Below are 72,089 nucleotides of genomic sequence, written 5' to 3'. Positions count from 1 at the left end.
TTTCCTCTGAGTCCTGAAGCTGGGCTGCAGCCTGGCCTAGGTCACAGCCCTATTGGTTGCCCTACTGGCTGAAAGTCACTTGGGTGGTGTTGGTGTTCCCCAGGAACGCTGAAGGGTGGGCCTAAGGGAAGGAGGCTTAATATTCTGGGCTGCAAGAGTGGGCAGGTTGATGAGCTGAGCCTTCTAGCAGTCAGTTGGGGACGAGGTGGGAAACACGAAGTGGGAGAAGCAGTTGCTGGCCTGTGAGGAATGGCTCGGCTGGTGGCGTAAGTGGACCTTGTCATTAGCCTACAAAGTTGTGATGCTCAAGACTTATCTTTTGTCTGTGGGGAATTTCTTCAGCCATGTATTTCCCCCTGATCCATGAGTGCTGCTGAGACCGAACATGATGGCCTTCCATTTCTTGTGGGGCAATAGGATGTCCCTACCTAGTCAGGAGAAGTGTGGCTTTTCTGCCGTATTAGAAGGGGGGTTGGGCCTGGTGGGCTTTGAAGCTTTTTAGGGCTCTACTTTTTTGTTTTTCAATTTTCAGGGGTGGCTGAGATGAAGGTCAGGTCAGGCCCGAGAGGAATGGCAGGGCAACCACAAAGAACGCACCTGACTCTTCGGATAAGGCTGTATTTTATTGTTTCCTCACTGGGTGCAGCACCGGGTATGAGATGGCTGATGATGTCAGAAGGGGGAGGAGATTAGGAAGCCACTCCCCCGAGTGTTCTTCTACTCCCACCTTACATCCCACAGGATTTTCAGTGGGTGGCTAGGTTGAAGGTGCTTGCAGGATGGCTTCATCCGCCACAGTGGCTGCCCTCACACCAGCAGTGGCCACAGCAGCGAGCAACCCCCCCCCCTTCGGCTCAGTCTGAACAGAGGTCAATCTACCACTAGGTGAGACAGGCCAATTTTAGGGAGCTTCCTCTAAAAGTGAGCCACTGTCCCCAGAACTTACTGACAGGAGTTTTAAAGTATTTGCAAATGTGCAAGGCCGGCATGTGCTGAGCAAAGGCTGCCCAGCGGCATTTTGTCAAGCTCTGGCACCGCTTGAGACAATGGACCACCTTCAGCCACCAGGTAACCCAGGATCTAAGGCAGGAATGGGGTGAGCAAGCAAGTCAAGCTGAGCAAGGCAGGCAAAAATTCATCTTGCCTTCCTGGGCACTCACAATGATGCCCTTTTTGTGTGCCATGGCTGACAAAAACATCGCAGACAGAGAAGCAGCAAGCCAAAAAAGTTCCGTTCAGGTGCTGAAGTAGCTCAGTCAGGAGAGGATTATACTGAAGATCTAGAGGTCCCTGATTCAATCCCAGTCTTTGGAATGCTCTTTGGTCCCTTTGTGTGCAGCAGTGGCCTGTTTTCTGTAAGCACAGCGGTGCCTTTACCCACCATGAGTCTCTCATTTCAGGCTCCCAAGTAAGAAAAGACAGTGTGGACTTGTGCACCGAGTTGGCCCACCTGACCTTTCTTTCTTCTCTTCATATTTCTCAGCAAGGGAAGGAAAAGAAGCTCACCTTCAAGCTGGAGTCAGAAGGGCGATGTAAGGATGACTTCCTGAGTGCTGGCTCCAGTCCTTTGCTCTACTAGCTGACCTATCAAAGGGCTGCCACCACTTTCTCCAGGTTGGCCAATTGGTATGTTCAGAATGGAGAGAGGTAACTAGTGGTGTTCCCCAATGGTCAGTCCTAGGACCAATCCTATTCAACTTATTCAGAAATGATCTGGAGAAAGGGGCAAAAAGTGAGGTGGCAAAGTTTGCGGACAATACTAAACTGCTCAAGATAGTTAAGACCAATGCAGACTGTAAAGAACTTCAAAGAGATCTCACAAACCTAAGTGACTGGGCAACAAAATGGCAAATTCAATTTAATGTGGATAAATGTCAAGTAATGCACATTGGAAAAAATAACCCCAACTATACATACAATATGATGGGGGCTAATTTAGCTACAACTAATCTGGAAAGAGATCTTGGAGTCATCATGGATAGTTCTCAAAAGATGACCAGGCAGTGTGCAGCGGCAGTCAAAAAAGCAAACAGGATGCTAGGAATCATTAAAAAAAGGATAGAGAATAAGATGGAGAATATCTTATTGCCCTTACATAAATCCATGGTACACCCACATCGTGAATACTGCATACAGATGTGGTCTCCTCATTTCAAAAAAGATATACTGGCATTAGAAAAGGTTCAGAGAAGATAACTAAAATGATTAGGGTTTGCAACGGGTCCCATATGAGGACAGATTAAAGAGATGAGGATTTTTCAACTTGGAAAAGAGGAGACTAAGGGAAGATATGATAGAGGTATATAAAATCATGAGTGGTGTGGAGAAAGTGAACAAGGAAAAGTTATTTACTTGTTCCCATAATATAACAATTAGGGGCCACCAAATGAAATTAATGGGCAGCAGGTTTAAAACAATTAAAAGGAGGTTCTTCTTCACACAGCACACAGTCAACATGTCCAACTCCTTGCTGAGGAGGTGGTGATGGCTAGGACTATAACAGGGCTTAAAAGAGAACTAGATAAATTAATAGATTTCAGAGTGGTATCTGAGTTAGTCTGTATCAGCAAAAAGAACAAGGAGTATTTGTGGCACCTTAGAGACTAACAAATTTATTTGAGAAACAACTCTGACATCACAATCAAAAAGGCTGACAAGGGAGGTGCTGTCGTTATCATGAATAGGTCCAAATATGAGCGAGAGGCTGCTAGGCAGCTCTCTAACACCACATTCTACAAGCCATTACCCTCTGATCCCACTGAGGGTTACCAAAAGAAACTAAACCATCTGTTCAAGAAACTCCTTGAAAAAGCACAAGAACAAATCTGCACAGATATATCCCTAGAACTCCGACCAGGGGTATTCTATCTGGTATACAAGAGCCATAAACCTGAAAATCCTGGACGCCCCATCATCTCAGGCATTGGCACTCTGCCAGCAGGATTGTCTAGCTATGTAGACTCCCTCCTCAGGCCCTACACTATGAGCACTCCTAACTATCTTTGAGACACCACTGACTTCCTGAGGAAACTACAACCCATTGGTGATCTTCCAGAAAACACCATCCTGGCCACTATGGAGGTAGAAGCCCTCTATACTAACGTTCCACACAAAGATGGACTACAAGCCATGAGGAACAATATCCCCGATAATGTCACGGCAAATCTGGTGGTTGAAGTATGTAACTTTGTCCTCACCCATAACTATTTCACATTTGGGAACAATGTATACCTTCAAGTCAGCGGCACTGCTATGGGTACTCACATGGCCCCACAGTATGCAAACATTTTTATGGCTGACTTAGAACAACGCTTCCTCAGCTCTCGTCCCCTAACGCCTCATCTCTAGTTGCGTTACACTGATGTCACCTTCATCATCTGGACCCATGGAAAAGAAGCTCTTGAGGAATTCCATCATGATTTCAACAATTTCCATCCCACCATCAACCTCAGCCTGGACCAGTCTACACAAGAGATCCACTTCCTGGACACTACAGTGCTAATAAGCAATGGTCACATAAACACTACCCTATACCGGAAACATAGTGACCGCTATACTTACCTACATGCCTCCAGCTTTCACCCAGAGCACACCGCATGATCCATTATCTACAGCCAAGTGCTAAGATACAACCCCATTTGCTTCAATCCCTCAGACAAACACATACAAGATCTCTATCAGGCATTCTTACAACTACAATACTCACCTGCTGAAGTGAAGAAACAGATTGACAGAGCCAGAAGTGTACCCAGAAGTCACCTACTACAGGACAGGCCCAACGAAGAAAGTAACAGAATGCCGCTAGCCGTCACCTTCAGCCCCCAACTAAAACCTCTCCAGTGCATCATCAAGGATCTACAACCTATCCTGAAGGATGATCCCTCACTCTCACAGATCTTGGGAGACAGGCCAGTTCTTGCTTACAGACAGCCCCCCAACCTGAAGCAAATACTTACCAGCAACCACACAACAAAAACACTGACCCAGGAACCTATCCTTGCAACAAAGCCCATTGCCAACTCTGTCCACATATCTATTCAGGGGGCACCATCATAGGACTGAATTACATCAGCCACACTATCAGAGGCTCATTCACCTGCACATCTACCAATGTGATATATGCCATCATGTGCCAGCAATGCCCCTCTGCCATGTACATTGGCCAAACCAGACAGTCTCTACATAAAAGAATAAATGGACACAAATCAGACATCAAGAATTATAACATTCAAAAACCAGTCGGAGAACACTGCAATCTCCCTGGTCACTCGATTACAGACCTAAAAGTCGCAATATTACAACAAAAAAACTTCAAAAACAGACTCCAACAAGAGACTGCTGAATTGGAATTAATTTGCAAACTGGACACCATTAAATTAGGCTTGAATAAAGACTGGGAGTGGATGGATCATTACACAAATGATCCCCCATTTTTATTTTCCCCCCTACTGTGACTCACACCTTCTTGTCAACTGTTGGAAATGGGCCATCCTGATTATCACTACAAAAGGTTTTTTTTCTCCTGCTGATAATAGCTCAACTTAACTGATCACTCTCGTTATAGTGTGCAGGACAACACACATTTTTTCACGTTCTCTGTGTATATATATATCTTCCTACTGTATTTTCCACTGCATGCATCCAATGAAGTGGGTTTTAGCTCACTAAAGTTTATGCTCAACTAAATTTGTTAGTCTCTAAACTGCCACAAGTACTCTTTGTTCCTTTTGCAGATAAATTAATGGAGGTTAAGTCCATTAATGGCTATTAACCAGGATGGGTAAAGAATGGTATCCCTAGCCTCTGTTTGTCAGAGGGTGGAGATTGATGGCAGGAGAGAGATAACTTGGTCATTACCTGTTAGGTTCACTCCCTCTAGGGCACCTGGCACTGGCCACTGTTGGCAGACAGGATACTGGGCTGGATGGACCTTTGGTCTAACCCAGTATGGCCATTCTTATGTTCTTATGTAGGGAGAGGCAAAGCACTGCAACAGAGTTTCTGTAGTATAGTGGTTATCACGTTTGCCTAACATGCAAAAGGTCCCTGTTGTGAAATCAGGCAGAAACATGGTGGCTTACTTTTCCTAGCTGTCCAGCAAGGTGCTCCTACTGCTGCCACTGGCCTGTCCCTGCGATAACCCCAACCCCTGCATGACAGAGGGTGGTGAAATGAGCTGAGGAAAAGCCTTGGCATGAGCAGGGGGAAGCTAGAGGACCTAGGCCAGTCGCCTTTTGAAGCCGTGTGGCTTGGCCTCCTCTGCCCCAAGAATTTGGTCTATGGAGGCCGGCTCTTCCTGCTGGACTCCTTTGCATGACTTGCCAAAGGAGGAAGTGAGGCAGGAATGGGGCAAAAGAGGAAAGTCATGCTGAGTAAGACAGGGCAGAAGTTAAGCACCACAGTGTGGTTAAGGGGGGTTAGTAGAGAACCACCATTCATTCTGCAAAGTCTGGGGAGGTGCGGTTGGCTGCTGAGAGGTAGAATCCTGTGCCTGCCTCTTGACTTCCCAGGGATGGCTACTTGCAGCCCAGGAGAAGAAGAATGGTTCTGGGTGAAAGAAAGACGAGCAAAGCTATGGGAGGAAATTTGGGTGTGGGGTGCGGGCTCTGCGCTGGGGGAGGGGATTTGGGTGCAGGAGTGGTGGTGCTTACCCCGGGTAGTGCAGCTCCCAAAGTGACTGGTACACACAACACTCCGGTAACAGCTTCTAGGTGGGCATGGCCAGGGGATCTCCGTGTGCCGCTGCCTGCAGGCACTGCCCTCAGAGCTCCCATTGGCTGCAGTTCCTGGCCAATGGGAGCTGCAGAGTTGGTAGTTGGGGCAGGGGCAGCACCTGGAGACACTCCCCCCACCCCAGGGGATGCCGGGATATGCCAGCTACTTCTGGGAATGGCACAGAGAGATGGAGGCAGAGTGGGCAGGGAGCCTCCTTAGTGCTGCTGGCACATCTCTGCACACCCATTCGGGGAGGGGAGCAGAGGGCCTCCATGCGCTGCCTGGGGTAGGGGCAGTGAACAGGGCTCCCTCCCCTCCTACCAGTACCGGATTTACCCTGGTGCAACTGGCACCATGGTACCCGGCACACGGTCCAAAGGGGGCCCAGCCCACTCTTCTCTGCCCTCAGCTATCTTCTGTGAGGGCAGAAACTTGATGCTGCCATCTCCTGCTGCAGCAGAGCAGCCTTCACTGGCAGCCAGGCTCCTCCACCGCCTCTTCCCCCAGAGTACTCCGTTCCTGCCCCTCCCTCTCTCCCTGCTGCTGATCAGCTGTTTCCCGGGAGGAGAGAGGGGGAAGAGTGGAGCCTCAGCGTACTCCCTGCTTTGGGGAGGAGGAGGAGACAAGGTGGGGGCAGGGTCTTGGGGAAGGGCCTGGAATCGGGGCATACCCCCTCCAGCCCCCTGCCATGAGCACCCCAATGACCCCAGCCCACACGCCCAGCCCTGTGCCCACCCTGATCCCTGCATCTCCTCACACACACACAGCCCCTTGCCCTTACCCCTGCACCCCCACACCTCCCCAGCCCCCTTCCCTGACCCATGCACACCCTCACACCTCCCCAGTCCCCTGCCCTGACTCCTGCACCTCCCCACATTCCCCACACACCTCATGCCCTGACTCCTGCACCCTCCCACATCCCCACCCCCATCCAGAGCACCAAAGGGGAGCTCCTGCACCCCCCCATTCCCACCTGCACCCCTTGCACAAAACACCCCTCGCACCTGCCCCAGGTAAGCGCTCCACACCCCAAACTCCTGCCCCAACCCTGAGCCCCTTCCCTCACTCTAGCTCCTGGCCAGAAACCGCACCCCAATGTTTTTTACAATATTTGGAAAGACCATTAAGTGGTCTGTTGAGACCCTATTTGATTTTTCAAGTGGTCTGTGGAAAAATAAGTTAGACTGCAAGAACAATCAAGGTATCTCACTTTATTTTCATTTACTTGTTATTACTTATGGGAGGATGAAGAAAAAAAGAATGAAGAATAGGGGTGGGGGGATAAGAGAGAATGGTCTTTTTCTTGGCTGGGTCCCAAGGAGGGGCCCCAAAAATGAAGCTGAGCACAGTTCTGGGAGGCCCCACTAACTCTAAATCCACCATTGGCTGTCACGTCACCTGGGCTGGGGATACTGTGTCAGCTGATCTGCACAGTCTCCAACCTACCTGGGCAGTACAGCAGATATGGCCCTGCCCACTAGCTCCTCTCCGCTCCCTAGCGCACCCACCACTTGCTTCCCCCTCCCCTCACTTAAAAATGATTGCTTGCCCCTCCCCCCTCAGGCTTTTCTGGCAGACCTGTTGCCAGGTATCCAGATTTAGACTGGAAACACCAGTAGAAAATGGGACCTGAGTGTCCGGTTAGCAGTGCTGACTGGAAACTAAAAGTCTGGTTACAGGAGTAACCACATTAGTCTCCGTTCCTCCCACTCCCAACACCCATCCCAGAGGGCTGGAAGAGAACCTGTCCTGCTGCTGTGGGAGGAGGGCAGCTCAGTGCAGAGAGAGATGAAGAGAATGGGATAGAACCAGGTAGGTACCAGCTCTATGTGGGCAGGGATGGGGTGGGGATTCTCTTTACCTCCTTCCCAGCCATGCTGCACTTGCAGTTTACCTCTGGCCCCTCCCTTGCTCCATGGACCAACCCTAACTCCCACCCCATTTTGCTTTTGCCCCCAGCCCCTTTTACAATTGTCATAACTATAAAGGGAATGGTAACAGCCCTCCTGTGTACAATACTATAAAATCCCGCCTGGCCAGAGACTCCAAAATCCTTTTCCTGTAAAGGGTTAAGAAGCTCAGGTAACCTGGCTGACACCTGACCCAAAGGACCAATAAGGGGACAAGATACTTTCAAATCTTGGTTGGGGGTTGAAGGCTTTTGTTTGTGCTCTTTGTTTTGGGGGGAGTTTGCTCTTGGGACTAAGAGGGACCAGACATCAATCCAGGTTCTCCACATCTTTCTGAACAAGTCTCTCCTATTTCAAACTTGTAAGTAAACAGCCAGGCAAGGTGTGTTAGTTTTATCTTTGTTTATTCAACTTGTAAATGTACCTTTTACTAGGGTGTTTACCTCTGTTTGCTGCAACTTTGAACCTAAGGCTAGAGGGGGATTCCTCTGGGCTCTTTAAGTTTGAGTACCCTGTAAAGTTATTTTCCATCCTGATTTTACAGAGATTTTTACCTTTTTCTTTAATTAAAAGCCTTCTTTTTAAGAACCTGATTGATTTTCCTTGTTTTTTAGATCCAAGGGGGTTGGATTTTGATCCACCAGGAGTTGGTGGGAGAAAGGAGGGGGGATGGTTAATTTCTCCTTGTTTTAAGATCCAAGGGGTTTGGATCTGTATTCACCAGGGAATTGGTGAAGAGTCTCTCAAGGCTACCCAGGGAAGGGAATTAGCACATTGGGAGTGGTGGCAGCGGACCAGATCTAAGCTGGTAGTTAAGCTTAGAAGTTTTCATGCAGGCCCCCACATCTATACCCTAAAGTTCAGAGTGGGGAAGCAGCCTTGACAACAATCATTCCCCTGGGGGGCCCACAAATATGTTTGGTGCCAGGCCCACAAAAAGTTAATCTGGCGCATTACAGGAGTGGGTGGGTGGGGTGGGGTCTTTTGGCCTGCAAGGTGCAGCAAGTTGGACTAGATGATCACAATAGTCTCTTCTGTGCTTAAAGACTCTGAGACTTAAAGGGAGAGGGAAATAAAGGATTTTTTTTAAAATAAACCAAACATTGTAATACAAGGATAACTCCAACAGCTCACCGTATAGTCTCACCCCTTTCTTCTATCACTTGTGTTGAATGACCTGCTGGGATTTGGGACATTGATTATCTCATTCCATTGCTAAACTGATACAATGTGATTGAAATTAAACCAATGCCCAGCGGAGAAAACATCACATCACTGCATTGGCTGGGAATTGAACCCACTTCAACTGCTTGAAAAGTAACTATGCTCACCATTATACCACCAATGCATCTGGTAAAAGTGTCTCTCCTATGTGCCACTTATGCTTGCCAAATGACTCACCCCCACAGAGCTGGCTAGAGGCAGTCTGTCAGCTATGAGCAGAGACAGGTTCCCAGAGTGACTGACAGATGGGGACATGGGTGCTACATCCCAGCCTGAGGTGGCTCCAATCCCATCTCTGCCCTCAGAGAAGGGAAAATGAAAATGACCATAATGACAAATTTTACCCCAGAAGGAAGGAGACAACTCCTTTTAAAGCACATTTTGTGTTGGTTCCTTCTATGTACAAATAGTTTTGTTACCGCTGATTCCAATCCTTGGGCTCTGCCCGATTAAGGAACAATTCAGATTGTCACTCAAGTGAAGAAGGGAGATGATTTTTTTTTTTTGACAGGGACGGCTGCCTCGTCTTAAGGGTGTTTGTCAGTCACCTTCTAATCTACTGGGTGCTTGGTACATGCAGGCAGCCCCTGCTCATAGACTATCAGGTTGGAAGGGACCTCAGGAAGTCATCTAGTCCCACCCCCTGCTCAAGCCTGACCTTAAAAACCTCTAAGGAAGGAGATTCCACCACCTCGCTAGGTAACCCATTCCAGTGCTTCACCAACCTCCTAGTGAAATAGTTTTTCCTAATATCCAACCTAAACCTCCCCAGCTGCAACTTGAAACCATTACTCCTTGTTCTGTCGCTCCTGGGTCTCTCCCAAGGAAATAAAGTTTCTACACAAAATCCCAAAGCTTTTCACCAAAAGGAGAGAAAGGAAATGGCCACAAGATGGAGCAAGGACATAAGGAATGTAACGCAACCACGTTCTTAGGGGTAAAACATTATTTTTTGTCAAGGTCTAGTCAATGTCCAGACTCCAGCGTAAATAATAATAAAAAATAACAATAATGATGATAATAATAAGTAAATAAAAAGATTGTAGGGTCCATTCAAGAGCGATTTGGCCCACATTCTGCCTATTGATTACCGCCCATTGATTCTCAGAGGTGATTTATCTCCACTCTCTTGGATTTGAAAGCTGGTTAGTTTTACCCTTGGTATCCCACAAGGCTGAACAAGCCATGTTATTGATGGTGACACTAGGATTGAAGGATTATATCATATTAAAAAATATATAAATAAAGATGTCTTCTGAACATGAGCATTCTGTAATGAAAATCTGGTTCCCCCAGTTGAGTTCCGAATGCTCTGCTAGAAAAGCGCCCTGGGACCCCGGCGCTCCCCACCAGGAGTGAAAGGAGAAACCCCCAGCACAGCACTTAGCTCTAGGCTGATTCATTGGGGTGTGGGGGAATTGACTTCTTTGCTGCTGAGAAGAGAGCTAGGGCAGTTCTCTGGGAATCAGGGTGCCCAGCCTGTCCCAGCTGTTTCATTGCCTCCTGGGGCCCTGTAGGCTTAGACTGTCCCTGAGGACAGGCAGCTGCTCAGTGAGCTTTCCTGGTGTCTCTGGCAGTGAAGGAATATCCCACTCTAAGGGCCTGAGTTCAGCCATCAGGGGTCCACCAAAATAAACCAGAAAGCAGGGCAGGTGTTAAACTCGCTCGGGCTTAGGGCAGAAATCTGAAATCTGCGCCCTTCCGCCTGGGACTGAAGCTGGAGCAACTTAACTTTGTGGGGGGCCCGTGTTGTGGGGTCCTGCACAATTGATCTGCTGGCTACCCCGAAACGACAGCCCTGGCCTTTAATCTGCAGGACATAAAGAAAAGCAGTTGTTGTGGCACAGGTGGGCTGTGGAGTTTTTGTACCATGTTGAGAGGGGACCACAGAAAGAAAAAGGTCGGGAACCCCTGCTCCAGGGAATCCCGGAGAATAAAGACTCAATTCAACTCTGTGCTGCCAGCTCTCATGATTTTGCCTTGAGTCTCATGAGAGTTATTGTTTTCCTTAAAGCCCCAGCTCCTGGAGTCAAGTGGAGATGTGATGATTTCAGCCTTTGCTCTTAAAGAAACATTACGTTTCTAGCCCTTGTTGCTGTGGAGAAAGCTTCAAAGTGTGACCCCAGTGTGCCCTAAAGGCTCATCAAACAGAAGGCAAATAAAAAGATCCCCAAATCTATTATTTTTACATAATCTCATGAATTTGAAGACAATCTTGTGACTTTTGGTGAGCCCGACTCAGGATTTTTGAATGTTTGGGGTTGGCCGTACTGCAGACTGAGAGCTGGGCATCCTCCTTCACATCCAGCGCACCCAGACTTCTTTAAAGCTTTAACTGTCTCTTCTCCTTCATGCTGCTTTAATGCAGCTGGGAATCCCAATTCCTAGATGTGCTTTTCCACAGACAGTGAATTCCCAACAGGGCTGAGTCCTCACAGGGCTGTTCCAGGGGCTCGTGTCCCCCACCCCAGGACGATGGGGCAGTAACCTCACATAACCCCTTTGTGACTCCCAGGGACCCTGCAGGGACAGCAGCTCCATGGTGTGCCCTAGGCCCCCCCAGAGCGCCTGGGGAGAGGGGGCAGTTCAACTCCCATGTCAGGGATCTCCTGCTACATCCTCACAATCCCTCCCCCTAACAGAGACACTCCATAGCCCTCCCCCTCACCGCCCCTCCCTTCACACATAGAGGGACTTGTCTGCTGGAGCCTGACATTACAAACACAAGTGTGAGATTTCTGAGGATGTACTCACTGAGCTCTCTCTCCCCCTCTCACTGCTCCAATGAGTGCAGAGTGGCTGGGCTCAGGCAGCCAGTTTCATCCAGGTATTTCACACCCCAGGCCCCCAGAGTCTCCTCTGACCATATTTGCCAGTGACACTGCGCGTGGGCGGTGGGTATAAGAGGCTCGGGGAAGCTGAGCCTCCCCAAACGGGACAAGAAATGCTGGATGTGACGCACCTCCCTTTGGAGGGGGGCTGGGCTGCTGCCTTTGGACAGAACCTCCTGAGCAGTGGGGGAGCCACCAACACTCAGACCATGGCCCTGCCTGCGCTCTGCCCCCACTCAGCCTCTTCCCCCCAAGGACCCCCCCACCCACTGGGGCAAGCAAATCTTCTGCCCGATGAGCCCCGAGCCAGGTCTCCGTGCTGCAAATTATTCCAGCACCTGTTAAGGAAAGCACAGCAGGCCACACCTGCAGCTCTCACTGGGATAGGAGGCAACAAGTCTATCACTGCTCAGTGTCCGGCGAATATCTCTGTGATCTCTGCCGCTCATGGTGAGGAGTTTCCCCAATAATCACATTTCTTGCTGGGAGGGTAGGGTGACCAGAGGTCCCATTTTTAAAGGGACAGTCCCGGTTTTGGGGACTTTTTCTTATATAGACGCCTATTACCCTCCACCCCCTGGCCTGTTTTTTCACAGTTGCTATCTGGTCACCCTATGGGAGAGGGAGGGGAGAGGAGAGAGACAAGGGGTTTTCTCCCTGTTTCATTCCTCTCCATTTTCTGTTCCTCCCTTCCCTTCCAGGGTCCTCCCTTGTATTTCAGACGGTGCAGTGACCCCCTCCCCACACCGAGGACTCTGGAGCCTTTGGAGCAGCAAGATCCCATGGGATCCTCAGTGACCAAGGGACTTTCTTACTTCCAGGAGACTCCAATTTGGGACTAAAGGCAGCTCTGGCCTTTTCTTCTCTCCCTTCCTGGTAATCAAGGTCATGAAGCCACTTACTTGCCTCCTGGGTCTGAATTAATGTCCCATTTCCCACAATGTACTCAAAAGAAACAAATGTTTCTAACCCAGGTGAGTGGAGTTAATTCAGTTCTCAGCCGGAGTCCTTCACCCACATTTCTTAGGGCAGTGGTTTTCAAACTTGTTTTCTGGTTGAAGAAAACTGTGGATGCCCACGACCCAGTGGATCTGGGGAAGAGGAGTTTGGGAGGGGCTCAGGGCAGGGGCAGAGGGTTGGGGTGCAGGGGTAAGGACTGTGGGGTGGGGCCAGAATGAAGGGTTCAGGGTGTGGGAGGGGGCTCTGGACTGAGGCAGGGTGTGGGGGGTGTGGGAGGGGGTTATGGATCTGGGCTGGCAGTGCAGGATCTGGGGTGGGGCCAGGGATGAGGGGTTCAGGGTGCAGAAAGGGACTCCAGGTTTGGGGAGGGGGCTCAGGGATGGGGTAGGGGATGGGGGTAACCTCAGGTGGTTCAGCAGTGCAGTGGGAGTGCTAAGGCAGGCTTCCTGCCTGTCCTGACACTGCAGACTCAAGCACTTGGAAAGCAGCTATGCTCACCACTATACGGTCAATACATTTGGCAGGGTTAGCTTTCCTGCATGCTATGTGTACTAGCAAAGGGAGTGACACATGACCATGGAGCTCACAAGCAGTGTGGATGGGCACCTGGGCACCTGACAGCTGGGAGCAGAGTTACCATCCCAGAGTGACTGAAAGGGGGCAAAGGTGAAACAGATCTCATTGGGAGCTGGCCCCACACCCAACCCAACCCTAGGAGAGGGGAACTGAAGCTCAACTACAATCATAGAAAAATCTTCCCTGAGAAGGAAGGGGACAGATTGTTTTAAAGCCAAGGTTTGTGTTTGTTCCTGCTACATACAGAGGGGCTGGGTAGTGCTGATTCCAGCCCTCACACACCAGAAGGATAAAGAACAAATTCAGGCTGCCAGTTACCTGCAGGAGGAAGATGATTTTTGACAGTGACGGACACCTTGTACTAAAGGCCTTTGTCTGCATGTTTCTAGTGACTGTTCGGTACAGGAATTCAGCCTCCTCTTCTGGGTCTCTCCTCAGGAAATAATGTTTCTGTGCAAAATACCACATGATGGGACCAGGACATAAGGAATGAAACACAAGATGCTTCATGTTGTCAGACGCTACCAGTGTGGTGCTCTGCTCTGTTCAATGTTGATATCAATTGGCTGCGTGCATGTGTTCCATCTGTGTGCTGTCCCAGCTCTGCGCAGATAGCTGACCCAGCAGACCCCAAGAGAACCCCCAATGACCACAGACTCTAGTAAGGTACGAAGGCATGTCAGCCAGGTTTATTGCCTTTAGAGATACACAGTCTCCAGCTCCCCGGCAAACAAAGTTCAAGGTTTTAGTCCCTTATGGTGGGCCTGGGAATGTTAGGCCCAGGACCACGACTGAGGAATGTAGTATTATGATTGAGCCTTAGAGGCACTCCCAAATAATTAATATATATGAATTATATGGATATGGCATATATATTTGTAGCGTGTATGGGTATATATGTATAGTATGTATGTGTACATATGACACCACCTTATATCCAAGCATAACCATGTTTTTCCAGTCTGGTGGTGTACTTTGGACCTTTTACTTTGGTGACACAGATAGAAACACACTTCTATTAGGGCAATTCCAGTTATTACCTGTCTCAGGTAATAGGAGGAGGGAGAAAACTTATTCACCTTAGCCTCTAAGTATAGAACCAGAAGCAATGGGCTTAAACTGCAGCAAGGGAGGTCTAGGTTGGACATTAGGAAAAAGTTCCTAACTGTCAGGGTGGTTAAACACTAGAATAAATTGCCTAGGGAGGTTGTGGAATCTCCATCTCTGGAGATATTTAAGAGTAGGTTAGATAAATGTTTATCAGGGATGATCTTGATGGTATTTGGTCCTGCCATGCGGGCAGGGGACTGGACTCGATGACCTCTCGAGGTCCCTTCCAGTCCTAGAATCTATGAATCTATGAATCATCATTAGTAGTAGGCTGAGTGTTTTGAAATACTGGGATAGGGACTGTGATAGTGTGTCCCACAGTTCTATGTATATGAGAAGTAAATCAGAAATTTAGAGTAGTGACACTACCACTGAGGCCTTTATATATAAATACATTGTAATTAGTTACTACACAGTACTGTCCATTTATGTTATAGGTTACCCTTACTGCTGGTTGTCACCCTTTGGTAAGCTTTACTGGGCAGGAAATAGAAGTGGCTAGCTTCTCTGTTTCATTGGTTGTACTGCTTTGTGATGCACCAGTAGTTGATGTAGATCCAGTTGTTTTTTATGGATGCTGTCTTCCAGATAACCTACTGAATGGATAGTAACCAATTTATCAAATATTGCTGTATCAGGATGTTGTATTGGTACCCAGACACTGAACAAAATTGTTTTGAATAACATGTGCCTTAGTTAAGATGCAGTGTCAGTAACCCAGATTATGACTGGTACTAACAGGGAATTTGTTTACCCAATTTGTTGTTACTGTGTAACTTAATTTCTTGACCAATTTGTTTTTTCCTTCCCTTCATGTTGTTTGCTGCCATTCATTTGTTGATTTTTACCTGTGTGTTGGTTAAACAGTTTAGCAAAGTTATGCATATTGTAAATGTTGTACAGCAACAATACAATACAGCAATACTACAGCAGTACAATGATAATACAGTAGTACAGCAATAACACAGTTGTTTTTACACAATAACCAAGTTGAAATTAAATGATAGTTTATTCTGATCCAGCGAGTGGTTTTTAGCTGATTGTTAACTTAATTGTCCATATATGATAGATAGAGCTGTATTTGACCAGTCTCTTACTTATAAAGCACTTCATTTTTCTTTTCTTGATGCTTGGGGTTTTTTTTTACTATATGCTGACATCATCTGGTGTCTTTAGGGTGTGATATTTTCTGGCGTTTTTGGTCTGTGGGATGCAACTTAAACAAGTTTTGTTAGTTAACATAGTAAAGTTTTTTGTTTTTTGTTTTTGTTTTTAGTAAGCCAAACTTAATACAAAGTTTAACTTAGTTTGTTTACAATGTAATAGGGACAATATAATAGGGACCGAGGCTTTTATAACACAAGCTATACTTTTGCAATTGTTGTATAGACATTCATTTTCACTTGAGATGCATTACTAATATTTTATACTAAATGTAATGCTTGATGGCTAAAATAAATGCTCACAGTCTTCCATGAGAAGGTGTATTGCTTTTCCTTGCTGAACACTTTGTTTCAGCAAAAGAGTTAGTAACATAATTTTACCAAGCTTTTTACAGTTAATTTGCTTGTGATACCAACTTCACTCTTGTTAACTGTTTAGAAGCGCAAACTTTAACAACCACTGCTTCCCATTAACATAACATAAAAGAAAAGTGTATAAAATTAAACCAACTATAAAATTAAACCAAAATAAATTTTAAATACAAGTACTTTGAAGGTATTTGAGGGTATTTGATGAGTCTTTGTTATGTTTGGGAGCCAAAGGTGGAAACCTGTTCAAATTGTTTGGTTAGCTTTATGCATAAATTGTTATTTTAAAACAGTTTGGTTATGACATTTTTATAACTATATTTAGAAGTGCAAACAAATTTATAAAAAGTCCAAACAAGAAATTAACATTTTGTTAATATTATCTTTACCTTAATGTTAAGGTTTCCCCTTACATTTTTTTTTGAATAACAAATAAAAAAAAATGTAAAAAACTAAACAAAACTGTGATTGATAAAAGAGAATTCTTTTTGTTTGCAATTGCATTATTTGTTGAGGCAGAAATATATGTACATATATTTGTAACTAAAACCTTTTTGAACTTTGCACAAAAATTGGTGTTAATAATACTGATTATACCCCAACCATGATTTTAAAATAATGTGGTACCACATATACATAAATTTTTAAAAGCGTGTAAAATTGACTTTTGTTGCAACAAAAAATAAAAATAATAAAAAATAGTCACATGACACACACAACATACAACACAAGACAACACACATGACGTACAGGACAAACTTACAATTAAAAACAAATGGTGCCAGAATTTTATTCATAACTATACAAAGTAAGGCAAACAAAAATAAAAAATAAAAAGGGTTACATTTGAATAAACAAATGATTACCTTATTTAAAACTTGTTACATAAATTGATAAAAAATATATTAATATTTGCCAAATGTATTGTATTAATTTGGTAACAAGGAATTTTGCATTATTTTATATTTAACATTATTTTAAAACATTGCTATATGGAAATAAGAAAAGCCCATGTTTCAAATAATAGTGAGTGGTTAGGATTAGAAGCAGAGTGTGCATCTCTGTTGCTTGGCAACCATATCTTCAAGAAAGTTAGGAATAATTCCAGCTGTTGCATTGCCATAGACATTAGTTGCAGAATTCTTGCTTTTTTACTTTTATTATTTTTGAGAGCCTATCATCGCTCTACATATGCCAGTCCATGTTTCCCCACTTCTTTAAAATTTATATGGACCCCCCTTCCTGGCAATCCAGTGGGTCCATGAGTTATTAAACTCTGTGGGGCTATAAAGGGAGGGGATAAGGGGGTTCCCTAGCTCGAGGGTTTTTGCCATGTTAGATCACAGTTCCTACAGTGGACAACTCGCTTACTCACCAGATCAGAGGTCGGGGTCACCAATGTTGTCAGACGCTACTGGTGTGGTGCTCTGCTCTGTTCAATGTTAATATCAATTGGCTGCATGCGTGTGTTCCCTCTGTGTGCTGTCCCAGCTCTGCGCAGATCGCTGACACAGCAGACCCCAAGAGAACCCCCAATGACCAAAGACTCTAGTAAGGTACAAAGGCACGTCGGCCAGGTTTATTGCCTTTAAAGATACACAGTCTCCAGCTCCCCAGCAAACAAAGTTCAAGGTGCTGCTAAGGTGCTGCTAGCCAGTACATATGTGCTCCCTTGACAATGGACTCAGCTCAGTCATTGGCAAAACTTTCCACTGCCCCCTAGGCTGGACCAAAATACTGCCCCAGGCATGCATTCTTATACACAGGTACAAACAAGTTACACATCACTCCTGACATATTGAGGTACAACCCCTCTACGTAGTAAGGTGCCACCTCTCACCTTGTACATGTTGGTTTAAACAAAACAACTCTATTCATCATATTATTCTTTTGGCCCTGTCATTGGGAGAGGTCAGCTTGTTCCTTGTTATCTATGTGAAATGTGCAAGTATTGAAGTGTTCTAATATCTAGTGTTCAGTACCTTTCAGGTATGTATCTTCTTGCAGCATCAGCCTTTTCCTTGCGAGCTTCTGTGAGCAGGGCCTGCCTCTGGCTCACAGCTTAACTTTGCTTTATGTTAGCAAAGTCTTGATCATTACTTTAGTTCAGGCCTCAGGCCTCATACTGGGCCTCTGATAAGGGTTTATGTTTCAGGGCCTCATCTTACTACACTTCTTCCATGTGCTTTCACTTTTATCTTTGCTATTTGTGGTGTTATTGTATCAATGTTGGTTCCAGGACATGAGAGATGGGAAGGGGGGAGGGTCACATAATATTTTTTAAAGGACCAAGGAAGGGAATGTTATTTACTCCTTCTTATAACACAAGAACTAGGAGGGGTCACCAAATGAAAAGAATAGGCTGCAGATTTGAAAAGAATGAAAGGAAGTATTTCTACACACAATACACAGTTAACCTGGGGAACTCCTTGCAGAGGATGTTGTAAAGGCCAAGATTATAACAGGGTTCAAAAAGGGACTAGATAAGTTCATGGAGGATAGGTTCATCAATGGTTATTAGCCGGGACGGGGCAGGATGGTGTCTCTAGCTTCTGTTTGCCAGAAGCTGGGAATGGGTGAAAGGGGATGGATCACTTGATGATTACTCATTCTGTTCATTCCTTCTGTGGCGCCTGGCATTGGCCTGTCAGAAAACAGGATAATGGGCTAGATGAACTGGTCTGACTCAGTATGACTGTTCTTATCTTCTGCTTTTTATTGAAGAGACAACCTTTCGGGCTACACAGAACTGCAGAAATGTTCTGGGTTGGCTCCAAAGCTTTTCTCTTTCACCAACAGCGGATGGTCCTCTACAAGCTCTTACCCTCACCAGTCTTGTCTCTCCTGGACTCTGAAAAGTGTTTTCTCTCCACTCCCCTTGGAGAGAATTTAAATTTTCCCTTTGGGAAATTATCAGGCTGAAGCAATTGTATTGATTGTGACACTGGAATTGAAGGATTATTTAATATTATAAATAAATGAGTCTAAATCTGAGCTTCCTGTTTTTAAATTGGTTTTCCCAACTCAGTTCTCAATTCTCTTCTAGAAAGGCCTCCAGGATACCTGGTCATGCCGGCAGAAGTGGCAAGAAGAAAGCCCCCCAGTGCTGCTCTTAGTCCCAGGTGGATTGTTCAGTGGCAGAAGGAGTTGATTTGTTTGCTGCCACAAAAGGTGTCTGGGCACCAGATCTCCCTACTTCTTCCAGCACAACCCTGGCTTTTTCCCTGTCCCAGTCACTGGTGTAGGTGGTTCCTTCATGCACTTAGCCAAAGCCTTTCATAGCCTTCTTAGTGTAGTTGGGAGCATGTCAATCTCATAATCTGAAGCTTCTGAGTTTGAGCATCAGAAAGGGCATATGGTTTGCTCCCTGCTTCATCTTTTTCAAAAGAAAATCCCAGAGAAAAGACACTGGAGCAAACTGATTTCTGGAAACCCTCCCACCCATCTTACACACACACAGACTTCTCTTTCTAAGACATTAACTCTTCCTTCTCTTTTATGACTCTTTAATTCAGCTGCAAATACCAGTTCCTGGAGGCCCTTTCCACAGAGAACACAGCCACAGTGCAATGACAAAGCAGGGAGCTGCCAGGTTGTCGTGGGTGAGTAGTTAAGGGAATGCATTAAAAATCCAGCACAGTCAACCCCCTCCTCTCCACCCCTAAGCAGAAGCTTGACAATTGTGATGCTGAGATTCCACTGCCTCAGCATCCTCGACCCCCACTGGAGGCCGGTGTAGAGTCCTTAGATCCCTGTTCATATTTCAGACCCCAGCTGATGAACCATCCCTGCCCAGCAACTCACCATCTGCCCCAGGAGAGCCAGCTGGTGGGCTGCATCCACAGGCAAATAGCTTATACCACTCCCCTCAAAGCAGCAGCTGCACCTGTTGGCAGGTAATCCCTGCTTAAGGGTTGGCTGAAGAAGCTGGGGACCACTTGTTATTTCTTCCATATCGAGTCTCACTGTGTTTGAACACATTTCTCTCTAAAACTGATTTAAATTTAGAGCCCCTTCCCCCATTTCTGCTTTGCATGTGCCTCATTCCGGTACATAAAACATGAGAACAGCCACACCGGGCCAGACCAATGGTCCATCTAGCCCAGTGCCCTGTCTTCCAACAGTGGTCAATGTCAGGTGCATCAGAGGGAATGAAGAGAACAGGTAATCATCAATTGATCCATCCCGTCGCCCATTCCCAGCATCTGTACAGATGTGAAAACAAAGAAACATTTGGGGACCACTTGCAGCTACTTAGAATCACAGAATGTTAGGGTCAGAAGAGACCTCAGGAGGTCATCTAGTCCAACCTCCTGCTCAAAGCAGGACCAACCCCACCTAAATCATCCCAGCCAGGGCTTTTTCAAGCCGGGCCTTACAAACCACTAAGGATGGAGATTCCACCACCTCCCTAGGTAACCCATTCCAGTGCTTCACCACCCTCCTAGTGAAATCATGTTTCCAAATATCCAACTTAGAACTCCCCCACTTCAACTCGAGACTATTGCTCCTTGTGCTCCTTGACTACTGCAGGAAGCCTGGGAAACAAGCAGGGAGAACTGGAAGTCCTGGCACAGTCAAGGAACTATGATGTGATTGGAATAACAGAGACTTGGTGGGATAACTCACATGACTGGAGCACTGTCATCGATGGATATAAACTGTTCAGGATGTTGCCAGCACAGAGGGCCCGAGGACAGCAACAGCGGGGTTCATTGCCCGGTGTGCTTCGCACCAATGAACACACCAGGGTGGAGAAGCAAAGTTTATTTGAGATCTCAAAGTGGTGCAAGGAGACAGACAAGTCTCAGATCAAGCACACTGAGACAAACAGTTTTTCTCTCTTTATACATTTTACAACTAAGACGCCTCCCTTCCCCCCCCTCCCCTCTCTACCGAAGGCATGTGTATACATTCAAGCAGTTAAATCATTCTAGCAGCTATAAGTCTAGCTTGTTAGTAACACTCCTCTAAACTGTTATCTGGTCCTGTTTCCCCTTGATTTATTATCTCCTCTCCAGTCAGAAACATACAGGCCTCATTATTATCGCTTGGTACCAGTGTGAGGGGGGTTGTAACTGATAACTGGCTGTTTACACATTCCATACATCTAGCTTTTGAGGTCAATTAGAGTTAAACATGGAAGAACTTTGGTTCACTTAGGCCTAGTGACACCAACAAGGAAGGATAGGCAGGGCAGAAAAGGTGGAGGAGTTGCATTGTATGTAAGAGAGCAGTATGACTGCTCAGAGCTCTGGAATGAAACTGCAGAAAAACCTGAGAGTCTCTGGATTAAGTTTAGAAGTATGAGCAACAAGGGTGATGTCATCATGAGAGTCTGCTATAGACCACCAGACCAGGGGGATGAGGTGGATGAGGCTTTCTTCTGGCAACTAACAGAAGTTACTAGATCGCAGGCCCTGGTTCTCATGGGAGACTGCAATCACCCTGATATCTGCTGGGAGAGTAATACAGTGGTGCACAGATAATCCAGGAAGTATTTGGAAAGTGTAGGGGACAATTTCCTGGTGCAAGTGCTGGAGGAGGCAACTAGGGGCAGAGCACATCTTGACCAGCTGCTCACAAACCAGGAAGAATTAGTAGGGGAAGCAAAAGTGGATGAGAACCTGGGAGGCAGTGACCATGAGATGGTAGAATTCAGGATCCTGACACAAGAAAGAAAGGAGAGCAGCAGAATACGGACCCTGGACTTCAGAAAAGCAGACTTTGACTCCCTCAGGGAACTGATGGGCAGGATCCCCTGGGAGAATAACATGAGGGGGAAAGGAGTCCAGGAGAGCTGGCTGTATTTTAAAGAATCCTTATTGAGGTAGCAGGAACAAACCATCCCAATGTGTAGGAAGAATAGTATATATGGCAGGTGACCAGCTTGGCTTACCAGTGAAATCCTTGCTGATCTTAAACACAAAAAAGAATCTTACAGGAAGTGGAATATTGGACAAATGACCAGGGAGGAGTATAAAAATATTGCTCAGGCATGCAGGGGTGAAATCAGGAAGGCCAAATCACACTTGGAGTTGCAGCTAGCGAGAGATGTTAAGAGTAACAAAAAGGGTTTCTTCGGGTATGTTAGCAAACAAGAAAGAAAGGAAAGTGTGGGCCCCTTACTGAATGAGAGAGGCAACCTAGTGACAGAGGATGTGGAAAAAGCTAATGTACTCAATGCGTTTTTTGCCTCTGTCTTCACAAACAAGGTCAGATCCCAGACTACTGCACTGAGCAGCACAGTATGGGGAGGAGGTGACCAGTCCTCTGTGGAGAAAGAAGTGGTTCAGGACTATTTAGAAAAGCTGGATGAGCACAAGACCATGGGGCTGGATGCGCTGCATCCGAGGGTGCTACAGGCTGGGGAGCGACTGGCTAAGCAGCAGTTCTGCAGAAAAGGACCTGGGAATTACAGTGGATGAGAAGCTGGACATGAATCAACAGTGTGCCCGTGTTGCCAAGAAGGCTAACGCATTTTGGGCTGTATAAGTAGGGGCATTGCCAGTAGATCAAGGGACATGATTGTTCCCCTCTATTAGACATTGGTGAGGCCTCATCTGTAGTACTGTGCCCAGTTTTGGGCCCCACACTACAAGAAGGAGGTGGAAAAATTGGAGAGAGTCCAGCGGAGGGCAACAAAAATTATTAGGGGGCTGGAACACATGACTTATGAGGAGAGGCTGAGGGAACTGGGATTGTTTAGTCTGCAGAAGAGAAGAATAAGGGGGGATTTGATAGCTGCTTTCAACTACCTGAAAGGGGGTTCCAAAGAGGATGGCTCTAGACTGTTCTCAGTGGTAGCAGATGAGAGAACAAGAAGTAATGGTCTCAAGTTGCAGTGGGGGAGGTTTAGGTTGGATATTAGGAAAATACTTTTTCACTAGGAGGGTGGTGAAGCACTGGAATGGGTTACCTAGGAGATGGTGGAATCTCCTTCCTTAAGAAGTTTTTAAGGTCAGGCTTTACAAAACCCTGGCTGGGATGATTTAGTTGGGGATTATGTCCTGCTTTCAGCAGGGGGTTGGACTAGATGACCTCCTGATGTCCCTTCCAACCCTGACTATGTTCTGTCACCTGCCACCTCTGAGAACAGCTGAGCTCTCTCCTCAGGTAGTTGAAGGCTATCAAATCCCCCCACTCTTCTCATCCCTCACACTCTTCTCATAAGACATATGCCCCAGTCCCCTAATAATTTTTGTTGCCCTCTACTGGACTCCTTCTAATTTGTCCACATCCTTTCTGTAGTGGGGGGCACAAAACTGGATGCAGTACTCCAGATGTGGCCTCACCATTGCCATATAGAGGGGAATAATCACTTCCCTCGAGCTGCTGGCAACGCTGCTTCTAATGCAGCCCAATATGCCGTTAGCCTTCTTGGAAACACAGGCACACTGTTGATTCATGTCCAGCTTCTAATCCACTGTAATCCCCAGGTCCTTTTCTGCAGAACTCCTGTTTAGCCAGTTGGTCCCCAGCCTGTAGCAGTGCATTGAATTCTTCTGTGCTAAGTGCATAACTCTGCACTTGTCCTTGTTGAACCTCCTCAGATTTCTTTTGGCCCAATCCTCCAATTTGTCTAGGTCACTCTGGACCTAATCCCTACCCTCCCGCACTTGGATTCTTTACGTGCTTTCACAGAGCAAAGAGCACATGTTCCATGATTTCATAGGGCAGAGTTTTAGGGCTATTTTGATTCAATGAACTATGCTATAGGATGGTTTCCCTGTGTGGATTTGACCGGTGGATCAACATAGAAGCACATTGTGACCATTCTCAGGCTGCTGAAGGCTGTGAGTCTTCTTGTTGCCACTTGCCACTACTAAGAGGGACTTTTGTATTTGGCAGCTGGATGTTCACGACCAAACTCACCAGCCTGTCAGGTACTCAAGAATCCTCCTCTGAGCTAGAGCAGCCCTGCCAGTTGACAACAGAGGCACCTTAACCCCTGAATTCCTCCAATGTGTCCCGCTCTGGGGTCCAGCCCCAATCACCAGATACTCAGAAAAATCCCAGATCCTCTCTTCCCGAAGCAATGGTATATCCCAGGTTACCAGTTTTACTGTAGACCACTGCTACTGTATAACACACAGCACTTGAGTATAGTTATCAAACAAATGGAAGTTTATTTCACAAGGGATAGAGATTTAAACAAACAAATGCGAGTGATGGAAACCAATCGTTACCAACAGAACAAAATTACAAAATGAAACCTCCATTTTTTAATAGTTACCTTTCCTATCTAAGTAGATTCTTCACCTCACACATCAGTGTATTATAGTGATTGCTAGTCCCTAGGAGCCACGGCCCTGCCTTTCATGAAGCATCACTGGTCATTGGGGATCTCCTTGGTGAATGGACCCAGAGTGTTTTTCTCCACCCTGTCATAAACTGAATCAGTCTTTTCTCTTTATTCACAGAAAGGACAAGGAGGAGATCGTCCTATTGTCCTTTTCACTTCCACAGGGTTTAGATGGCTGTAATTTGTCTTTGATAGTTTTCCATTGGCTTTTCTGGGTTGGTGCAAAGGTTGATAATGGAGCAATACATCACATAGCTGGTTAGTAAGGGACAGAGGACAATTCCCTCCCACTTGAATGGGACATCCCTACCACGACCTATATGGGCATAATTTCTCTGATTCCTGGATAAATATAATAAAATCAGTGTATTCAGTGTGGTGAGTTTGTCAGGTCTAAGACAGGAGTCACTTGTGAATAACAGTGATCTCTTTGCCAATTGGTACCAATGAGTTTTTGTCACACATGCACTGAACTATACTGAGCCATACAGTCACACCCTAATATAATAGAAAGGGAAGGAGAAAAAACAGAGAAAGGAACAATAAGATACTAAAATGAAGTTGGAAGTCTCCATTTCTCTCAGCCTTTGGATAGATGGGCACAAAGAGCTGTAGCTACTGTTGAGGAACTAGGTAATTGGATAGCTGGCTCAACCACCCATACTAGTAGCTTTCTCACATACAGGGAGATTGGTCAAGATTGGAATTGATGTCATGACTTGACTCCCATAGGGGATCAATCTGTGTAAGGCTATGTCTACACTTCAAAGACTGGAAGCATCCTTCTGACAACTTAATATTGTCTACACTGGGGTCCAGATCACATGAACTACTTCTCTCAGTGGAGTGGATTTTTCACACCCCTGAGAGATGTGGCCATGTCAACATAGCTTTTCAGGGTAGACCAGCCTTTAGACGGCTCTTTGATTGAAAGGCAATGGACTTAACCTTTTCCTTGATATTGATGATTGCAGCTTTCCTACCTGCTGGACACATCCTATGACAGATGTCATGCCTTTCCTTTGCAAATTAGAGAAGTGGGGAAGTTAGTGACCCTTACAGTGTAAGTGGGTAAAAAGTTATACAACTTGTCTCCTCGAGTAGTTTCCTTTTTAATAGAAATTGACTTTGAAGCTAAGCGAAATAAGTTCTATTTGAAATACAGAAAATTAAAATCTAGACTGGGCCAATATTCTATTATTCACTCTTTCTCACACACATTCTCCCACCCCAAACTTTTGAGTGAGGTTTTCTACGAGAACTCCTTACACTACAGGGCGTAAATTAAATCAAATTAACTTTTCAAGATTAGCCATCATTTCCTGTATGACTAACAAAACAAAAAACAAGACAACTATCAGTTTTCCAAAAGAGTTGATTATTACACAATTAGTCTCTTACTCTTTAACCAATAATTTCATTTTCATTGATAACAACATATTCAAAGATCAGAAATTCTTGTCATATATGTTAGTTTTCTTTTAATCCCCATTGCCAACAACTGAACCTTGGCTCAAGTTGTGGTTTGTCCCAAAGTAGATCCCAACCACTTCTGTGAGTTCATATATCTCTAGTTCTTTTGCCATGTGTTTTGGTGGAAAGGGTTGTCACGGCATGTGGGGGAGTCAGGGCCCCGCACCCCCACTTCCTGCGATTCACCATAACTCTAAGCCAGACAGTAGAAGAGAAGTTTTATTAGACGACAGGAACACAGTTCAAACCAGAGCTTGTAGGCATAAACAGGACCTCTAAATCAGGTCCTTCTCGGGGGTAGGGATCTTAGACCCCAGCCTTGGGGTTTCCTCTGGTTCCCCAGCCAGCCCAAATCTGAATAACCCCTCCAGCAGCCTCACTCCCCTCCCACCATCTCCTCCTGCAGCCTTTTTCTAGTTTTCGGGTTAGAGCCTCAGGTATTGTCCCTCAAATAAAGTCACCCCCTGCGATCCCATCCCCAATGCAGACAGTCCCAGTAAAACTAGATGACATTCCCAGGTCAATCTACCCTGCTCCCTACTGCATCATAGGGGTCTCCTATTTGGGAACATTTGCATCCTGGAGGAAAAACACCTCTCTATTCACACTTTTTAATCTTACAAAGTAAGGAGAGGTAGAGAAGTGATGTAAATGCATAAAACACAAGAGAACTGTATGGTCTACACTAAAGACATTTATCAGTAGAACTATACTGCTCACGGGTGTGAAAAATCCATACAGCTGAGTAACGTAGTTACACAGCCCTAATCCCCTGTGTAGATAGCGCTACATCAGCATGAGAACTTCTCCTGCCAACATAACCAACACCACTTGTGGGGGCTGGACTAAAAGTCTGATGGGAGAGCTCTCTCCCATTGGCTTAGAGAGTCTGTAGTAGCAGCACTGCAGCTGTGCCAACATCAGCTTTATTGTGCAGCCATAGCATCAGACACAAAACCATAGAATCAGGACTCAACATGCGTGGATCTGGAAGTCTGAAATTGGAGCCTGATACATTTGTTGCCTCATTGGTTACCATCATTTCTACAGCCTAAAAGTCCTTGCTAACCAATCAGGCAGCCAGTTTGGGATCCACAGGACAGGACTGTGCTACGAAGCACTCTCTCTTCGGATCCAAACAGTGAAGCATGATTGTTCTCAGTCCAAATCTGGAATCCTTTGGAACTGTAATCAGTGACACTGAACTAGGAAGTGGAGTTGTACAAAAATTGTCCTTGGGTCATTGGTCACCATAGCTTCCTTTACTGGGTTGGAAACCAAGAACTGAGTGTACTCTTTCAACCCCAAATCTCTGCCCTTTTTAGGATAAACTTACACTTCTCTGAAGTAGAATCCTTTACAAAAACCACTCAAAATATCAGCAGTGTTAGTAAGCAATGGCTTCCCGAAACATGCCCAGTTTTTCTTTACTTTGGTGACACAGTTCCAGGCAAAGGACTGGATACAGGGCTGAATCAGAAACTCTGTTAGCCACTAGAGATAGAATTTCTATTTAAAAATAGCTATTTTTCTGCAGCTATTAGATTTCTGACACTGATTTCATTTTATACAAATTTTTAGCACCTACAAATGATGCATTAAACAAAAAACCCATTTCTATTTCCTCAACATCTGCATCATGAAGGGAAGCATTCCACATACCATAGGATTAGCTAGGAGAGATCTTCTGTAGGGCCTGGGTTACAAAAATGCTTCGGGAAGCAAATACATGGGCATTTTGCCAAGTTCAAAATCACTTACCGTGGAATTCTCTTTCCAGATCATCTTAGAAAATACTGATTTAAATAATTGAACTACACTGTGATCATACGCACTTCCTTCAGTTAGTTGGGGTACTGCTGTTGTTCACCATTTCTGAGTGGAGATTTTAAATCATCACTTTTTTTTTGTCCGGTAAATTGGAGTGTTCTCTAATGTTGAAAGAACTGCACTTGAACTTTCTCCATGTCATCATGGAGGGATGGGGAAATAAAGGAAAGCTGAAGTGAGAAATGAGGACTTTAGCAAATGGTCATTTGTCTTAAATTCTCCAATAAATCTGAGCTACATCCTATCAAACTGAACTAATATCCAATTGGGCGACCAAACAGCCTTCAGGAAAGAGAGAAACCCACATCAGAGAGAGATAGAATACATGACAATGAAAGTGTCAAGTGAAATTCCACAGTAGGTTACATCTGATTATTCAGAATCAGGACAAGAGATTCTCTCATCACATTCTCCTCTGAACCATTCAAACCTGCTTCACTCAGCACTGTCTCAATAGTCAGTTACGTTATTTACAAAATGTTTAGTGTCCTAGCATCCCCATAATCGGGGACAAAACAGCCACCTTGTCAAAAGTGGCTTTACCAATAGATGAAACCTGGGATTTAAACTCCAAATAATCACACTCTGTTTGGGATCCATTTAAATTCCCCTTCCAGGTCTTTGACACTTTCATCTCCAGTCATAGCGACTCTGATTTAGGATTAAAGAAGTCAAAGCATCATCTCCAAGCACAGACAGCTGAGAACTCTTCCTCACGTGACACTTTGAGAAGTGGAGGGATAGAATGTGATGAAAATAAACTCTGCAGCGCTCAGCCAAAAGATAACAGTTCTGCAGTGATGGGGAAGGAGGGAATCTCTGAGTCATCCCATCACCTTCCACTGTCACAGTGGCTAAAATGACTATTTTTCTCCTGCTTCTCTTCATTTAAATATAATATGAAAAGTTCCCAATATAACTGCTCTTCAGCAGAACCCAGAGTAATGTGAGAACAACTGGCAATGATACAATCTGTATCATTGGTGACTCTAACAATAATTTTGCAATAGGAGGAATGGTATAAATGTAATGCTCCCTGATTCCTGATAGGAAGGGCACACTCAAATTACTCATGAGACAATGGAGTTGATAGAAAGTACAAATGGGCCACCTCAAAAGAGGGCGAACTACAAAAGGCATAAATGGGCCACTCATCTGGACAAGCTGAGGGATAACGGTGCTGCAAGCAGTTCAACCAGTTTTTAAAAGTTACTATGTGGGAATCAGGAAAAGCATTGATTAAAGAAAAAAATTATTGATAGCCCTAGAGGTTTTTTTGGTGTTCATCTCCCTTGCAGAGTCTCTGATGGCTAACATGGGCTGAATGCCAAGAGAAGGTCTTCTCACACTCACTGCATTCACAGGGCCGCTCCCTTGTGTGGATTCTCTGATGCCTCATAAGGTGTGAGTTGTTAATGAAACATTTTCCACACTCACAGCATTGATAGGGCCTCTGCCCTGTGTGGATTCTCTGATGTTGTAAAAGGTTTGATCTGTGAGTGAAATTTGTCCCACACTCACTGCATTTATAGGGGCTCTCCCCTGTGTGGATTCTCCGATGTTTAGAAAGGGCTGAGCTTCTAGTGAAACTTTTCCCACACTCACTACATTTATAGGGCCTCTCCGCTGTGTGGATTCTCTGATGTTGTAAAAGGCTTGATCTGAGTGTGAAATTTTTCCCACACTGACAGCATTGATAGGGCCTCTCCCCTGTGTGGATTCCCTGATGTGCAGAAAGGGCTGAGGTTCTAGTGAAACTATCCCCACACTCACTGCATTCATAGGGCCTCTCCCCTGTGTGGATTCTCTGATGCTTTATAAGGGCTGAGTAGTCACGTAAGTTTTTTCCACACTCAGTGCATGTATTTTTTCTCTTTCCCCCGAGGATTTCCTGCTTTGTTGTCATTTCCTTGAAGTCCTTCTGAGTTCCCGGACAGGAAATACATTTACCCACTTTCACCCCTGCCTGGTTTCCTTGCTCTCTTTCTGGTCTGTGCTGAATCTCACAGGAGTTTCCCTGCTCATGACTCCTGGACACATTCCTTTTTGATCTTTGTGATAATGCTCTGTGTTTATCCACTTGCTCAACATTTTCCTGCTGAGAATTCTGCTCCTCTTTCTCACATACCATTGCATCACCTGCTGTGATAGAGACAAAATTTCGGAAACAGGGATGGAAAGGGGAAAGCCAAAACAAAACAAGTGCTGAAGAGAGGTCAAATAAAAACAAATCAGGAACTGAACTCCCCCATACTGTTCCGCAAAATAGGAGAGAGGAGGGGATCAATTTAGCTTTCACATCCCATCCAAATTGTCAGGGGGAAGGGAGGAAGCTACTGCCTGGTGTCTGCTAGAATCTACGGGAAGCCATGAGCTATAGTTACCCTGAGGATATGACCTCTGCTGGCAACAATAATGAACTGAGAGAACTCCCAAGGGCTTTGTAGGGCATCCCAGATGTTTCCTTCAGGCACTTTCAGATTCTGAGTTGGTTTAATGTTTCCTCACCTGTGAAGGGAGCTCTCAGGGTCTGTCTTTCCTCTGAACCATGCAGGTCTGGGACCCATGACTCTTCCCCTTGTTCCAGCTGGGAGATCACATCAGGTTGGGAAACTGGAAACCCTGCTCAGATGAAAGAAAACAAAGGAGTTCAGTTGATTGCATAGGACTTTGTCATAAAAAGCATTCTATTAATTTAACTTCAGTACTTAGTGTGACCTGGTGTGCCTTGGGGAGTCCTGACTGAAAATGCTAAGGTCAGGGCAGGCTTAAAAAAGGGAGAGCAGATGCTCCCAAAACTGGTGGTTAACAGTGAAGTTAAACAGAGGTAGGAAGCAGGGCCACCCGTGGGGGGAGGGGAGGGGACAAGTGGGGCAATTTGCCCCAGGCCCCCATGAGAGTTTTTTGGGGCCCCTGGAGCGAAGTCATTCACTTGCTCCGGGGCCCCCGGAAAACTCTTGCGGGGCCCGGGCCCCCAGAGCTTCTTCTGCTCCGGATCTTCGGCTGCAATTTGGCGGCAGCGACGGGTTCTTCCGCTCCAGGACCCACCGCTGAAGTGCCCTGAAAACCCATGGCAGGGCGGTCCTCCCGCCCCGGGACCCGCCGCTGAAGTGCCAGGTCTTTGGCAGTGGGGGCCCCCCACCGCCAAAGACCCCAGGCCCCCTGAATCCTCTGGGCGGCCCTGGTAGGAAGAGGGATTGAAGAGAAAATCCAGATAATGCAGCTGTCCTTTATATTTCCTTTGTCATGTGGCCTGTACTTCCTGTGTCCCAAACACAAGCTTCACAGCACATGGCATGGAAAAGCCTTGGAGTTCTCAGTACACAGACATACCCCTGCATATCTTGTTGACTCAATAGGTGTATCCCCTTAGTTTTTCCATGGGCTTAGTTCTTTCCATTGAACAGGCTAGGCAGTGCTGATGCCAATATGTCCAGGGGTGTCACCCAGAAACACTGCACAAGTCTGGAAATACAGATATACCTACATATCCATAATTCACATTACAAAGGTAATACAAAGATAGAAACAAAATTATCATACTTGGAAAATCATAACATTTTCACTGACACCTTGCATGGCATATCTAACATGATTCATTACAATGTAATCATATTGGTATTAATAATAAAAATAATAATAATATAAAGTGTCTCACAATTCCATACAGTGTCACACTTAATAAACCAGTGAATTCCCAGGACCAGCTCCCCAGGTCCTTGAAGATGTCGAACACTCTGCTTATGAGGGATTTGAAATACCCACATATCTGCTGGGAACACACACACAGACACTGTGTCAGTCTGTACCTCTATGTTCATTCTTCTACAAAATTATGATAAATTTTGTATATAGTATATGTGTGAGGGCTGAATCCCCACTCTGTCACTCTGAGTGTAGAAAGTGGGGCCCTGCAAGGATTCTAAAAATTAATACTTGCCACTCCAGGCTTGAATTAAACTCCTAAGGTTACAGCTTCTCTCTGACCTTGGCTTGGTAAATGCAGCCACCACCCAAATGAATAAAAAAAAAAACCTTGGACCCAGGAAGGAGCACTTGGGAATTCCTCCCTGTAGAGTACCCTCAAATCCTTTCACACAGCCCCTCCGGGGAAGAGCTGAGAAAAAAAACCACAAAGGAAATTAGCTGTGGCTACCAGCTAGCCAAACAACATGCACAAACCTCTTAGGAAAACAAAAATCCAATCTTGTTCTTTAAAAAGGTAAATTTTATTAAAAACTGAAAGGAAAAGAATACATCTGGAACTTAGACTTTTTGCTAGATCTTAAAGGAAACAATTAATTTTTGTAAGCAACCAAAATAACTTTCTTTGGGGTTCAGCTTAAAGGTTACAAGCAAATTAAAGCATCTGGGATAGCACAGAGGAGATCCAAAAGCCAAAATAAAAAATGGACCTGATTGTGTCTGTCTAAACATTCCCTATCCAAATAATTTCTTCTAGGTATGGAAGATGAATTTTCATACCTGGTTCAAGTCTTACACAGCATTGCTACTCCGTGTCTCCTTTTCCGGAAAATAGACAAAGGGAAAGTTTATTTCCCATTTTAAAAAGTTCTAGCCTTTCCGTTGGCTCTTTTGGTCAGGTGTCCACTCCTTTTCTTTTACCTGTGGGCTTGTTAACCCTTTACAGGTAAAGCAAGCAGAGAACAGACATCAACAGGGATTTTACAGGCTGGATGGGTGTTTATAAAAGGGAGATCCCTCCTCTCCCCTTCATTTATCACTGTATGGCTTGTGAGGTATCATTTGAAAAGGCAATCTACTGAATATCCTCCTGTTAAAATATGTAGCAACATTGTACGTAAAGTTATGAGATTTTATGGTATGATATTACTGAAAAAGTTGCACCCCTAACCCTAAGTTCCTCAGAGACAGCAAGGCAAACAGCTGGTCAAATAGCCATTCTCCAGCAGGGGGAAGGTGTGAAGAAGACATTTACAGTCCATCACAGGGACCACTTGAAGCTCATATGTATGACAGCCTGTCACTGTGACTCAGCTGAGAACTGAAGTTGTTTCTAGTACAAAGGACTGAGTTATAAAAAGAGGTGAGGAAAATGCATGAGACTCTATCTCTCTCCCTTTTCCCTCTGCTCATGACAACTTCTGAAGAACTAAACTTGGGCGGCAGGGGCGGGTTAGAGGGAGTTCTGGCTGAAAGGAAAGCCAGCCTGTCTCAGCACATGGTGAGAGAAAGATTTGTTTTAAATCCATTTTAGCTTGTTAAGTTAAACATTAGTTTGTGTTTTATCTTGCATTTCTTTTGTAAACAATTCTGACTTTTATGCCTCATTACCTGTAGTCACTTAAAATCTTTTTTTTTTCAGTAGTTAATAATTTTGTTTTATTGTTGTTTTATCTAACCAGTGTGTTTGGATTAAAGTGTGTTGGAAACTCCATTTGGGATAACAAGACTGGTGCATGTCATTTTCCATTGATGAAATAACAGACTTCATATGAGCTTGTGTTGTTCAGTAACGTTCTGGACAGGGCAAGATGCACATTTCTGGTGGGAAGTCCGGGACCACAGAATTTTCTGGGGTTCTCCTGTGGGGTACTGTAATTCGTGAGTGGCTGACTAGCAGCACTCAATACTGTGTAGCTGGGAGCGAGTTATATGCTGGAGACTGTGTGTTAACTGCCCAGGAGTGGCTGCTCTCGCAGTAAAGCTGTGTAAAAGGCACCCCAGCTTGGGGAACTGAGGGGACACAGCTGTTCAACACTCCAGATTGCACTGTAGTTAATGTCACAGACACTCAATTTCAAAGAGTCTCCTAAAACACTGAGAAATTAAATCCACGTCCCAGAAATCGAAGTCTCCAGAGAGAGGGCAAGTCTCCCTGGCACTGCTTCTTGCTGACAGACAGGTCCAAAGACAAAGAGAGTCCTGGGGAAGCTGAGAACAGTAAGCATGGGCTGGTGGGGTTCAGTGGAGAAAGGGAACAGGAAGGGTAGGGATATTACTGAATGCAGGATTTCAGCAGTACTAAATGTCAGGATACCACATATTGCAGCCCATTTGAAAATATAATCCCAAATATATATATAAAATGATGGGGTCTAAATTAGTAGTTTCCATTGATTTATATAAGGGCAATAAGATATTCTCTGTATTATTGTCTATCCCTTTTTTAATAATTCCTAACATCCTGTTTGCTTTTTTGAATTCCTCTGCACACTGCGTGGATGTCTTCAGAGAACTATCCACAATGACTCCAAGATCTTTTTCCTGATTCGTTGTAGCTAAATTTGCCCCCATCATATTGTACGTATAGTTGGGGTTATTTTTGCCAATGTGCATTACTTTATATTTATCCACATTAAATTTCATTTGCCATTTTGTTGCCCATTCACTTAGTTTTGTGAGATCTTTTTGAAGTTCTCCACAGTCTGCTTTGGTCTTAACTATCTTGAGCAGTTTAGTATCATCTGCAAACTTTGCCACCTCACTTTTTACCCTTTTCTCCAGATCATTTATGAATAAATTGAATAGGATTGGTCCTAGGACTGACCCTTGGGGAACAACACTAATTACTCCTCTCCATTCTGAAAATTTACCATTTATTACTACCCTTTGTTCCCTGTCTTTTAACTAGTTCTCAATCCATGAAAAGATCTTCCCTCTTATCCCATGATAACTTAATTTATGTAAGATCCTTTGAAGAGGAACCTCGTCAAAGGCTTTCTGGAAATGTAAGTACACTATGTCCACTGGATCCCCATTGTCCACATGTTTGTTGACACCGTCAAAGAACTCTAACATCCCTTTACAGAAACCATGTTGACTTTTGCCCAACAATTTTTGTTCTTCTATGGGCCTGACAATTTTATTCTTTACTATTGTTTCAACTAATTTGCGTGGTACAGACGTTAGACTTACCGGTCTGTAATTGCCAGGATCGCCGCTAGAGCCCTTTTTAAATATTGGTGTTACATTAGCTAACTTCCAGTCACTGGGTACAGAAGCTGATTTAAAGGACAGGATACAAACCATAGCTAATAGTTCCCCAATTTCACATTTGAGTTCCTTCAGAACTCTTGGGTAAATACCATCTAGTTCCGGTGACTTGTTACAGTTAAGTTTATCAATTAGTTCCAAAACCACCTCTAGTGACACTTCAATCTGTGTCAATTCCTCAGATTTGTCACCCACAAAAGGTTTGGGAATCTCCCTAACATCCTCAGCCATGAAGACTGAAGCAAAAAATGCATTTAGTTTCTCCGCAATTACTTTATCGTCTTTAAGCGCTCCTTTTGTATCTTAATCGTTCAGGGGCCCCACTAGTTGTTTAGCAGGCTTCCTGCTTTTGATGTACTTAAAAAACATTTTGTTATTACCTTTTGAGTTTTTGGCTAGCTGTTCCTCAAACTCCTTTTTGGATTTTCTTATTACATATTACATCCAAAGCCCAAGATTTGGTGGTGATGGGGGACTTCAACTATCCGGATATATGTTGGGAAAATAACACAGCGGGGCACAGACTATCCAACAAATTCTTGGACTGCATTGGAGACAACTTTTTATTTCAGAAGGTTGAAAAAGCTACTAGGGGGGAAGCTGTTCTAGACTTGATTTTAACAAATAGGGAGGAACTCATTGAGAATTTGAAAGTAGAAGGCAGCCTGGGTGAAAGTGATCATGAAATCATAGAGTTTGCAATTCTAAGGAAGGGTAGAAGGGAGAACAGCAAAATAGAGACAATGGATTTCAGGAAGGCAGATTTTGGTAAGCTCAGAGAGCTGATAGGTAAGGTCCCATGGGAATCAAGACTGAGGGGAAAAACAACTGAGGAGAGTTGGCAGTTTTTCAAAGGGATACTATTAAGGGCCCAAAAGCAAGCTATTCCGCTGGTTAGGAAAGATAGAAAATGTGGCAAAAGACCACCTTGGCTTACCCACGAGATCTTGCACGATCTAAAAAATAAAAAGGAGTCATAAAAAAATGGAAACTAGGACAGATTACAAAGGATGAATATAGGCAAACAACACAGGAATGTAGGGGCAAGATTAGAAAGGCAAAGGCACAAAATGAGCTCAAACTAGCTACGGGAATAAAGGGAAACAAGAAGACTTTTTATCAATACATTAGAAGCAAGAGGAAGACCAAAGACAGGGTAGGCCCACTGCTTAGTGAAGAGGGAGAAACAGTAACAGGAAACTTGGAAATGGCAGAGATGCTTAATGACTTCTTTGTTTCGGTCTTCACCCAGAAGTCTGAAGGAACGCCTAACATAGTGAATGCTAATGGGAAGGGGGTAGGTTTAGCAGATAAAATAAAAAAAGAACAAGTTAAAAATCACTTAGAAAAGTTAGATGCCTGCAAGTCACCAGGGCCTGATAAAATGCATCCTAGAATACTCAAGGAGCTAATAGAGGAGGTATCTGAGCCTCTAGCTATTATCTTTGGAAAATCATGGGAGACGGGAGAGATTCCAGAAGACTGGAAAAGGGCAAATATAGTGCCCATCTATAAAAAGAGAAATAAAAACAACCCAGGAAACTACAGACCAGTTAGTTTAACTTCTGTGCCAGGGAAGATAATGGAGCAAGTAATTAAGGAAATCATCTGCAAACACTTGGAAGGTGGTAAGGTGATAGGGAACAGCCAGCATGGATTTGTGAAGAACAAATCATGTCAAACCAATCTGATAGCTTTCTTTGATAGGATAATGAGCCTTGTGGATAAGGGTGAAGCTGTGGATGTGGTATACCTAGACTTTAGTAAGGCATTTGATACTGTCTCGCATGATATTCTTATCGATAAACTAGGCAAATACAATTTAGATGGGACTACTATAAGGTGGGTGCATAACTGGCTGGATAACCGTACTCAGAGAGTTGTTATTAATGGTTCCCAATCCTGCTGGAAAGGCGTAACGAGTGGGGTACCGCAGGGGTCTGTTTTGGGACCGGCGCTGTTCAATATCTTCATCAACGACTTAGATATTGGCATAGAAAGTATGCCTATTAAGTTTGCGGATGATACCAAACTGGGAGGGATTGCAACTGCTTTGGAGGACAGGGTCATAATTCAAAATGATCTGGACAAATTGGAGAAATGGGCTGAGGTAAACAGGATGAAGTTTAACAAAGACAAATGCAAAGTGCTCCACTTAGGAAGGAAAAATCAGTTTCACACATACAGAATGGGAAAAGACTGTCTAGGAAGGAGTACGGCAGAAAGGGATCTAGGGGTTATAGTGGACCATAAGCTAAATATGAGTCAACAGTGTGATGCTGTTGCAAAAAAAGCAAACATGATTCTGGGATGTATTAACAGGTGTGTTGTGAGCAAGACACGAGAAGTCATTCTTCCGCTCTACTCTGCTCTGGTTAGGCCTCAGCTGGAGTATTGTGTCCAGTTCTGGGCACCGCATTTTAAAAAAGATGTGGAGAAATTGGAAAGGGTCCAGAGAAGAGCAACAAGAATGATTAAAGGTCTTGAGAACATGACCTATGAAGGAAGGCTGAAAGAATTGGGTTTGTTTAGTTTGGAAAAGAGAAGACTGAGAGGGGACATGATAGTAGTTTTCAGGTATTTAAAAGGGTGTCATAAGGAGGAGGGAGAAAACTTGTACACCTTAGCCTCTAAGGATAGAACAAGAAGCAATGGGTTTAAACTGCAGCAAGGGAGGTCTAGGTTGGACATTAGGAAAAAGTTCCTAACTGTCAGGGTGGTTAAACACTGGAATAAATTGCCTAGGGAGGTTGTGGAATCTCCATCTCTGGAGATATTTAAGAGAAGGTTAGATAAATGTCTATCAGGGATGGTCTAGACAGTATTTGGTCCTGCCATGCGGGCAGGGGACTGGACTCGATGACCTCTTGAGGTCCCTTCCAGTCCTAGAATCTATGAATCTATGAATTTTTACACTTAATTTGGCAGTGCTTATGGTCTCTTCTATATATCTCACTAGGATTTGACTTTCACTTTTTAAAAGATGCCTTTTTATCTCTCACTGCTTCTTTTACATCGTTGTTAAGCCACAGTGGCTCTTTTTTAGTTCTTTTGCTGTGTTTTTTAATTTGGGGTATACATTTAAGTTGGGCCTCTAATATTGTGTCTTTGAAAAGTGTCCATGCAGCTTGCAGGGATTTCACTCTAGTCATTGTACCTTTGAATTTCTGTTTAACTAACCTCCTCATTTTTTCATAGTTCCCCTTTCTGAAATTAAATGCCACAGTGTTGAGCTGTTGAGGTGTTCTTCCCACCACAAGAATGTTAAATGTTGTTATATTATGGTCGCTATTTGCAAGCCGTCCTGTTGTAGTTACTCCTTGGACCAGCTCCTACGCTCCACTCAGGACTAAATCAAGAGTTGCTTCTCCCCGTACCAACTGCTCCAAGAAGCAGTCATTTAAAATATCGAGAAATTTTGTCTCTGCATTTTGTCCTGAGGTGACATGTACCCAGTCAATATGGGGATAATTGAAATCCCCTACTATTATTGACAGGTTTCAGAGTAGCAGCCGTGTTAGTCTGTATCCTCAAAAAGAACAGGAGTACTTGTGGCACCTTAGAGACTAACGAATTTATTAGAGCATAAGCTTTCGGATGCATATAGAATGGAACATATATTGAGGAGATATATATACACACATACCGAGAGAATGAACAGGTGGGAGTTGTCTTACCAACTCTGAGAGGCCAATTAAGAAGGAGAAAAAAAACTTTTGAAGTGATAATCAAGATAGCTCAGTACAGGCAGTTTGATCAGAAGCAAGTGTGAGAATACTTACAAGGGGAGATAGATTCATAGACTCTCTAATCTCCCTTAACAATAATAGATCCCTATTGTTATATTCTTATTAGAGCATGGAATTACTATCTATAGAGATTCGATGGAACATGCGGTTTCATTTAAGATTTTTACCCCCCCCCCCCAAAGTATGACCTGCTCTGTCCTTCCGATATATTTTGTACCCTGGAATGATTGTGTCCCACTGATTGTCCTCACTCCACCAGGTTTCTGTGATGCCTGTTATGTCAATATTCTCTTTTAACACGAGGCACTCTAATTCACACATCTTATTATTTAGACTTCTAGCATTAGTGTACAACCACTTTAAAAAATTATCACTGTTTATCTGTCTGCCCTTTTCTGATGTGTCAGGTTCTTGTGTGTGTGAATGCTTCTCGTCTGATCTGGCCCCTACTTTATCCTCTTCCAGCCTCTCTTTCTGACTAAAAACTATAAAATCTCTATCACTAGACTCTCCTCTAAGGGTATGTCTACACTACGAAATTAGTTCGAATTTATAGAAGCCGGTTTTATTGAAATCAGTTGTATACAGCCGATTGTGTATGTCCACACAATAAAATGCTCTAGGTGCTCTAGTCGGCAGACCGCGTCCACAGTACGAGGCTAGCGTCGACTTCCGGAGCATTGCACTATGGGTAGCTATCCCACAGCTATCCCACAGTTCCCGCAGTCTCCGCCGCCCCTTGGAATTCTGGGTTGAGATCCCAATGCCCGGATGATGCAAAACAGTGTCGCGGGCGGTTCTGGGTACATGTCGTCAGGCCCCTCCCTCCCCCGTCACAGCAACGGCAGACAATAGATTCGCGCCTTTTTATCTGGGTTACCTGGGTTACCTGTGCAGACAACATGGAGCCCGCTCAGCACAGCTGAGCTCACCGTCACCATATGTCCTCTTGGTGCCGGCAGACGTGGGACTGCATTGCTACACAGCAGCAGCTGCTAACTGCCTTTTGGCGGTAGACGGTGCAGTAGACTGGTAGCCTTCATCGGCGATCTGGGTGCTGGCAGCCGTGGGGCTTGCCTTTTGGCAGTAAATGGTGTATTATGACTGTTAGCCGGCCTATTACAAGTCGGGTCATCGCACGTTAGCAGAGTCTTCCCTGAGCAGCAGCTCGTGCAATAGGCCTGAAGACCATCGTCATACACCGCCCCGTATTTGCTGCCAAGCACCCAGAAAGATGCCGAGGGCTATCAGTCACGCTGCACCGTCGTCTTAAGATGTAAAAAAATAGATTTTCTCTGTATTCATTTGCTTCCCCCTCCCTCCGTCAAATCAACGGCCTGCTAAACCCAGGGTTTTCAGTTTAATCTTTGGGGGGGACCAGTCTGTGACAGTTGTTTGTGTCTCTCCCTGATGCACAGCCACCGTTCTTTATTTTAATTCCCTGTGCCTGTACGCCATGTCGTCACTCGGCCCCCCCTCCCTCCTTCCCCTAGGCCGTCAGATACTACGTTTGCGCCACAGCTCGAGCCGAGAAGCGGTTCGCGCCTTTTCTTTGAATTCTGGGTTGAGATCCCAATGCCCGGATGATGCAAAACAGTGTCGCGGGCGGTTCTGGGTACATGTCGTCAGGCCCCTCCCCCCTCGTCACAGCAACGGCAGACAATAGATTCGCGCCTTTTTACCTGGGTTACCTGTGCAGACAACATACCACGGCAAGCATGGAGCCCGCTCAGCTCAGCTGAGCTCACCGTCACCATATGTCCTTTGGGTGCCGGCAGACATGGGACTGCATTGCTACACAGCAGCAGCTGCTAACTGCCTTTTGGCGGTAGACGGTGTAGCATGAGTGATAGCCGTGGGGCTGGCAGCCGTAGTGCTGCATTGCACCAGCCCCTTCCAGGCGATGGTATATTATGACTGGTACCCGTCGTCGTCATACTGGTATGGCTGTCAATCATGGCCACCTGGGCAGACATGCTACTGTTTTGATGATGATGGTTACCAGTCATAATATACTATTTTCTGCCAATTGCCCAATATTGTCTGCTAAGCACCCAGAAGAGGCCGAGGGCGATGCTGGGTGCTGGCGGACGTGGGGCTGGCAGACGTGGGGCTGCATTGCTACACAGCAGCAGCCCCTTGCCTTTTGGCAGATGATGGTATATTATGATTGGTACCCATCGTCATCGTACTGGTATGGCTGTCACTCATGCTGCAGCGTCGGCTGCCACCTTAAGATGTAAAAAATAGATTTGTTCTGTGTTCATTTGCTTCCCCTTCCTCCGTGAAATCAACGGCCTGCTAAGCCCAGGGTTTCCAGTTTAATCTTTGGGGGGACCATTCTGTGTGACAGTTGTTTGTGTTTCTCCCTGTTCCTGTACCTGTACGCCATGTCGTCACTCGGCCCTCCCTCCCTCCCTCCCTCCCTCCCGCCCTCCTTCTCCTGGTCCATCAGATACTACTTTCGCGCCTTTTTTCTGACCAGGCGCCATAGCTAGCACTGGGATCATGGAGCCCGCTCAGATCACCGCGGCAATTATGAGCACTATGAACACCACGCGCATTGTCCTGGAGTATATGCAGAGCCAGAACATGCCAAGGCGAAACCCGGACCAGGCGAGGAGGCGATTGCAGCACGGCGACGAGAGTGATGAGGAAATTGACATGGCCATAGACCTCTCACAAGGCACAGGCCCCAGCAATGTGGAAATCATGGTGTCACTGGGGCAGGTTGATACCGTGGAACGCCGATTCTGGGCTCGGGAAACAAGCACAGACTGGTGGGACCGCATCGTGCTGCAGGTATGGGACGATTCCCAGTGGCTGCGAAACTTTCGCATGCGTAAGGGCACTTTCATGGAACTTTGTGACTTGCTTTCCCCTGCCCTGAAACGCCAGGATACCAAGATGAGAGCAGCCCTCACAGTTAAGAAGCGAGTGGCGATAGCCCTGTGGAAGCTTGCAACGCCAGACAGCTACCGGTCAGTCGGGAATCAATTTGGAGTGGGCAAATCTACTGTGGGGGCTGCTGTGATCCAATTTGCCAGGGCAATGAAAGACCTGGTGATAGCAAGGGTAGTGACTCTGGGCAACGTGCAGTCAATAGTGGATGGTTTTGCTGAAATGGGATTCCCAAACTGTGGCGGGGCCATAGACGGAACCCATATCCCTATCTTGTCACCGGAACACCAAGCCACCGACTACGTAAACCGCAAGGGGTACTTTTCAATGCTGCTGCAAGCCCTGGTGGATCACAAGGGACGTTTCACCAACATCAACGTGGGATGGCCGGGAAAGGTACATGATGCTCGCGTCTTCAGGAACTCTGCTCTGTTTCGAAAGCTGGAGGAAGGGACTTTCTTCCCGGACCAGAAAGTGACCATTGGGGATGTTGAAATGCCTATCGTGATCCTTGGGGACCCAGCCTACCCCTTAATGCCATGGCTCATGAAGCCATACACAGGCAGCCTGGACAGTAGTCAGGACCTGTTCAACTACAGGCTGAGCAAGTGCCGAATGGTGGTGGAATGTGCATTTGGACGTTTAAAAGCGCGCTGGCGCAGCTTACTGACTCGCTCAGACCTCAGCGAAAAGAATATCCCCATTGTTATTGCTGCTTGCTGTGCGCTCCACAATATCTGTGAGAGTAAGGGGGAGACCTTTATGGCGGGGTGGGAGGTTGAGGCAACTCGCCTGGCCGCTGATTACGCGCAGCCAGACACCAGGGCGGTTAGAGGAGCACAGCAGGGCGCGGTGCGCATCAGAGAAGCTTTGAAAATGAGTTTTGTGACTGGCCAGGCTACTGTGTGAAACTTCTGTTTGTTTCTCCTTGATGAACCCTCCAACCCCCCCCCCCGACCCGGTTCACTCTACTTCCCTGTAAACCAACCACCCCACCCCACCCTCCCCTCCCCTCCCGCTTGCAGAGGCAATAAAGTCATTGTTTTTTCACATTCATGCATTCTTTATTAGTTCCTTACAGAGGTAGGGGGATAATTGCCAAGGTAGCTGGGATGGGTGGGGGAGGAGGGATGGAAAAGGACACACTGCATTTTAAAACTTTAACTCTTATTGAAGCCCAGCCTTCTGATGCTTGGGCGATCATCTGGGGTGGAGTGACTGGGTGGACGGAGGCCCCCCCACCGTGTTCTTGGGCGTCTGGGTGAGGAGGCTATGGAACTTGGGGAGGAGGGCTGTTGGTTACACAGGGGCTGTAGTGGCGGTCTCTGCTCCTGCTGCCTTTCCTGCAACTCAACCATACGCTCGAGCATATCACTTTGATGCTCCAGCAGACGGAGCATTGCCTCTTGCCGTCTGTCTGCAAGCTGACGCCACCTATCGTCTTCAGCCCGCCACCTCTCCTCTTGTTCATGTTGGGCTTTTCTCATCTCCAACATTGACTGCCTCCACGCATTCTGCTGTGCTCTATCAGCCTGGGCGGACATCTGCAGCTCCGTGAACATCTCGTCCCTCGTCTTACGTTTTCTCTTTCTAATGTTCACGAGCCTCTGCGAAGGAGAAACATTTGCAGCTGGTGGAGGAGAAGGGAGAGGTGGTTAAAAAAGACACATTTTAGGGAACAATGGGTACACTCTTTCATTACAAGGTCGCATATTTCGGCTTGCAGGCAGCCATCGTAGGCCACAGTGTTTTGGCTTTTTTAACCTTCTTAACATGCGGGAAAGGTTGCAAACAGCAGCGCATTTCCCATATCAAGGATGAATTGGGTTGTCCATTTAAAATGGGGTTTCAATGTAAAAGGAGGGGGCTGCGGTTTCCCGGTTAACATGCGGCACAAACACAAGTAAACCCCCCCCCCACACACACACACACGATTCTCTGGGATGATCACTTCACCCCTCCCCCCCACCGCGTGGTTAACAGCGGGGAACATTTCTGGTCAGAATAGCAGGAACGGGCGCCTCTGAATGTCCCCCTTAATAAAATCACCCCATTTCAACCAGGAGAGCTTTCTGGAGATGTCCCTGGAGGATTTCCGCTCCATCCCCATACACGTTAACAGACTTGCTTGCTTTTTTTTTGTAATGTTTACAAATATTTACAAAGTTACACTCACCAGAGGTCTTCTGTGTGCCCTGAGGGTCTTGGGTGAGTTCGGGGGTTACTGGTTCCAGGTCCAGTGTCACAAACATATCCTGGCTGTTGGGGAAACCGGTTTCTCCGCTTCCTTGCTGCTGTGAGCTACCTACAGTACCTCCATCATCATCTTCCTCGTTCCCCGAACCGTCTTCCCTGTGTGTTTCTCCAGTGAGAGAGTCATAGCACACGGTTGGGGTAGTGGTGGCTGCACCCCCTAGGATCGCATGCAGCTCCGCGTAGTAGCGGCAAGTTTGCGGCTCTGCCCCGGACCTTCCGTTTGCTTCTCTGGCTTTGTGGTAGGCTTGCCGTAGCTCCTTAATTTTCACGCGGCACTGCTGTGTGTCCCTGTTATGGCCTCGGTCCTTCATGGCCTTGGAGATCTTTTCTAATACTTTTCCATTTCTTTTACTGCTACGGAGTTCAGCTATCACTGCTTCATCTCCCCATATGGCGAGCAGATCTCGTACCTCCCGTTCGGTCCATGCTGGAGCTCTTTTGCGATCCTGGGAGGACTCCATGACGGTTACCTGTGCTGATGAGCTCTGCGTGGTCACCTGTGCTCTCCACGCTGGGCAAACAGGAAATGAAATTCAAACCTTCGCGGGTCTTTTCCTGTCTACCTGGTCAGTGCATCTGAGTTGAGAGCGCTGTCCAGAGCGGTCACAATGAAGCACTGTGGGATAGCTCCCGGAGGCCAATAACATCGAATTCCGTCCACACTACCCCAATTCTGACCCGCAAAGGCCGGTTTTATCGCTAATCCCCTCGTCGGAGGTGGTGTAAAGAAACCGGTTTAAAGGGCCCTTTAAGTCGAAAGAAAGGGCCTCGTTGTGTGGACGTGTCCAGGCTTAATTCGGTTTAACGCTGCTAAAGTCGACCTAAACCCGTAGTGTAGACCAGGCCTAAGAGAGGTCTCTGTCCGATCCACATGCTCCTCTGCAGCCATCGGCTTTCCCCCATCTCTTAGTTTTAAAACTGCTCTGCACCTTTTTAATGTTAAGTGCCAGCAGTCTGGTTCCACTTTGGTTTAGGTGGAGCCCATCCCTCCTGTATAGGCTCCCCCCATCCCAAAAGTTTCCCCAGTTCCTAATAAATCTAAACCCCTCCTGCAACCCCGCATACCTCTTGCCCCCACACACACCCCAGGCCCCGGACTCCTGCACCCCCAGCCCTGACTCCTGCACCCCCTCACACATACCCAGACCTTACTCCTTCACCCCTCTCAAACACACCCCAGTTCCCTGCCCTCCCGGATTCTTGCAAATGCCCATAACCCCTTCCCCCACAAACACCCCCAGCCCCTCACACACACCCAGCCCTGACTCCTGCCCACCCTGACTCTTGCTCCCCCCCATCCCCATCTGCATCGCTCACATGAAACAGGAGCTGCCCCAGGTAAGCGCTCCACACCCCAACCCCCTGCCCCAGCCTGGAGCCCCCTCCCACACCCTAACTCCTGGCCAGACCCTGCACCCCAATGTTTTTTCACATTTTTTTTATAAAGGGCTCTTATCCAAAGCGCTTTACAATAGTTAGCTAATGGTACAAACAATATTTGGAAAGATCATTAAGTGGTGCACCGAGACCCTCAGCGATTTTCAACTGGTCTGTGGAAAAATCAGTTGGACTACAAGAACAATCAAGGTACCTCACTTTATTTTCATTTACTTCCTATTACTAACAGGAGGAGGATGAAGAAAAAAAAGAATGAAAAATCGGCGTGAGGGGGGGAGATAAGAGAGAATGTTCTTTTTCTTGCCTAGGTCCCAAGGAGGGACACCAAAAATGAAGCTGAGCATAGGGCCCCACTAACATTAAATCTGCCACTGAGCTTCCTTCTCTGGATACCCCCAACCAGCATTCAAGGACACACGGAGCGTCTGTGTGATACGCAAGCCTAGACCAGCAGCTCTGACTCCAGCAGCCTGCTCGTTACACCCCAAGCGCATTCAGGTGTGGGTGGAGAAGGCTCAGGGTTTGAGAGGTCAGGGGTAGGAAGCTTCTGTTGGTTATGCCGCACCTAAGGCTCAGTTTTACTTGAGCAAACAGGAGATATTTGACACTGTGTGATACTGCTCCTGTGCGCTGTTCCCAAAGTGTTCTGCAGTGGGGGAGGGTCTCAGGTAGTGTGTGTGTCACTGGCATATTGGGGTGATGCTGAAACTGGGCAGAGTAGAGGTGGCATTGTGGGGCTGGCGTGAACCTTAACTCTTCATTTCTCCTTCCAAGAACCAAGGGGACAGTAACCCTTACCCAGTGAGGTCACATTCTCATAGTTCTCCTGCATGACATCCCTGTAGAGAGCTCTCTGAGTGGGGTCCAGCAGAGCCCATTCTTCCCTGGTGAAATACACAGCCACCTCCTCGAAGGTCACTGGCCCCTGAAATAGCAAGAGTCCAACACTCAGTACCTGCTGCTCCACTCACAGCCTCACTATTTGTGGGGGAGAGGAGCCCATCAAAGGGAAGCTCTGGGTGAATTGAAGTCAACAGAGTCCCACCCCAACCCTGCTCAGAGCATCCAGGAAACACCAGGGTGAGGGGACGAAGAGAGAGCCCCTCCGCTTTCCCAGCAGATCCATCACACACCTTCTAGCCACAGACTGATACAGGAGATGGAGCCTCAAGCAGGGTCCAAGGAGAGCTCCCTGGTAGGAAGCCCAACACCCTCCTCATTCTGAAGAGCTGGATATGAAGGGAGGGGAATATCCCCTAAGCCTGACTGGTGGGTGCTCCCTTCCTCTCTCACAGCAGCCACTGGTTAGTCAGATCAGGCTTCAGCACTACGAGTCTGGTCAGTTTTCCTAGCTCCATGTATGTGGGTTATTTTCTGTTCAACACATTAGGTCATTTCCCCCACTGAACCTCATGGGTCTGTTCCTAGAATCTAAGCCACTTATTAAACAACTCCCAGCAGGTTTGCCGCACCCTGTCCTCCTCCATTTCTCCAACCTGTTTATTCCCTGCCCTGCTCCAACCTCCAGACCAGACTGTGAAAACCTTCCCATCTCTGGTGTATTTGCTGCCCCTCTCCCACCTGCAGGAACCCATCAACCACCCCCTGATAATACCTACCTGGACTGGCTCCTCTGCAGCCATTTCTCTCCCCTGTCCAATGAGAGGACGGGATGAACTGGAGCGAAACATGGACATCATTCTGCAGCCTGGCAGGGTGAGAAGGGCAGTTGTGGAGGTTTCAGAACAGGCTTTAATTAATTTCACAGCACGATTCCCCAGGCCCTTTCCCTGCAGACAGACACCCTAGATTCTACCATGCTGAGAAAGGCTTGATCTCTTTATACAGTGTAGACTTGGCCCCTCCTGCCAGGCTAAGCCCAGAGACATTTTTAACCTCCCTTCTCCCTCTCCCCATCCCATAACAAAGTCTCTGAATACAATGCTAGAAAAAAACAGAACCAAAGGATTCACTGTGGGGGATTCTCTCAGACACTGACACCACGGCAGCCACACCCCAGCAGGAGGGATATGGAGTCAGGAACTGGATTTTCCTCTGTCTGATCCTCACCTTTTCCACAGGAAAGTGACTCTATCCAGGGTGCAGTAATACATCTGTCTGGGCAGATTAGAGATCTGGAAATCTCTCTCAAAACTCTCCTCTCCCACGGCCCCTTTCAGTCTCTCCTATCTCTTTTTCTCTGTCCTCTCTCCCTGCCTGTCTGGTAGGAAAGTCCCATTCCTGGGTTGTTTGCTCCCCACGGCTGGATTTGCTCCTGCAATTGCTAATGGGACAAGAAATGAGGGGTCTCTGTTTGTGTAGAGTCATTTTAAGGCCAGAGCCCCAGCATTTTCCTTTTGTTTCTTTCAGTTACTTGGAATGTCTGGCTCAGAATTTAGTATTAACAGGGCTCAGGGCTGCCCTATGGGGCTAGTACCTGCCGGAGAAAGCCATCACCTGGGCCAGACAGAGAAGCAGCTTTAATTAAGATCACTTCCCAGCACAGAATCCCCGCTGGGGGAGCAGCAGCTGCTAAGCCTGGTCTCCCAGATCACAATGGAGGCTGCAGCATGTGACCCAGGAAGCTGAACCCCAATATCCTGAGCAGAGAGGGACAGAGCGTTTGAGCAGCTTCCCTCCTTTAGCTCTCTGGGGAGAGCAGCTAATGAGAGCCCCTCCTCACAGGGAGAATTGCTGATCTCATTTGCCCCACTGTCCATCTGGAGTCACTCCTCCTCTTCCCATACACTGACTCTTGATTAACCTTTGTCTCAATGAAACCAGATTTCAGAAAGAATGAGTCCAGAATGCTGTAGAAGAGACCATTCTGTGGCAGTGCTAACCCCCTTCCCACCTCCCTCACCCCTCAGATTAAGAACAAGGACTGGGGGGGGGCACACATTTTCCAAACAGAACCGAAAGTTCCTGCAGTTTTCAAAAGAGGAGAAAAGCAAAATCTATGATTTCAAACTAACAGTGTTTGGTAAGTGGATAGAAAGTTATCACAGTGACAGGGCATGTGTCTGGAGAATGCCAGGCAGTGCTTGGAGCCAGGACTCTGTCACAAGTTGATCAGGGAGAAGGATCATGGTTAGTAGCAGTTCCCAGAGCCCCCAGTCAGGGGCCCCAGACACCCCCCAGCCAGGGTCCCACCAGATATTCCTGGGATGCAGCCCCCTAGAGTCCCTGGCCAGGGACCCCAGATACCTCTCAAAGCCCCACCAGACAAGGAATCCCCACCAGACCATGACTACCAGGTTGGGAATCCCAAAGGGTTCCCCCCACCAAGAGCCCCCAGCAGCCAGGGATCCCCCCACTGGGAACTCAGTCCCTCACTGCCTGCCTAGGAACCCCCCCTGCCACCCTCCAGCAGGATCTGCCATGCCGTTTGTCTGGGACCCCCTCCTCTGCCCAGCGGGACCCCCTGATGCTTTACAGAGGGACCCCTCACTCTGCTTCCCTGGCATTCCCTGACCTAGTGCCAGAGCTCCGCCCCCCACCAGCTCTGTGCACTGGGCATGGCAACGATCCCAGGAGCCAGCAGGGGAAGCCCAGACACAGCTCCTGGCACAGCACCAGACTCCCTCTAACCCCCTGCCCCTCCTCCCCAAAAGACACCCACCCCCACTGTTCTGCAGCCAACAGACCCTCAGCGATACCCACCTCCAGGACCTATATCCTCAGGGCTGGGCACATCAGAACCACCCCCTGAAGCCCCAAACCTCCAGAACCCACCAACCTGACTAGGGTACCCCCTGCCCAGTCACCCAAACACCTCCCCTTCCCACAATGCCCCTTCAGCTCCAGCTGTAATCTCCCCACACAGACACCCCTTGCCCCCAGAGCAACAGTGTTACCTCACAGTGTCTGAGAAGCGGATAGAAAGTTATCACCACCCCCTGCTGGCCAGTTACATAGGCAGAGGGAGCCCTGGAGGATGCCTCTTGAACAGGAGAATGGAAGGCCTGGAGGGCAAGAAAGGTAAGAAATGTCCATGGCCTGTCACCAGCAAATAATGGTCACCATGGAGCCACCGCAGAGGTGGCTACATCTTAGAACTGCAGGAATCAACCCCTCATCCCGTGCCAGCTGGAGAAAAGAAAAGAGTCCAGCCAACTCTCCTGTTACCAGGTGGGGGCCACTGATCCCCAAACAGGGGGAGGCCTCTGTCTTTGATGTGTATTAAATATGTGGCTGATCTCTTTCATCAGCAAACATTTTAACAGAGATAAAAGGGTCAGGGGAAGAAATGATTCTCAAAGAAGAGGGGAAAGATGATCACAGGCAATTTAATCCCCTGCAACCTCCAAGATGGAGAAGGACTCAGGACAACAGGTTCCCTCCAAGGAAGAAGAATTTGCTGGGATTTAGAAACATGGGGAACAGCCCCAAACATGAAAGGATTTTTAATTGACATTTGATAATAACATAGAAATGAAAGAGAAAGGCTGGAAATCTGAGAGTGTTTCCCATCAATATTTGTTAAATGAAAAGAGAGGAAATGGGCACCATTTGAAAACATTTTATATCCATGTTCAAGAATCTGAGAAAAGGTGTAAATCTGAGATTTTCTTTGTATTTTATAATTAGAAAGACAGGTGAAAATCTCAGGGCATATTCAATTAGAAATAGACAACTAGAGAGAAGTGGGGCAAATGTTGAGGGTATTTTATATCAATCTTTGAGATTTGCAGAGAAAACGTGTCACAAACTGTGCAATTCAAGGTGGAAAATCAGAATTATGGAGAGACCAGGGGGAAATCGGGGGAGAGGAGAGAGCTGATCATTTGTGGGGAAAGGGGGGAATCTCCCCGGATTTTATAGCCACGTGTGAGATACTGAGAGAGGAAAGGGGCAGAACTGGAGAGAATTTGTACTTGGGGTGAAAGGCAAGTGGCACAAACAGGGACCGGATCCAATTAACTCCCCTTCCCCTGCCCGCCACTTCTCCCCCGGGGATTTCCTGCTGCACAGAGACACACACCAGTGCCAGGGGCTTTACTCACATGAGTTCTCCTATTGGCTGTGCAGGATCAGAGCTCCTGGCATATATTTCCACATTGCAACCTCCAGATTCTAAGAGTGTTGGCAGAGGCCGGTAGCCATTCCTGCATTCCAGAAGCCATTTCCAGCTGTTCATGTCTCCCCAGTCCCTACAGCGGGCAGATGATTACTAAGGTCTTGTTCTTAATTTTGTAAGGGAGCCAATAGCACGCCTGGAGTGTCACCACAGACTGCACTAATTAAGCCTGAGTACATATTGCATGGGCCCCTTTCAAGAACATCATTTCAATTAACAGATAAAATGGATCTTTCAGGAAATTTCCAGATATTTATGATGAATCACCTTATTGTGGGATGGGCATCATGCTGTGGAGTATTGAACGGTGCAAGGACTTTAAATACTTTGGGTTGTAATTATGCTGCCCTGGCACTGTTCTTACTGCTCAGAACACTTGTAAAGTAGGCTGGTTTTATGTATATTATTAATTTTGGCAGGGTGAATATCTTAGAATGGAATTTTCTAAAACTGAATAAAAATAATCGTCTTCGTCTTCCATACGGCAACTTAGAAAGCAACATGAAAAGTCGACATCCAAAGTTGTTCGCCCTGAAAGGCCATTTTGCTTGAGATCGTCACTTGAGTTGCTATTCAGATGGCGAGCTGTCACTCAGCACTCATCGCCAGGTCCTAGCACTGGTCATGCCGAAGCACTGAATGGGCAGGAACCATTATAACCTTTACACCAAGAGTCTCCTTTGTTCAGAGCATGTCAGCGTTTTCACAGCAGCACCAGCACAAAGCAAGACAGCTTAGCGGTGCCCCTTAGGAATCCACTTTACGAAAGTCCTGTGAGCACATGGAGACCTGAGGTCTTCCCCTCGGCGTCAGGATGCCTAAAGCTAGGGTTACCATACGTCCGGTTTTTCCCGGACATGTCCTGCTTTTCGGCAATCAAACCCCCGTCTGGGGGGAATTGCCAAAAAGCCGAACATGTCCAGGAAAATGCTGGCCGGGCACTTCCCCTCCGCGGCGGCTCTGCTCCTCCCCTGACTCTTCGGCTCTGTTTAAGAGCTGAGCTGCCCGAGCGCTATGGGCTTCAGGCAGCCCCCATGCCTCCGGACCCCAGCCGCTGGCTGGGCGCTTCCCCTCCCAGGCTCCAGCTGCGCTGGGGAAGCGCGGGGCGGGGGCGCAAGGTCTGGGGGCTGCCCAGCAAACCGTGAAGCCGGTAGCGCTCGGGCAGCCCTTTTCCCGTGGCTGGGAGTGGGAGGGAGGAGGGGGCGGAGTTAGGGCGGGGTTGGGGCAGGGAAAGGGCGGGGCTGGGTGGGAAATGGGGGGGGCAGGGCCCCGTGGAGGGTCCTCTTTTTTAATTTGTTAAATATGGTAACCCTAGGCTACAGCCCACTTCTTCGGATGCATATAGAATGGAACATATATTGAGGCGATATATATACACACATACAGAGAGCATGAACAGGTGGGAGTTGTCTTACCAACTCTGAGAGGCCAATTAATTAAGAGAAAAAAAAAACAACTTTTGAAGTGATAATCAAGCTAGCCCAGTACAGACAGTTTGATAAGAAGCAAGTGTGAGAATACTTACCAGGGGAGATAGATTCAATGTTTGTAATGGCTCAGCTCACTCGAACCGAGCATGCCCAGAAACATTCCTTGTAGCCACTGCCCTCTCTCTGCCCTTACTTCTACTTACGATTTGCTGCCTCCTCTTTGGGGGGGGTTAAAAGGATTAAGGGGGGCAAATCGCAGCGGGGGGCTGTCAGGGTCTGAGCAGGGGGCAGAATTTTACTGGCCTGGGGGGTTCAAGCTACTGTAGCTAGCGGCAGAAGAGGGGCTGAAGGGCAAAAATCGGTGGTGGGGGGTGAGAGCCGGGGTTAAGCTGGGGGGGGGGAGGACACTGCCAGACCCCGTGCGGGTACAAAACCCCCGTTTAGGGAGGGGGAGGGGGGGGAACAGTGACCCCGTGGGATGAGCCACACACTGTGCTCGCTAATCTAGGGGTGTGGGGGGGGGCAGAGGCTGTTTTTGTTGTTCTCACAGGGACGCTGCATGTCAGCCTCGGAGCAGGGGGCGGGTTCCTGGGGCTGGGGTCTTAAAGGCACAGGCCTCCAATTCCTAGCCTGTCAAAGCTTAATCACCGCAGCTCCTCTCTATCCTATACAAGTGTTGCAGGGCCAGGGCCGCCCAGACGGGGGGGCCAAGTGGGGCAATTTTCCGCAGGGGCCCCCACGAATATGTCGGAGGCTGCCCCCGCCTCCGTCTTCCCCCGGGGTCTCAGCGTGCCGCGTCCGGGAGCGGCCCTGGCGCACTGCAGCGCGGTGGCTCCAACGCTGTCCGGGGCCGCTCCTGGTCGCAGCACGCTGAGGCTCCAGGAGAGGGGGTAAGCGCCATGGTAAGGGGTGGGGCACCCCCCCGACCCCATCCTAACCATCACCATCACCCAGCAGCAGCCCATTATGTAATTGCAAATGTATACATACCATTAAAGCATTTAATGTTTTTAAATAATGTATTTAGTGTATTTTCAAATTCTTACAGATTAATTTTTGAATGTATGTCACTGGTTATTTTTTACATTTCCAAATACATGTTACTATAGTATTGCAACTTTTTTTATGGAAGGGGCCCCCAAAATTGCTTTGCCCCAGGCCCCCTGAATCCTCTGGGCGGCCCTGTACACGGCTACGTTACTGATCCAGCCAGGAGACTGAATGCGGTGAAATATTGTACAGACACCCCCTCCCTCCAACTCTGCCTCTCACATTTTGAATATGTAAAAGTGTCTTCTATCAGTTTCTATGCCTATATGAAATCACTGCAGCTCATTTCTCTTATATAACGTGCTGAGTTGCTAACTCCCTCCCAGAGCCCACATGTCTGCACCCCCTCCTGTACCCCAATCCCATGCCCCAGGTCAGAGCCTGCACCCCTCACTCAAACTACCCATAGCCTGCAACCCTCCTGCACCCCAACTCCATCCCAGAGCCTGCACCCCAAAAAGGGCTGGATTAACTTTTTGTGGGCCTGGTGCTAAACATATTTGTGGTCCCCAAGGGGAGAAATGGGGACATGGGGCATGGGGGGCAGAGTCCTCAGAGCGACGGGCTGGCCAGGGGCAATGGGAGATGGGTCATGGCACGGCAGGGACAACCCTGCTCCACCCAGCCCAGTACAATGGCACTGTTTACAAACCGGGAGCTGCCAGACGCACACTGGCCAGCCCGGCCCTGTGCTCCCATCATGCTTCTTCCCCTTCGGGGCAGGCCCATGACCCCACCCCAGAGTGGCCCCTTTGGTTGATCTGCTTCCTCCTGGCTAATGTGACAAATTGATCTATTGTACGATTGAGGCGCGCTGTTTCACGTATTTGTGTGTGAGTCCGTGAAAAGGAAGGTAAGCTTTGGGGGTACGGAGCATGCCCCTGAGCCCAAGGTGAGACCAGAGTGGCCCCTTTCATGGATCTGCTTCCTCCTGGCTAGCATGCCCCTGAGCCCAAGGTCATACCAGAGTGGCCCCTTTCATTTTTTCCACTGGCTTCCGCCTTCCTTATTTCCAATGACTTGTCTGCTCATGCACCTGTCACTGGTCCATGGGGTTGCGAATCAGGAGGGATGGGGTTTGTGGTCAAAAACACTCATGGTCTGCTTCCTCCTGGCTAATGTGCCAAATTGATCTATTGGACAATTGAGGCGCGCTGTTTCACGTTTTTGTGTATGAATACGTGAAAAGACCCCCACAAACCCCCATGCCCAGTGCCCTCCCACAGACCACTCCGAACCCCCCCCAGATCCTCTCACTGCCCAGTGCCCCCTAGCTGTAGACCCCCCACAGCCCTCCCACAACTGCACAGTGCCCTGCCCCTCCCCACCCAGAGCCCCCCCACAGATTCCCTCACTGCCCAGTGCCCCCCACTGCCCCACTGCCACAACTGCACAGTGCCCCACCCAGACCCCTGCACACTTCCCAGTGCCCCAACACACACAGATCTCCCCACCCCCCACTGCACAGCACCCCCCCAGACCCACTAGAGACCTACTCTCCCACACCCTAACCCCCAGCCACAATACCCGGCCCTGATGGGAGGTGACTGTGTCTGCCAGGCTGAGCCGGCAGCGCAGCCAGAGCTTGTCCTGGGGCAGGATAACTCCGGCCCTTGGGGGTGCAATCAGCCAGGCTGGAGCAGGACCTACCCGGGCCAGGCTCCCTCAGGACCCACATGCCTGGCAGGACCCAGCTGAGCCTCCCACACTCTCCCCCTCCCCCAGCCTTCCTCTGGGACTGGCTGAGACTGGCCCAGCCTCTGCACCAATCCCAGGTGGCTCTTTCCCTGGGGAGGCAGGTGGGGCCCCACAGGTACCAGACAGTGGAGACAGCTCAGAGCTGGAGCAGTGCTGGGGAGTGGGGCATATCCCTGGGACATGACTCCTGAGATCCCACCCACACCCATTGGCCCCGTGGCCAGCAGCCCTGCCGAGCCCACATGGTGGCCCCCAGCTGCTGGGTGATGAGCCCCCTACAGCAGCGGCATAGCCAGGTTCTAACATCAGGGATTTCTTGTATTATGTATAGTGAGTGTATTATATACAAATCAGGTAGTAGGTGTACAATGTTCTAACAAGAGATTCTGCTATTATCATTCTCCAGTCAACTTGCACACCACTATTTTGAATTCGTGGTAATTCACAGAGAGAGAAAGAAGAAAGCTGAATTTAGAGAATAATTATTAACCAGATTCTTGGTTATTCACTCCAGTCCATAGCACACAGCACCATAAACCCAGTAGAATCTGGCCAAGAGAATATTCACCTCAAATTGTCATCTGCTACACTCCCCCCCCCCCGCCCATTCCCAGTCACCACTATTCAGCAGGTCCACCCAGAGGGGGGGGGCAAGTGGGGCAATTTGCCCCAGGCCCGGAGTATGTCGGAGACTCCCTACACTTCCGTCTTCCCCCATCCCATCCCCCGGCGTCCTGGATGTGGCACGCTGAGGCTCCGGTAGAGGGGGTAAGCGGCATGTAAGGGAGGGGCCAGACAACCCCCTGACCCCATCCCCCCACAGCCATGACCCCCAGCTCCGAGCCCAGCCCCTCTGAGCCGGACACCTCCAGACCCCATCCATCCCCTCCACAGCCCAAACCACCAGCTCGGAGCCCAGCCCCTCTGGGCCGGCCCACCCCCTGACCCCATCCCCCCACAGCCATGACCCCCAACTCCGAGCCCAGCCCCTCTGAGCCGGACACCCCCTGACCCCATCTCCCCACATCCCTGAGCCCAGCCCCTGTGAGCCGGGCGCCCCCCAACCCAGAGCCCAGCTCCCCCCGGAGCCCTGGGCAACAGCAGCACCACCCCCAGGCAGCGACAGCCCATTTGCACCAACCATCACCATCACCCAGCGAGAGCCCATTATGTAACTGCAAATGTCTACATCCCATTAAAGCATTTAATGTTTTCAAATGCTGGATTTAGTGTATTTTCAAATTATTACAAATTAATTTTTGAATGTATTTCACTGGTTATTTTTTACATTTCCAAATACATGTTACTAGAGTATTGCAACTTTTTTTTATGGAAGGGGCCCCAAAAATTGCTTTGCTTTGTAATAATTTGAAAATACACTAAATACATTATTTAAAAACATTAAATGCTTTAATGGTATGTATACCAGCTGCTTAGCTGCAGCACGCCAGGGCCGCTCCCAGACACAGTGCACTGAGACGCCGGGGGATGGGGAAAGACGGATGCAGGGGGAGCCTCCAACATATTCATGGCGGCCCCTGTGGGGCCCCCGGGGCCTGGGGCAAATTGCACCACTTCCCCCCCCCGCCCGGGTGGCCCTGAGACATTCTCTCGCCTAGACCTAGACCAGTTTCAACAGATTTAACATTTTTATTAAGATGATTTAAAAAAAAAAAGTGAACAGAGTTTGAGCATAGAAGTTTATGGTTATCAGGGAATACTGTACAGAATTATTGATGGTGCAAAGTTTGGTTTAAAATCAGGTGGCATAAGGAATACATAATCTGCAATATCCCCGATTGGGGGTAAAAGGTTGATGGGTCAAAGTACAGGCATTGAGATATGAGGGTATGAAGTTCATATAGTGGCTATGTACGGGTGTGGAGTATAATGAGTAGATATAATGATGAGGATGGATTGACCCTCATTTGGTGAGATTTAATGTTCAGGAAGTTTATGGTTCCAGTAATTCTCTACAGATTTGTCAGCAAGATCAAGGACTGCAGTGAAAAGACAGCAAGGCCTGTGTGCTGGACTTGTGTGTAGAAGCTGATTCACAAATATTCAGTGTAGTGTATTATATGGTGTCATCTTACATCCTTCCCAAGGGCAAAAAATCTTCTGAAACAATGACAGCTTGGGCTCATAACCCGTGGCTGCAGAACTTTTGGATGCGCAAGTCCACATTTCAGTAATATTTCTGATGCATGTGTGACGAAGTGGGGGGTTTCTTGTTTTCTGTGGAGTTTCAATGGTGTGCATGCAGAGGGGGTGGGACTCAGTTTCCCTGGGTGTTACTGGTTTAACAAGGTGAGGGGAGAGGGAGTGTGTTTTGCAGAGGACCGGAGAGAGGACTTGGGGACCCAGCCGATGGCCTGGAGAATGGATACCCCGGCGACCTGGTGACGCGGAGGCCCAGCTGAGCTAATTTGTTTCCAAGATTCTATCTTTCAGGATCTGAACCAGAACAACAGGAGAGCTGGTGCCAGCTGAAGAGTTATAAAATACAATGGTTATAGTGTCGCGACAAAGTCTGTGTTCAGTGTTCTGTGTTGCATGTTCTATGTCTGTCTCTAGTGGTGTCCTGTGCTAGCATTAGGTCCAGAGAAAAGAGGGGATACTACACTAGACAGGGCAAATGTCTTTTCCTCTCTCTACTTCCCCCATGTCCATCCAACTTATCAATCACCACTTGTGTCCAAAAGACTTTGGTCCCCAATGCATCAGGTTTATTTTTTGTTAGGTTCTCTAATAGTCATTTTGTTGTTAATTTTTGTTATTAATACATTTGTATTGTTAGTTACATTTGCTTGTATTATTATTAATTCCACACTTTCCTCTATGCACTCTGGTTCTACTTCCCCAAGCCCTGAAGGGTAGTTCTTGGGCCCCCATAACCTGTAAGACCTTGGCCCATAATTGAATGGTCCCATCTTTCAGGTCCCCAGAAACCTCTGAGAACAACTGTTAAAAACAGGGAATTCTACAACATTTTAGCAACTGAATGTTAGTTTAAGTCCAAATCAGCTTAACCTTGCATAACAACTGTAGTACTACTACAAAATCTTATTTGTTGTGTGTGCTTAAGAAGGTCCTGACCTCAGTGACTTTTATTGTTTGATGGCTATTGCAGCATCAAACTTGGGCCTCATTTTGTTTGTTAATGTACCCAATTATTGTAATGGTAATGGTTTTGTTGTATTTCCAATTATTATAATTGTTTGCATTTGTGTTTATGTTATATGTGGTGTTTAGTCAATTGTAATAGTTTTAGTTATATTCACCTGGTTATAATTGTTTGGCTTGTTCGCAACAAATACAAAAGATTTATATGGTGACCACTCAAGAATTGTTCTTGAGAGGTCAAAAAGGGGGACAATGTAGATAAATCTCTGATAATTTTCATATGACTTTACATTGTGCCTCTTCATATAACCTTGTGGTGGGTCTACCCACGTGTGACCTCTGTTTTCATGGGACTTTGTATCAAAGCCTCGTTTAGAAACTTTGCATTGCCCTTGGTATAATATTATAGCCCCTAAGGATAGAATAAGATAGAAGAAAAATTTCTTTTTGCTAGCAGTAGAACAAGAGCTCTCCCCCCCCCCCCCCCGCCACTCTTAATCAATTGCCCTGTTGAATGAATGAGATGTGGATGAGCAAGGCATGGAAGGCAGCACCTCCAGACAGCCTCAACTGTTGGAGAGGGCCTGGGAGCCAGACCCAAGGACAATAAAACGTGTCAAGTGGGCTCATTAAAGACAAGCAGACATACTGACGGCCTCGGGGATTAGAAGCAAGCACCTTCTTTTGGAAACACCCTCTTTGCAGCATTGGGACAACACTCAAAAAAAAAAGCAGCACAAAGGACCAATGGACACAGACACAGAGTTTGAATCTGGTATAGATTTGCATAAGAGGAAAGCTGCTATAAAAGTGAGGTGTCTTGCAGAGGACCCCGGGTCTCGTCTTGTCAACATGGGAGCATCGATCTGGATCGACAGAAGCCCGGCTCCACCCCCTCCCCCATCTAACTCACCTGGCCAGTGAAGTTAAGGGGAGCAACTAATTGGTAACAACAAGACGGAGTGTGTTTGTGTGTGTGTGTGTGAGTGTAAGTGTAATATATTATATGCATATGATACAGTGTTAATGAATACATGTATTACTAATAAATGTGGCGTTTTGTCTTATTCCCCCTGAAAAGATCCTGTGCAGTACTTTAAGTACAACACAGTGACCCAGGGCTGGGGTGACAGGAGGGTACAGTGGGGGGATGGGGGGAAGAGAGAGAGAGAGAGAGACCAGGGCTGGGGGGGCAGCCAAAATTTTTTTTGCTTGGGGCAGCAAAAAACCTAGAGCCAGCCCTGCCTGGCCAGTAACTTGGCATGAGCAACTTCTAGGCTGGTAACTATAACACCTATACAGAACTTGAATGAATGATTGTGTAAATGAACCTCTCTCTATATATATATGTGTGTGTGTGTGTGTATAAGAAATAAGTAGTCAAACAATGTTGTTTACTTTTATCTTTTGCTTTATCAGTATATTTACAATAAATGTGGCATTTTGCATTATCCCTCTTAATAATATCCTGCTGGTTTTTATTCTATTGGTATAACAGCATAGACCCAAATTCTGCCTGAGTTCCACTGGGGTTTCCTCTATTCCAAGACTCTGAGCTACGATCATCAGCTGGGAAGCCTCATGGGTTCAAGCTTCCTAGAGTGGGTGAGATCCCTCATTTTCCCTCTCTGTTTCCTTTTCTAACTCAGGTATTAACCTTTAATAATGTCACTTTTTTTTGTTTAGGCTCCTTTGAGTAGTTATCACTATTAGTCCATAAATAACTTTACTCTTGTGTTTGTATCTTCCACATTTATTCTGCAGCAATGCTTCTTTTTCCTAAGCGACAGACCCCCTGTAGCGCCCAAAAATACTCTGGGGTTTGCTCATCAAGTGGGTTACTACCAGTACAATTGTGATGTAAGAGTGGGGATAGGGACATGCTAAATCTGGGAAAAATAAGGGTGTCAGTTTGAAAGTGCTGTTTGACTCATTCCATTGGGAACAATAGCAGTACATTGATAGAATTACACAACCAGCCCCCCTCCAGAAGAGTAACCCTAATAGATGAGAGTACTCCAAAGTATTGTGCAAAGCTGGTCACAAATTGTTGAACAAATGCAGGCAGCATGTGACCATAATCACATGTTAATTGTCGATCAGTTGCTATGGAGTAGGGAAACTGAGGCACAGACCTGAGCAAGCTTTCTTTTTCAGACCAAGCTCCTTTAGCAAGGTCTATCTCTCTCTCACAGAATATTTGTTAACCTTCTACTAAGAATCTTGCTTAGAATACCTGTAGAACTGTGCACAAAGGAGTTAAGAGTTCAGCCTTAAAAATAAAGGTTTTCCAGCAATACTGTTAGTAGTGAAAGAGGGGTGCTTTACAACAGCTTTATACACAAGCAGTACATTATTAGAATTATCAGGGGGAAAAAACCCAAACAAGTAACCCCATGTGACAATGCGGTTCTGGCGGAACCCAACTGAGAGTGCCAACTCAGGACAAATTGCTCAAATAGGGCAGTTACTACCCAAGGCTGGGGTTCTTTCCACCTCTAAGGCAAACCAAACCAGCCAGACTAGGAGGACTTCGGTCTCACCCCACTGGCTAACCGCAAGTCTCACAAGCAATCTCTATAGACACTCCAGTTTCCCAGTACTCCCACCAGTGCCACTCGTTATGGGGACAAATGGTTATGAAAACCAATACCCCAGTAAAAGAAAAAAGGTTCTCCTGATCCCAAAGGACCAAGCCCCAAACCCAGGTCAATATACAAATCAGATCTTACCCACAAATCACGCTGTTGCCAATCCTTTAGAATCTAAAATCTAAAGGTTTATTCATAAAAGGAAAAAGATAGAGATGAGAGTTAGAGTTGGTTAAATGGAATCAATTACATACAGTAATGGCAAAGTTCTTGGTTCAGGCTTGCAGCAGCGATGGAATAAACTGCAGGTTCAAATCAAGTCTCTGGAATACATCCCCCGCTGGGATGGATCCTCAGTCCTTTGTTCAAAGCTTCAGCTTGTAGCAAAGTTCCTCCAGAGGTATGAAGCAGGATTGAAGACAAGATGGAGATGAGGCATCAGCCTTATATAGTCTTTTCCAGGTGTAAGAACACCTCTTTGTTCTTACTGTGGAAAATTACAGCAAAATGGAGTCTGGAGTCACATGGGCCAGTCCCTGCATACTTTGCTGAGTTACAAGGCGTATCTGCCTTCTCTCAATGGGTCCATTGTATAGCTGATGGTCCTTAATGGGCCATCAAGCAGGCTAGGCAGAGCTAACACCAGTTTGTCTGGGATGTCACCCAGCAGCATAGCATAAGTTTGAAATACAGACAGTATAGAGCCAATATTCATAACTTCAACTACAAAAGTGATACACACATATAGACAGCATAATCATAACCAGTAAACCATAACCTTGTCTTAGACACCCCATTTGACCCCCTTTATACAAGATTTGCGTGCCGCTACAGGATCTTGGTTGCAACAATGATCTATATGGTCCCAGATTATATCAATAACGTCACACCCCCAACGCAAAATTGATGCAGGAAGGGATGACACAAACATCACTGACTGCATCCCAAGAGCTCCCCATCCTTGGGTTTATCTCACTATGGCTAGTATCGGGGTTAGGCACTATGGCTTAGCTGGCTAAAGAACAACAGAAATGGTTTATCAAAATTGTGTTCAACAACATGATTGAACCTCTTTACAAACAAGGTAAATCTTGGTTAGAACAATAGTGGATTGGATCTGCTCTTGCAGCATGGTTCCTGTATGTCTCATGTGACCTTGCCAAGAGCTAAAGAAAACAGCTACTTTATCCATACAAGCTCGGGCAAATGTTTGGAACCCAATTAACATCAAATAAATGCAGATATTAATGATGTTCATAGTACAGGAATCTTGGCATTTAGCCATGAAGGCAATATGGTAGTGTGCCTTAGTTTCCCTTTTCATACAGTACATTAGGTCTGGAATGTCTTTTCTCCTGTGAAAAGTTCCAATACTGTTTACAGGCATCAACTGTATAGCAAGGACTTTTAACATAAAGTGTGTTCTCATGTATTCCTTTTAACATGTTCAAGGGATTTTCCAACAGATTAGGAACATTGTACATTCTTACAGTTCTTGGTAATAGCAACACATCAGTTACAAAATTACCATTAGCATTAACAACAAATCCATTGCAAGTGTCCATCTACAATCATGGTTGTCATGCCACACCTTTGGCTCAATACCATTGGAGTTTGGGCATTTTAGGGTTAACCTGTGGCTTTCCTTTGCAAAATTCAGTTTTCTCTTTCCTCCTTGTCCTGCAGGATCACACCCTGATTTTTCTTGCTTAACAGAATTCACTGGCTGATGGGGTGGGCTCTCTGTGCTAACAGCTATTAGCAAGTCCTTCCCCTCCCAGCCAGACAAGTAATTTGCATTACCACAGACAGAAGCCAGTCCACCAGTTTTCATATCCTTAACTGTTATCATTTCCAAGGCTGGACTCTGTCTTAAAGAGATACCACACAAATCCAAAGAGTCTGAGGGTGAGAGTTTGCTTGCTCTCCCCTGCATCCTCAAGCATTTAGCCATAAAACTGTTCTGCTTTGAAACACCAGTAACCAAATCTGTCCTCAGACCCTGAAGCACAGACTGCTCACTTAACGAATTAGAATGGAGACATTCCTGTTCCAACACCATTGTCTTCCCAACAAGCTGGCCACACACAGCCACTTGGTTATAGGGTTGCTTAACTTTCTTAACAGCTCTTACTCCATCTGAGACCTTTTCAAAGCTACCCACATTGGATCTTTCGAAAGGAAAGTCAGTGGATCCATTCACAACAGAAAATTTCTGGCTGTTAGGAACTGAAACTTCCTTGATTAAATCACTCTCACATCCTTCAGTTGCAGGGAACTGCTTGAACAGATTACCATGAGGATTTCTTTCCCCAGGAACTTTTCTAAGCAGCAAATCACCCCTCACAGAAATTTTGCCCTTACCCTCTTCACCTAGGGCCTGCTCTAAAGGAACACTTTCCTGAGAAACGACAGACTTTTTCTGGGTCTTACTTACATCCAGGATCACCTTTGGCCCATCAGGCAGATTTCTATACAATCCCCTTTCAGGCAAACCCATAGACTTCCTAGATAAAAGGTTAGAAACCTTTCCCTTCCCTTTGCCACAAAAAAGTTCAGGAATCCTTTCCTTCTTGCTACAAGTTTCCACACCATCAGTAGATAACACAACCAAATCACCTTCATGCTCTCCTTGTGCCCTGGCTAGGGTATTACCCTGGTTAGACAGAGTTGCTACACCCGTTACCAACCACACACTAGCAATAGGCAAAATATAAGCACCCGAATTGTCTGGTCTCCGGGATTTGGCTAAGACACTAACTGGATGCAACTTAGTTACAGTGACATCCTCCCCAGCAGACACAGACTTAGGACCATTCCCTTCCTGGGCTTTAGTTGAATTCAGAACCAATTCTGAGACAACTGCACTATTCTCAACCATCCCAGGCTGAAAGGCACCTTCTGTCTGCTCCACAGACAAAGACTAGCTGGAGACACCTTTTTTACCAGACACAACTCGGGATTTCATTTCCCTTGTCCCAGCACACAGGGCCGTTCACAGACAACTGCTTGGAGACTGAGGTAGCTTCCTCCATAGGCAAGTCAATACCCCTGACAGATACAGGCACATTTCCTTCACTATCACTATTCTCCACACAGGAAACAGGTAAGGTATAGGGACATTCATCTTCCACTATCCCTGACTTCCCAAACTGCTGACTAGACAAAGCCATCAGCTCACAAGGCTGCCTTGACTTCTCTAAACTTTCCCTGCCTTCCTCTCCTTTGTCCCAGCACACAGGGCTGATTACAGACAAAGACTGGGAGAGTGGGGCAGTTTCCTTACCAGGCACCTTGCCACTCCCAACAGATAAACTGCTCTTCTTACTACACTGAGCCACTGCCAGCAAATCACAGTTACCCTTTTCAGGTTCACTTTTGCAAGCTGTACTAGCCACCAATGTATCACCCATCCAAAATCCACCCTTTCCTTCCTCAGTTAGGGCTTCCACCTGACCATCCACTTTAATCTGCTCCAGAGAAACATTTTCCTGCCCAATAAGATTTGGCTGCTCTTGATTTAACTCCAGATTCACTTCTGAGACACTAGATCGACATTCAGAAACTTCATTTACAGACAAATAGCTCTTCTCAGACAAACCTTTGGAGCAACCCTCCCCAGGCAAATCATTGCCCACAATAGACACAGGTTTAAGATCATTCCTGTCCTGTGACTGACTACCTGGACTGAACAAAGCTTTAACATTTTCCCCAATCAAAAGATCCTTAGGCAATAACTTCCTTACCCCAGCTATAACTTCATGCTGAGCCCCATTCCATTCAAGGTGGATTCTGGCTAAAGGCACGCTTACAGTAAACTCATAGAGGACTACAACATTCACACTCTGATTTGGTAAATAATCTTCCTCTTTGACAAGATCTGCTTTAACCAGAGTGATGTTAGAAGCCATCATTTGCCCTAAACAGCTTTTACCATTGACTTTTACATTCTCTGTGAATTTTTCATTACCACTCCCATACAGAGCATTGGCACAAGTTATGGAGCCACTCTTTACTGAACACACAGTAAAAGCATTTACATAAAAGGTGGCAGTATTGGGGTACATTTGGTTACACCCAGACAACTGCTCAGAGTTATACAACATACCAACATTGTTATCAACTGGACTTTCAAGAGGATACAATTTCTGCTTTTCTTCCCTTGCTTTTTTGACTTGGAGCTGAAATCTTTGCACTTTTGCCTCAGCTTCTAGTTCCTGCAATCGAATTTCTGCCAGTCTTTGTTCATGCTCAAGTTGCAGTTTACTTGCTCCCTTTTGCTTTTCAATTGCTTCTGCCTTCTGATCACTGGCCATTAACAGATCTCTCAGTCCTTGATTTGTAGCTTTCTTTCTAAAGCTTATCCCCTTTTCTGAACACAAATCTTTCAGGGCTTTTTTGTCAAGGCCCTCATATGCTCTTTGCTCACCCATTGCAACTGTTCTTTAACCAACCAAACTCTCAATCCCAAAATTCAAATTTGGATAACGTGGGGTTCTGACCCAAAGCTTAATTGACCTGGTTCTGTGGATCCAAGCACGACTACGCCACTGTGACAATGCGGTTCTGCCGGAACCCAACTGAGAGTGCCAACTCAGGACAAATTGCTCAAATAGGGCAGTTACAGCCCAAGGCTGGGGTTCTTTCCACCTCTAAGGCAAACCAAACCAGCCAGACTAGGAGGACTTTGGTCTCACCCCACTGGCTAACCGCAAGTCTCACAAGCAATCTCCTTAGACACTCCAGTTTCCCAGTACTCCCACCAGTGCCACTCGTTATGGGGACAAATGATTATGAAAACCAATACCCCAGTAAAAGAAAAAAGGTTCTCCTGATCCCAAAGGACCAAGCCCCAAACCCAGGTCAATATACAAATCAGATCTTACCCACAAATCACGCTGTTGCCAATCCTTTAGAATCTAAAATCTAAAGGTTTATTCATAAAAGGAAAAAGATAGAGATGAGAGTTAGAGTTGGTTAAATGGAATCAATTACATACAGTAATGGCAAAGTTCTTGGTTCAGGCTTGCAGCAGCGATGGAATAAACTGCAGGTTCAAATCAAGTCTCTGGAATACATCCCCCGCTGGGATGGGTCCTCAGTCCTTTGTTCAAAGCTTCAGCTTGTAGCAAAGTTCCTCCAGAGGTATGAAGCAGGATTGAAGACAAGATGGAGATGTTTCAGAGTAACAGCCGTGTTAGTCTGTATCCGCAAAAAGAAGAACAGGAGTACTTGTGGCACCTTAGAGACTAACTAAAGATGGAGATGAGGCATCAGCCTTATATAGTCTTTTCCAGGTGTAAGAACACCTCTTTGTTCTTACTGTGGAAAATTACAGCAAAATGGAGTCTGGAGTCACATGGGCCAGTCCCTGCATACTTTGCTGAGTTACAAGGCGTATCTGCCTTCTCTCAATGGGTCCATTGTATAGCTGATGGTCCTTAATGGGCCATCAAGCAGGCTAGGCAGAGCTAACACCAGTTTGTCTGGGATGTCACCCAGCAGCATAGCATAAGTTTGAAATACAGACAGTATAGAGCCAATATTCATAACTTCAACTACAAAAGTGATACACACATATAGACAGCATAATCATAACCAGTAAACCATAACCTTGTCTTAGACACCCCATTTGACCCCCTTTATACAAGATTTGCGTGCCACTACAGGATCTTGGTTGCAACAATGATCTATATGGTCCCAGATTATATCAATAACGTCACACCCCAATAACTGAGCATACCCCAAGTAATGGTCAAATCTGGTAAAAGTACACAAATAGTAATGGTCTTCCTGGCTAACTGCATGTTTAATCAAGAATCTTTAAAATAACTGTATAGTCATTTCTTAAATGGTTTGCATGCCTTTAATCATGGTGATTTATTTATTTATTGGTACCCATTTCTCTATTGTTTATCTGTGTGATCTGTGTCTGGTTTTTTGATTTTCTTTAGCTGATATATAAGTAATTTTGCTGGTGAAAAACAATTCAGGTGGTGGGATCTAATTTGTTAGATAATGGACTAACATTATTTTAGGATTCATTAGTTAAATTACAGTAAAATGATTGATTAAAGGCATAGCTGAGAATGAGGTGATACTGATATGTGTATGTTATAGGTGTTTCTCTATTTCAGATTCTTCAGAGTTTCAGAAAAGTATTTTCTCCCGAAAACTTGCACCAACTAAAAAATTAACTCTACAACACACATAATGGAAAGTAAGTAGAATGTTTCTATGTGTTCCCATTGGGGAGAGGGATAGCTCAGTGGTTTGAGCATTGGTCTGCTAAACCCAGGGTTATGAGCCCAATCCTTAAGGGGGCCATTTAGGGATCAGAGGGGAAAAAAATAAATAAAAAAAACGGAGGGGGTGGGAAACTGTCAGGTACAGTACTTGGTGCTGCTAGTGAAGGCAGGGGACTGGACTCAAGGTCCTTTCCAGTGCTATGAGATAGGTATATCCCCATATATTATTAATTTTTATTTTTTTTCAGAACCCATTATCTTCAAGCAAATGTGCTTGTGTTTTCTTTTTTGATTGACATTGCACTTAAGTAACTGTTTTCTCTTGTAAACAATTCTCAGGGAAATCTTTTGACAAGAAAATTGCAAATGTTTTGGCATACCTAAGGAGTAGCACATATCCTGAAGGAATGAATAAAGCAGGCAGACTGAACCTGCGTCGATATGCTGTCAACTTTTCTTTGGAAGGCAAGAAATACTTTACTTAAGATAATCCTGACACATTATCTGGTCTAAACCGTATATGGTCCTGCCATGCGGGCAGGGGACTGGACTCGATGACCTCTCGAGGTCCCTTCCAGTCCTAGAATCTATGAATCTATGACTATTACACAGGAAACTTCAGCCTGTAAATGATGGTCCTGATGTCCCAACACTGGGATTATTTGGAGTTATAACCTTACCTTCAATGGGACCGGAATTGAGATCTCTAGTTTTAATGAAATTTTCCAGAAAATCTCCCTTGATATCTATGACAGTGGTGCAAGAAATGCAGTGTGCTTTGCAGTTATATGAGAAATTACTATACATTTTACCAAAAAAAACACATGACTTTGCTTCATTTCTTAAGTATGTTATCGTCTGCTGCAAGCACCACCAACAATCACTGTATGTTCAATGAGCAAAAATTTCTAACTATACACTGAAATGTCCCCCATGTACTCAAGGCATTATGAACCATACTGTATATAGATGTCTTTGATAGGCATATGCCTTATAATTAATGAATGGCTTTGCAAATAACCGGTTATATCTTAAGTGCAACACGTTGCCCCCACCCCAGCCCTGGCAGAAGCCACGTGGCAGCATGGGAAGCCCCTATGCCTGAACCCCAGCAGAAGTGCCTGGTGGGGCAGGAGAATCCACAGCACCCCGCTTCTGGTCCCCTAAAGAACTGCAGCATCCAAACCCCTGCCACAGCCCTGGTACTGGAGGTGCTCTCACTCCCTGGTACAGCCCTGGGGCCGTGACACAAGGACAGAGTTTCTCCAGTCCTGGTGCTGTGTGGAAGAGCGGGGTGGGTGGGAAATGAGCAAAGGAGTTGTGGGGCAGGCAAAATGTTGGGGAGCCGACGTGGAACATGGCAGAGATCCTGGGGAAGAGGACTAAAGGGATAGGGCCATATGTGGTGCGGACAGGGTGGGTAGGGGCCCAACAATTGCTCTGGCCCAGGGCCCCAATAAACCTTAATCATCCTCCGTGCTCCATCTTCTATGATCAACAGAGGGGACATTGTTCCATTCAGCAAAAGGAAGAAAGGTTGTCGTTGTGCATACTGTGAAAGAAGCCCTACAACTCTTTGCAAGTTACCATGACAGTCCATTGGGTGGACATCTAGGAACATTCAATACGAGGAATTTGCTGACATCAAAATACTATTGGCCAGGGATGACAAGAGACATTGCCAATTGGGTATGTAAAGTAATGAAACTAAATCCTGAAGAATGCTATTTACAATTGAAATAGAAGTTCAAAATGTATAAAAGAAATATAAAAGTATATTTGGTGTGCAAATGTGAACTCTGTTCCCTTGCAATACTATTTCCATAACGAAATGTTCATGTCATCATATTGTTCCATCAAAAACAGGTTGCATGATGTCTGACTTGCCAAAAACAGGGAAAGGAATTAAATATGGATACCACCTTGAAAAGCATAAAGGTGAATTTTGAAATCGGACACATTATTGTTTATCATTATCCATTGTTATCTCTGCAATACAATGAGGCTTTGATTTTGAAACGAGTCCAATGCGTACAAGTGGCACAGCATAGTGCAGCAATGACCTCTAATGCGCCTTTGCACTGGCTGGGGATATGTCTTCAGCTTTACTCTTGTATTGTTTTCCATAACCCATTCCTGTACTTCTTTTTGTTTGTTTGTTTTCTTTCTCTTCTGTATTTAAGAGTGGGCTTTCATTCTGATTCTATGGCTGTTGTAACCATATTACACTGTGTACTCTGCTTATGACATATGGGTTTATTGAGAACATTTAGTAATAAACATATGTAGTATGACTGTAACTGGTACCCTTGTATGTAGGTCACTCGGATCTGGGAATTGTTGGGAATGGATTTAATAGGACCATTACCAGTAACAAAGGATGGATACCAGTATATAGTGACAGTCATAGATTATCTGTCAAGATGGCTGGAAGCCTTTCCACTTAGAAGTAAGTCAGCATACGAGGTGGTAGAGAACATGTACAAATTGATTGTTCGACGTGGATGCCCAGAGCGGATACTGACAGATCAGGGTTCGGAATTCAATAATAAGGTAATGACTGTTTTTTTTCTGGTTATTTGTACTATGTAGTCAAACTCACTATCAGGTCACTCATTGATCTCAAACAATCACCAACCTTTTTTTTTTTTTTTTATAAACTGCTAATGGTCACCGTCAGTGTTGCTATAACAATATTTTTTGGTGTCTTCATATCTAACAAAGAAACACACAACTACTTGTTTCCAAAACAAATATGAAAACATGGGCTATTCCAGTTGCTAATTACAGATAAAAGTAGTGGCAAATATGAAAAGGAACATTCCTTAACACAAGTCTATATGTAAGTTTATGGTGTAACTTGTTTTCTTTCAGTTAAACACGAATTTTTGTGAAAGAATGGGAATAGAACGTAGCTTCACCAGCCTGTACCACCCACAAACCAATGGATTGGTTGAAAACGCTAATAAATCCATAAAAAGGTAAGTGAATAGGTGGGAATATTACAGAACTAATGGCAAGTAGAGTGTCCAATGCTAGAAGATGCAATTCACAAAAAAAATCTTCAAAATCAATGTGTTGCCTTGAACGTATTTTTCATTATGTATTACACCTTTTGGATTATGTATGATATGTTTCAACCAAGACTGTACTTGTTCCTTTTTTTTTTTTTTAAATCAAATCAATTTTCATTTGTTACAGAGCATTGCTAAAGATGGTTGATGACAACGGGAGTAATTGGGATAAATTACTTGACCCCATTTTGTTTTCTTTGAGGATTAAAATACACGCATCAACAAAAATGTCACCATTTCGACTAATGTTTTGTGCAGACCCACGGTTTCCAGAAGTCTCAGAGAATTACACGGTAAGTGTATGTTATTACCAGCACCTTTCATGTACACATGGCATTAACTGTGTCTTCATTTTACAAATACAACCCCTTCTCCATAATTTTCCAAAGATCCCAGATCTGGATACACTTGAGGAAGAATGCTGCAAAGACTACAGCATCAATAGGAAATCGAGACATGAGGCTGACATTGCACTGGCCCTAAGTAACATTTCTAAAGCACAAGAAAAAGAACAAAGAAATTATGCTAAAAGAAAGATTTCTAAATATGGGGAAATAACCTTTGCTGTTGGTGACTCTGTTCTGTTACTGAACACTAGAAAGAGAACAAGAAAAGGAGCAGTACTGGAATCTAACTATCGGGGACCATACAAAATTACGACAGTTGAGGGTAAGAGAGTGAAATTAGAAACCATCTCAGGGAAACAGTTAGGAACCATGTACAGTATTGCACACTTAAAACCATTCAAAGAGCCACCAACATTAGCTGCTGAAAGCACATCAGAGGGAAAACTCGGAACTGAAATTGCAGTTGGTGACACTGAACCAGAAATACCCACAGAAGAAATTAGAAAAGTGGTTGGTACTGTATCTCACGACAGCACATTAAAAAACATAGAGGTCACAGCAATGGAAGAGGAGGAGTATATAGGGCAAGATGTTTCAAAGAATGATACAAGTGATGCGGATGACATTTTTGATGACGTGCTTATGGAGGACATGGAAAACAAGCAATGGATTCTGAAAGGTAATTGGTTACCACACCTTTCTTAAACAGATTAAAATACTTCATAAATGGAACTATGTTAAAGGTTTTCATGTACAAAATGGTGGCATTCACAGTAGTAAAACAGAAAAAGGAAACTGTATTACCATGCATGTAATATGTGTTAATATGTTTTTCCTAGTCAAATTTGTAATGACCGACAAACACACAGAGAGACTGGAGGCCAAAGTGAGAAACATAAAATTGTATGGCTCCTCATTTCATTGCCTGAAACCGAGAAACTGGTTAAGTGATGAGGTACATTTAAGTAACACTAAACATGTATTTGTTAATGGGATTAACTCAAATATTATTGAAATTGTGCCTTTTCTTTCATCATGTGTTGTAGGTTATTGATGCATATTTGAGCTGTGTGGTCGAGAAAGCAGATGGAAAGGTAGGCTACTTACTGTGATGGTACATGAAAGTATACATAGATTCAGTAAGTAAACAGTCACGTGAATATGTGGCACAACATATTCAAGACCAAATATCCTTGAAATATCAAAATAAACCTGAAATTGCAACATTTCTGTGTATTTACTGCTGCCAAACATTTACTGAAATGTATTTGGAGGTGCATATCGGACATACAATCCAGGGCCACATTAGTTTTGATGTACAGTACAGTGGGTCCATTAATTGAACACAAATATGAGAACAGCTTAGTTGGTTTTTACATTAAGTAAGACAGAGTAAATTGATTACAAATCATTTTTTTTTATAGAACTCATATATACACACATATCTGATTTGTAACACTAAGGATCCCTTGCATGTCTGTCTATATTAAATTCATTATGTTCTTCATGTGCCACAATTATTAATGCATTAATAACTTTGTTGAATGTCAACAGGTACAAGCCATCTCGTCAGTAGTTTCTACTGTCATTCTGTCAGGCAGAGCTCCACAAATGAAAGTGAAGGTAAATGCTAACACACTTTCATACATAGCATGAGCAAAGCACAATTTCATTAATTGAGTTAAACACAGTGTGAAACAGCAAATACAATGGTGTGTTTGATGTGGAGGAGTAGTCTAATAGTAATACATGTAATGAAACTGGGAAATACAGTATAATGTACATTTCATTGTTTGCTTCACTGGAAACTATAACTGCATTTCTAATTATTTATTTTTAATAAATACAGAGTGAATTACTTCAAAATGATATATTATTGCTTCCTTACCACACACCAGGTCATTGGGTTCTTGCAGTAAGATGTTTTGTATTGCAGTTGTGGATTATGGTCAATAAATGTTATAATAAATGAGAGATTTGTAACCCAACTGTGGTAGAAGTGATATAATTTCCCGTGTTGCGGGTTTTCAGTGAGTTCAGTGCATGCAAATGAAAGTGGAATGTGAATGTTAAAAATAAAATACTACTGTCAAGTTTTGTTGTGAGTGTAACTTGGAAGAATACATTCTGTAATGAATTGATCAATGATTTCACAATATGCTTTTCTCTTCTGTGTTACTGAGACATTACAAACGAAAATATGTTCATTGCATAATGATTTTTGATAAATTATAAAATGTTTGAAATAATCACATTACCAATATAATTTGTGAATATATTTAAACTCACAGATAGCCTCGATGAAAAAAAAAGAATTGTTAATAATTGACCCCTTGTGTGATGAGATGAGATATGAAAGAACATGCCTGAGGAATTGGAGGTGATTTATTAGATACTTACTGTTACAGTGGACATTAACTGTTCCATTGAAATTTTTTTTTAAGGGAATGTAACAATTGTGAGACTAATATCTTCCTAGTAGCTACAAATAAAAATTGAAACAGCATGTACTTGTAGTGAATATGCCTAGTAATGGACTTCACGTGAACTTGTATGATTTGACTCTGGGGAACGACTTAACAGAATGTGGACATGAAACAGTAGCATGTTATATGATTGAGAATGTGTTATTATCAACATGGGGCACAGCAAATCAGGTGATACATTGTGTAAGAGTGATTCAATAATATGAAAGCA

General features: G+C 45.7%; 2 protein-coding genes across 4 annotated transcripts in view; one reads left to right on the top strand and one right to left on the bottom strand.

Moving 5' to 3' along the window:
- Window positions 1-15,316: 15,316 nt before the first annotated feature.
- Window positions 15,317-51,641, bottom strand: LOC128823111 (zinc finger protein 2-like). 2 transcript variants are annotated; one of them, XM_054005217.1, is made up of 5 exons: window positions 51,354-51,641; window positions 46,368-46,456; window positions 45,547-45,673; window positions 29,975-30,088; window positions 15,317-15,529 (listed from the first exon to the last, which is right to left on the bottom strand). In XM_054005217.1, the coding sequence occupies exons 2-5, from the start codon at window positions 46,446-46,448 to the stop codon at window positions 15,486-15,488; spliced, it is 366 nt and encodes a 121-aa protein (XP_053861192.1). In that variant the 5' UTR covers window positions 46,449-46,456; window positions 51,354-51,641; the 3' UTR covers window positions 15,317-15,485. The 2 variants fall into 2 exon arrangements, with proteins under 2 accessions (XP_053861192.1, XP_053861193.1); XM_054005218.1 differs by lacking the exon at window positions 15,317-15,529 and adding an exon at window positions 26,089-27,636.
- Window positions 51,642-69,147: 17,506 nt separating this feature from the next.
- LOC128823068 (uncharacterized) overlaps window positions 69,148-72,089 on the top strand; it is a 3,040-nt gene continuing 98 nt past the window's right edge. The window contains exons 1-3 of one of the 2 annotated variants that reach the window (XM_054005145.1): window positions 69,148-70,071; window positions 70,232-70,347; window positions 70,439-72,089. The exon at window positions 70,439-72,089 is cut by the window's right edge and continues 98 nt beyond it. In XM_054005145.1, the coding sequence (XP_053861120.1) occupies window positions 69,186-70,071; window positions 70,232-70,347; window positions 70,439-70,504 (1,068 nt within the window). In that variant the 5' untranslated portion in view covers window positions 69,148-69,185 and the 3' untranslated portion in view covers window positions 70,505-72,089. Of the gene's footprint in view, window positions 70,072-70,231 lie in introns of both variants that reach the window. The other variant, XM_054005144.1, reaches the window with a different exon arrangement.

Source organism: Malaclemys terrapin, chromosome 15, assembly GCF_027887155.1.
Source record: "Malaclemys terrapin pileata isolate rMalTer1 chromosome 15, rMalTer1.hap1, whole genome shotgun sequence".
Classification (NCBI taxonomy): domain Eukaryota; kingdom Metazoa; phylum Chordata; order Testudines; family Emydidae; genus Malaclemys; species Malaclemys terrapin.
The sequence above is the reverse complement of the archived record's forward strand: the minus strand, read 5'-3'. Positions and strand labels throughout refer to the sequence as shown.

Excerpts from the sequence above, each read along its gene's own strand:
- LOC128823111 (XM_054005217.1), bottom strand. The coding sequence starts at position 46,448 with ATGATGTCCATGTTTCGCTCCAGTTCATCCCGTCCTCTCATTGGACAG. Across the intron at positions 45,674-46,367 it reads CTGCAGAGGAGCCAGTCCAG|GGGCCAGTGACCTTCGAGGA; the intron begins GTAGGTATTATC and ends TTGCTATTTCAG. Across the intron at positions 15,530-29,974 it reads CCTGAGAGCTCCCTTCACAG|ACCAAAAACGCCAGAAAATA; the intron begins GTGAGGAAACAT and ends TGCATCCCACAG.